This window comes from Anthonomus grandis, chromosome 5 (assembly GCF_022605725.1).
Source record: "Anthonomus grandis grandis chromosome 5, icAntGran1.3, whole genome shotgun sequence".
Classification (NCBI taxonomy): domain Eukaryota; kingdom Metazoa; phylum Arthropoda; class Insecta; order Coleoptera; family Curculionidae; genus Anthonomus; species Anthonomus grandis.
In genome coordinates, this window is record NC_065550.1 from 36,817,434 (window position 1) to 36,889,522 (window position 72,089).

General features: G+C 27.3%; 1 protein-coding gene across 1 annotated transcript; it reads left to right on the top strand.

The window, feature by feature from the left end:
* The first annotated feature begins 3,441 nt into the window (after positions 1-3,441).
* Positions 3,442-16,713, top strand: LOC126736496 (esterase E4-like). Its single transcript, XM_050440874.1, has 8 exons — positions 3,442-3,624; positions 10,694-10,991; positions 11,050-11,219; positions 15,145-15,351; positions 15,402-15,534; positions 15,868-16,052; positions 16,107-16,248; positions 16,301-16,713. The coding sequence occupies exons 1-8, from the start codon at positions 3,496-3,498 to the stop codon at positions 16,615-16,617; spliced, it is 1,581 nt and encodes a 526-aa protein (XP_050296831.1). The 5' UTR covers positions 3,442-3,495; the 3' UTR covers positions 16,618-16,713.
* The last annotated feature ends 55,376 nt before the right edge of the window (positions 16,714-72,089 follow it).

The window sequence follows — 72,089 nt, forward strand, 5'->3', positions numbered from 1 at the left end:
AAATATTCTCTGAAACTGATTTCCTGTTTAAATACATTATATGTATAAATACAATTCAACTAATAAAATAGTTTATTTCTTCCAGGCAGTTGAGTAATTGTTTAAATGGTTTTCCTTATTTTTAAGAAGCAGTTTATACGATGTTTATAATGTTTATTTTATTGCAGAGTGTTCGATCCCCTAATAAAATCAGAATTTCTAATTATTATTAGTGGTTCGAATAACAATTTTTTTTTAAATTAAGCAGTGACTGAACTGCCTGGAAAAAATTAAATACTTTAATTAAAACGATCCAAAAAATATTCAAATTTTGAGAAAACACAAAACTATCAAAACAAGGAAAACCATAAAAAAAAATACAAATTTTTTAAATTAATTGTAAATTGCGTGAAAAATTTTAATTGTTTATCATCAATTCTAAGACTTTTTATTTTTTTCCTTATTTCTAAATGTTTTTTTTTAACTCAGAGTTACTATCTAATTTTACTGAGAGATTGGAGAGTTTGCATAGACATTGCCTGCTTAAAAATTCAAACTACCAGGAAAAAATTAAATTTTAAAACATTAAAACATGAAAAATTATCTAAAGAAAATTAATTAATAATAAAAAATTCTTCAGCTCAATTAAAAAATTTAGAAAATGTGTTAATTTCTTTTGATAATTTTCTTTGTTTTAATGCTTGTAATTTCCTATTTGTTTTGGACCAAGTTTTACTCCTAATTAATTTTTTTTTTATTTCTGGCCAGAAAGTTAATTTTTTTTAAATAATAATTAATATTTTCTACATGCAATTAAACTGGTTCTAATAATATATGCATGCATAAATAAAACTGTTTAAAAAAATTTTTTTTAATTAAAATTTTATATTTCTTAAATGGTTTTTCTTCGAAATATAATGCAAATTGTCCGATGGTTTTCACACAAATTTTGACTTTTAAAAAAAAATTCAAAAACTGGAAATTTAAAAATATTAAAAGTGCCTGAAAAAAATTAATTAAAAATATTTATAAAAAAAAATCAGGCAATTAAAAATTAATTTGAAAAATTTGTCAATATTCTCTGAAACTAATTTCCTGTTATTATATGTATCAATATAATTTTTCTGAATATATATATTTTTTTAATTCAACTAATAAAATAGTTTATTTCTTCCAGGCAGTTGAGTGATTGTTTAAATACTTTTCCTTATTTTTTAGAAGTAGTTTATGCGATATTTACAATGTTTATGCAGAGTGTTCGATCCCTTAATAAAATCAGAATTTCTAATTATTATTAGTGATTCGAATTAAAATTTTTTAAAAATTAAGCAGTGACTGAACTGCCTGGAACAAATTAATTAAAAAGATCCAAAAAGTGAGCAAATTTTGATAAAACCCAAGAGTTTTAAAACAAGGAAAACCCACAAGAAAAAAATATGAATTTTTCAAATTAATTTTGAATTGCGAAAATGTTTTAATTGTTTATCATCAATTTTAAGATTTTCTGTTTTTTTTGCTTTATAAGTTATAAGTTTTACTCTTAATTAATTTTTTAAAATTTTTGTCCAGAAAGTTAATTATTTTTTTAATTAATATTTTTAACCTGCAATTAAACTGGTTTTCTATTAATATATGCATGCATAAATACAACTGTTTTAAAAGATTTTTTTAATTAAAATTTTATATTTCTTAAAAGGTTTTTCTTCGAAATATAATGCAAATTATGCGATGGTTTTCACACAAATTTTGACTTAAAAACACAAAAAGTGTCTGGAACAAATTAATTAAAAATATTTAAAAAAAAAAGAAATTCAGGCAATTTAAAATTAATTTGGAAAATTTGTAAATATTCTCTGAAACTGATTTCCTGTTTAAATAATTTATATGTATAAATATAATTTTTTCTATTTATATATTTTTTTAATTCAATTAATAAAATAGTTTATTTCTTCCAGGCAGTTGAGTGATTGTTTAAATACTTTTCCTTATTTTTTAAAAGCAGTTTATGCAATATTTATAAAGTTTATGCAGAATGTTTGATCCCTTAGTGGTTCGAATTACAATTTTTTTAAATTAGGCAGTGACTGAACTGCCTAGAAAAAAATAAATACTTTAATTAAAATGATCCAAAAAATTTGCAAATTTTGAGAAAACCCAAAAGTCTCAAACAAGGAAAACCCACAAGAACAAAATATGAATTTTTCAAATTAATTTTGAATTGCGTAAAAAATTTTAATTGTTTATCATCAATTCTAAGATTTTTTATTTTTTTCCTTATTTCTGAACTTTTTTTAACTCAGAGTTACTATCTAATTTTACTGAGAGATTGCATAGAAATTGCCTTCTTAAAAATAAAAGAAAATGCCTTAACTACACAGGAAAAAATTAAATTTCAAAACATTAAAACAAGAAAAATTATTTAAATAAAATTAATTAATAATAAAAAAAATAAAAATTTTCAACTAAATTAAAATTAATTTGGAAAATGTCTTAATTTCTTTTGATGATTTTCTTTGTTTTAATGCTTGTAATTTCCTATTTGTTTTGGACCAAGTTTTACTCCTAATTAATTTTTTTTAATTTCTGTCCAGAAAGTTAATTTTTTTTTAATAATAATTAATATTTTCTACATGCGCATTTAAACTGGTTTTCTATTAATATATGCATGCATAAATACAACTGTTTAAAAGATTTTTTTAAATTAAAATTTTATATTTCTTAAATGGTTTTTCTTCGAAATATATTGCAAATTGTCCGATGGTTTTCACACAAATTTTGACTTTTAGGAAAAATTCAATAATTGAAAATTTAAAAACACAAAAAGTGCCTGGAAAAAAATTAATTAAAAATATTTATAAAAAAGAAATTTAAAATTAATTTGAAAAATGTGTAAATATTCTCTCAAACTGATTTCCTGTTATTATATGTATCAATATAATTTTTTTATGAATATATATTTTTTTTTAATTCAACTAATAAAATAGTTTATTTCTTCCAGGCAGTTGCGCAATTCTCCGAACAGTTTTTCTTATTTAAAACACAAATTTAATTAAAAAAATGGAAATTACTTGAAATTTTAAATCCTAAAAATAAAAAATAAGTTTTTTCAAAAAATCTTTAATTTATTTTTTCATTTAATTTAAAATCAAAAAAGTCCTATAACTCATCCAAGACCCAATCGTTTAAATTCAATTAACAATGATTTATCCTCTCATAATAACATTACATATTTACGGCATCAAAACCCAAGTTGTTATAAATAAAACCGTTTATTTATAACAATTGACTAGATAGCCATTTAAGATATACAAAAGCCCACTTAAACCATTATTGCGCTTACAAATAAATAATAGCGGGTCATTCTTCAAAATAAACAGCATAAACCCAAGAGAAAATTAAGTGAAAATTTTTCGAGAACTACCCTTATCAAGGTTAAACTCCAATTAAACCAGTTCCTGCAATTACCAACTGCTTAAAACGTATCAAACGCTCCTCTTAGCCGGTCGTATAATCAACATGGCCACCGTTCAAATTAAATCCGGGAACATTTTGGGTACCACCGGAAAAAGTATTAAGGGTGATACGTATTATAAGTTTTTGGGAATCCCGTATGCTACGCCACCAGTGGGAAATTTAAGGTTTAAGGTCAGTTGTTTTTGTTTTTGTTTCTATATAGAATTTTGGGAAGCTCATATTGTCTTGTAAAACTTATTATTGATATATGAAGATAAAATTAGGAATTTGCCTGCATCTTTTTGATTTCAGTAAATTCTGGTTTCTACAAGGCTCTATTGGATCTTCTTCATTCAAGTGAATTAATGTTATTCTTTAATTTCTTCTAATAATTTTTTGTTTAAATAATAATTATTTTTCCCAGGCAGTTGAGGTAGTCAGTTGTATTTTTCAAATAGATCAATAAAATCCGATGGTTTTTCATAAAAATGTTGGTTTAAAATAATTAGAAGTTTAGGGTAAATGAAAAATTATACACTTATTTATTAAAGATCTATCGGTTTTTATAATTCCCGACATGTTTCGGATACTGCTATGTCCATCATCAGGGCATAAAAAGTATAAAATTGGTATAAGTTATACACATCAAGATTTGAGTCCATGTCAAAAAACCCTTTATTTAATATTATTATTTTTAATTTTATTTATTTACATTCTATGTTGACAAGGATGAAAAGAAACTTCCAAAGTTCTCCGTGAATCTTCTACTTTCCTTTCCACAAAAAAATTTTAGTATATATAATTTCAGAAAACTGAACAACCCTTAAAGTAACCAAAGTGCCTAGAAAAAAATTAATTTAGACAAATAAATTAAAATTGTTCATAATAAGAAATAAAATTTTTTTAGGCAATCTAAAATTAATTTGAAAAATTGTTCTCGATCTGACTTTCTTCATAAATAGGATTTTTTCGAATTCTTCTACTGAAATATTGTATTTTTTCCAAATAGTCGAGGAAGATGCATTGTCTGAGTACTTTGCCTTTTTCCATTTTTCAGAAGGAATTAATGTATTGTCCATGCAAACTGTCCGATCCCTTAATAAAATCCGATGGTTTTTCATAAAAATTTCGACTTAGAACAAATGGAAATTTAAAAACAACAAAAGTGCCTGATGAAAAAATTAATTTAGAAAAAAAATACTTATTTCAATTTTATATTTTTTTTCTGCATAAATACAATTTTTCACACTTTTCCCTTTTTTTAATGATTCTACTGAAATATCGTAGGTGTTTTTTCCGGACATTTTTTAAATGGTCTTTCTGAAAATTACAATCTAAAATTCAAGTTAATAAATCACTTGGTGCACACTTATTCCTTAGGATCTCTAATTTTTCTTAATTTTTTTTTTCAATTTTTGTCCACTTAGTTGGGACTCTTTTCATTATTATTTTTTTAAATAATGGTAATTTTTTCCAGTGCAGTTGAGGCAAATGCATCATGCATCCAAATGTATGCACAGGCATACAAATTTTCAAAATGATAATAAATATTAAAAATCAATATTTCCAAAAAAATTTTTTTTTCTCAAATTCTTGTTTGAATTTGAAAAAACGCTGAAATAGGTGTCCAATGAAATTATCTTTAGAATATGTGTACAAATTTTCAAAATGATATCTGGTCAATTTTTTGAATTATGAACTTTATGTCAAATAAATATTAAAAAAAATCAATATTTCCAAAAAAAAATATTTTTCTCAAATTTTTGTTCGAATTTGGGAAAACGCTGAAATAGGTGTCCAACGAAATTATCTTTGGAATATGTGTACAAATTTTTAAAATGATATCTAGTCAATTTTTTGAATTATGAACTTTATGTCAAATAAATATTAAAAAAAATCAATATTTCCAAAAAAAAAAAATTTTCTCAAATTCTTGTACGAATTTGGAAAAACGCTGAAATAGGTGTCCAACGAAATTATCTTTGGAATATGTGTACAAATTTTCAAAATGATATCTGGTCAATTTTTTGAGTTATGAACTTTATGTCAAATAAATATTAAAAAAAATCAATATTTCCAAAAAAAAATTTTTTCTTCAAATTCTTGTTCGAATTTGGAAAAACGCTTAAAAAGGTGTCCAACGAAATTATCTTTGGAATATGTGTACAAATTTTCAAAATGATATCTGGTCAATTTTTTGAGTTATGAACTTTATGTCAAATAAATATTAAAAAAAATCAATATTTCCAAAAAAAAATTTTTTTCTCAAATTCTTGTACAAATTTGGAAAAACACTGAAATAGGTGTCCAACAAAATCATCTTTGGAATATGTGTACAAATTTTTAAAATGATATCTGGTCAATTTTTTGAGTTATGAACTTTATGTCAAATAAATATTAAAAAAAATCAATATTTCCAAAAAAAAAATTTTTTCTCAAATTCTTGTACAAATTTGGAAAAACACTGAAATAAGTGTCCAACAAAATCATCTTTGGAATATGTGTACAAATTTTCAAAATGATATCTGGTCAATTTTTTGAGTTATGAACTTAATGTCAAATAAATATAAAAAAAAATCAATATTTCCAAAAAAAAATTTTTTCTTCAAATTCTTGTTCGAATTTGGAAAAACACTTAAAAAGGTGTCCAACGAAATTATCTTTGGAATATGTGTACAAATTTTCAAAATGATATCTGGTCAATTTATTGAGTTATGGACTTTATGTCAAATAAATATTAAAAAAAATCAATACTTCCAGAAAAAAAAAAGTTTCTCAAATTCTTGTACGAATTTGGAAAAACGCTGAAACAGGTATCCAACGAAATTATCTTTAGAATATGTGTACAAATTTTCAAAATGATATCTGGTCAATTTTTTGAGTTATGAACTTTATGTCAAATAAATATTAAAAAAAATCAATATTTCCAAAAAAAAAATTTTTTTCTCAAATTTTTGTTCGAATTTGGGAAAACGCTGAAATAGGTGTCCAACAAAATTATCTTTAGAATATGTGTACAAATTTTCAAAATGATATCTGGTCAATTTTTTGAGTTATGAACTTTATGTCAAATAAATATTAAAAAAAATCAATATTTCCAAAAAAAAAATTTTTTCTCAAATTTTTGTACGGATTTGGAAAAACGCTGAAATAGGTGTCCAACGAAATTATTCATGGAATATGTGTACAAATTTTCAAAATGATATCTGGTCAATTTTTTGAGTTATGAACTTTATGTCAAATAAATATTAAAAAAAATCAATATTTCCAAAAAAAAATTTTTTTCTCAAATTCTTGTACAAATTTGGAAAAACGCTGAAATAGGTGCCCAACGAAATTATTCATGGAATATGTGTACAAATTTTCAAAATGATATCTGGTCAATTTTTTGAGTTATGAACTTTATGTCAAATAAATATTAAAAAAAATCAATATTTCCAAAAAAAAATTTTTTTTTCAAATTCTTGTTCGAATTTGGAAAAACGCTTAAAAAGGTGTCCAACGAAATTATCTTTGGAATATGTGTACAAATTTTCAAAATGATATCTGGTCAATTTTTTGAGTTATGAACTTTATGTCAAATAAATATTAAAAAAAATCAATATTTCCAAAAAAAAATTTTTTCTTCAAATTCTTGTTTGAATTTGGAAAAACGCTGAAATAGGTGTCCAACGAAATTATCTTTGGAATATGTGTACAAATTTTTAAAATGATATCTGGTCAATTTTTTGAGTTATGAACTTTATGTCAAATAAATATTTAAAAAAATCAATATTTCCAAAAAAAACATTTTTTCTCAAATTCTTGTTCGATTTTGGAAAAACACTGAAATAGGTGTCCAACGAAATTATCTTTGGAATATGTGTACAAATTTTCAAAATGATATCTGGTCAATTTTTTGAGTTATGAACTTTATGTCAAATAAATATTAAAAAAAATCAATATTTCCAAAAAAAAATTTTTTCTTCAAATTCTTGTTTGAATTTGGAAAAACGCTGAAATAGGTGTCCAACGAAATTATCTTTGGAATATGTGTACAAATTTTTAAAATGATATCTGGTCAATTTTTTGAGTTATGAACTTTATGTCAAATAAATATTTAAAAAAATCAATATTTCCAAAAAAAATTTTTTTCTTCAAATTCTTGTTCGAATTTGGAAAAACGCTGAAATAGGTGTCCAATGAAATTATCTTTGGAATATGTGTACAAATTTTCAAAATGATATCTGGTCAATTTTTTTAGTTATGAACTTTATGTCAAATAAATATTTAAAAAAATCAATATTTCCAAAAAAAATTTTTTTCTTCAAATTCTTGTTCGAATTTGGAAAAACGCTGAAATAGGTGTCCAATGAAATTATCTTTGGAATATGTGTACAAATTTTCAAAATGATATCTGGTCAATTTTTTTAGTTATGAACTTTATGTCAAATAAATATTTAAAAAAATCAATATTTCCAAAAAAAATTTTTTTCTTCAAATTCTTGTTCGAATTTGGAAAAACGCTGAAATAGGTGTCCAATGAAATTATCTTTGGAATATGTGTACAAATTTTCAAAATGATATCTGGTCAATTTTTTTAGTTATGAACTTTATGTCAAATAAATATTTAAAAAAATCAATATTTCCAAAAAAAATTTTTTTCTTCAAATTCTTGTTCGAATTTGGAAAAACGCTGAAATAGGTGTCCAATGAAATTATCTTTGGAATATGTGTACAAATTTTCAAAATGATATCTGGTCAATTTTTTTAGTTATGAACTTTATGTCAAATAAATATTTAAAAAAATCAATATTTCCAAAAAAAATTTTTTTCTTCAAATTCTTGTTCGAATTTGGAAAAAACGCTGAAATAGGTGTCCAATGAAATTATCTTTGGAATATGTGTACAAATTTTTCAAAATGATATCTGGTCAATTTTTTTAGTTATGAACTTTATGTCAAATAAATATTTAAAAAAATCAATACTTCCAGAAAAAAAATTTTTTCTCAAATTCTTGTACAAATTTGGAAAAACGCTGAAATAGGTGTCCAACGAAATTATCTTTGGAATATGTGTCAAATTTTCAAAATGATATCTGGTCAATTTTTTGAGTTATGAACTTTAGGTCAAATAAATATTAAAAAAAATCAATATTTCAAAAAAAAAATTGTTTCTTCAAATTCTTGTTCAAATTTGGAAAAACGCTGAAATAGGTGTCCAACGAAATTATTCTTGGAATATGTGTACAAATTTTCAAAATGAAATCTGGTCAATTTTTTTGAGTAATGAACTTAATGTCAAATAAATATAAAAAAGAATCAATATTTCCAAAAAAAAATTTTTTTCTCAAATTCTTGTACGAATTTGGAAAAACGCTGAAATAGGTATCCAACGAAATTATCTTTGGAATATGTGTACAAATTTTCAAAGTAATATCTGGTCAATTTTTTGAGTTATGAGTTTTATGTCAAATAAATATTAAAAAAAATCAATATTTCCAAAAAAAAATTTTTTCTTCAAACGCTTGTTCGAATTTGGAAAAACGCTGAAATAGGTGTCCAACGAAATTATCTTTGGAATATGTGTATACATTTTCAAAAAGATATCTGGTGTATTTTTTGAGTTATGAACTTTATATCAAATAAAATTAAAAAAAAAATTAATATTTCCAAGAAAATTTTTGAAGATTGATTAATTTTTTCTAGATGGCTTTACTCGTTTCAGATTTTTCCATTTTTTCAAAATTTTCCTCATGAAAGTGAAATAGTCTCGCTCTTTAGTTTCATCTTATTATTTTTTCTAAATTTTTGTCCAATTCAAGTTAATAAATCACTGGTCCACACATCAGGTGCTCTTTTCTTGGGATCTCTAATTTTTCTTAATTATTTTTTTGTAAGTTTTGTCCACACAATAAGTTCCTTATATGTAATGTATAATGTCTATGCAAACTGCCCGATCCCTCAATAAAATCCGATGGTTTTAAAAATAAACATTTTGACTTTTAAAACGTCTAAAGTAACCGAAGTGCCTAGACAAAAATTATTTAGAAAAAAAATTAAAATTGTTCATAATAAGAAATAAACAATTTTTCGGGCAATTTAATATTATTTTAAAAGAATTATTAATTTGCTTCTCAAACTGCTCCATATATACGAATTTTTCCAAAGTTTTCGGTTTCTATTTTAACTTTTTACTAAAATGTTGTATTTCTTTCAGGCAGTTAGGGCTAATGTATTTTCCAAATAGTTTTTCATTTTTTTAGAAGCAATTAATACAATGTCCATGCACACTGTCCGATCCCTCAATTTTAGGTTTTTAATAAAAATTTGGACTTTGGAAATTTGAAAAACATCTAAGGTGAAACATCTGAAATGCCTAGAAAAAAATAATTAAAAAAAAAAAAATAAAATTGTTCATAACAAAAAAAATAAAGTTTTTCGAGGAATTTACAATTAATTTAAAAAATTTATTAATGTTTTGCTCCAATTGATTTTCTGCATAAATATACGATTTTTCTGAATTTTTCTTTTTTTTTTATTTTTCTACTGAAATATTGTATTGTTTCCAAGCAGTTGATCCATTTTTTAAATAGTTTTTCTAAAAAATTCTTTCTGAAAATTACAATCTAAAATTCAAGCTAATAAATCGGGTGCTGTTTGATGATTAATTTTCTTTTATTCGAAATTCGAAAACGCTTAAAATGAACAAAGTGCATGGAAAGAATTAATTTAAAAAAAAAATTTAATTGTTCAAAAAAATAAATATTTTTTTTTTTCAGGCTAATTTGGGAAATTAATTAATTTTTTTTTTAAATTGATTTTCTGCAAAAATACGATTTTTCCTTTTTTATATATTTCTCTACTAAATTATTGTCGTTTTTCCAGGCATTCCATTTTTTTAATTATATACCATTGGTGGATGAAACCAAAAATTTATTAATAACAGTTGATAGCAGGTTAAGCTTCTTAGCCCATATAAATAAAAAGTTGAGCGTTGATGATAAAAAAATAAAATATTTCAAGCAATTTCAAATTAATTTGAAAAATTCATTAATTTTTTCTGGAACTGATTTCCTGCATAAATACCATTTTTCTACTAAAATATTATATTTTTTTGCAGGTAGCTGACATATTTTTTTCTGAAAAATTCTTAATAATATATAAAATACATACCAATTCCCTAGCAAATTAACATATTGTAATTTAGTGAGCAGCATTTAATTTTTTTTTAAATTGAATTGAATTTTAAATCTACACCTTCAAAAGTTATATTCCTGTAGGCTCCACGATCAGTAGATCCATGGCAAGACACTCGGGACTGTACAAAAGACGGAAACGTATGTCTGAGCTTGAACTTCGTAACCAAAAAAATCGAAGGTTCCGAAGACTGTTTGTACCTTAACGTGCATACGAGGGCGGTACCGTCAGCCGATGAGAACCCACTGAAGGCGGTACTGGTCTATATCCATGGGGGCGGTTTTACCGCCGGTACAGGTACTGAAATGATGGCCGGTGCCGACCTGATTATGACCGAAGATGTGGTTTTTGTCAGCATGAATTATCGACTGGGGATTTTTGGTAGGAAAACAACATTTCTTCAAACAAGTTTAATAATAGTGGATTGTACGGTTTTTAGGGTTTTTAAGTTTAGAAGATGCAAGTTTGGGTGTCACTGGTAATAACGGACTAAAGGATCAAACGTTTGCCCTAAAGTGGGTTAAAGAAAACATCAAAAATTTTGGTGGTGATCCAGATAACGTCACGATTTTCGGTATTAGTGCCGGTGGAGCTTCTGTACAATTTCAAGTAAGATGTTTATGAGCTTTCTTTAGGGCATAATTTTTTTCTCAAAAATGTGTAAATTTTTTACAATAAAAGTTATTGGAAATAGTCCATGGTAGCCACTAGTGAAACAAAGTCGATCCTACGTTTAATAGAATTCGTGAAAATGGCGGAAAACTTTGAAATAAAAACATGTTTTTTCTAGAAATCGAAAAGAAATATTTTCGGAAACCTAATGGAAAACAAGTCACAGGCGTTTTTTGGATTTTTCAAAATTTATCCTCTGTATAGTCCCTCCCTAGGTTAATAATATTATTATTAAATTCTTCTGCAAAATCACTGTTTTTTAATGGTATCCATGAATAAAAGATGATTTTTTCCTTAATAATCTCCAGTTTAATAAAACTGTTTTTTGCACTAAATATTTATATATATAAAATTATATCAAATTTAAATAAACAAACAGTGTTATTAAATAGTGATGTTGTCGCCGAACTTGTCTCTTGTTTCTATGTATTATTTTGAAAAACAATGATTTTTTAAAACAAGCAAGGGTAGTATTGATAAATAATAATCTTTTGGCAGAAAATGTAAAAAAAAATGAATAAAAATCAATGAATGAATGTTTTTGGAAAAACTGTATTTATTCCATAATTCCTTTAATTTCCCACGAATTTCCCTGGAAATTAGGTCATTAAAAAGGATTCTTAATTCAGAAAAAATGTACTCAAGCACATTTTTTTAACTTAATGGTTTCTGGGTTATTTTTTTTTGAAAATTTGTAAAAATAAAATAAAAGTTTTTCATATTTTTTGAACCGATTTCCATTAAATAGATCAGAATTTTTTTAATAATATTTGAAATTCTAGCCTTGACTCATTATTGTAGAATTTAAAAAAAAAATTAATTTTCGTCAAAAATTAAATAAAAATTCCCTTATTTTTTTTTAAGTAAATTTAATTGGTTTTGAGGAACATATTTTAAACAAAATTTGTTGAAAATATATTATGGTGATTACCAGTAAAGGAAAATTGATCTTATCTTCTATAAAATTGCGGAAAATGACAGAAAACCTTGAATAAAAAAAAAAATATTTCTAGATATATATTTTAACGTGCGGGGTTTTGAGGAAAATGTTTTAAATAAAAGGCACAAATAAAAGAAAATTGATTCTATCTTTTATAGAATTAAAAAAAATGGCAAAAATCCTTGAATTAAAAATATATTTTTTTTTCAAAATCTATGGGAAATTTAAGACTTTTTTTTATTGCAATGGACAGTAAATGCAATCCTCTACCATAAGCATGTCTATAGTTTTTTTTTAAATTAATAGGAAAGAAGATATGAACGTTTTTGCTTTTTTCAAAACTCTTCAAGGGACAAAATTAAGAAGAAAAATCAAAAAATTAAGTAATTAAAATTTTTTTTTTAGCATCTCTAGTTTGAAGAGCTTTTAGTCATAAAATACTTTTTTGTCATTTGGATAATAAAGGTCCCATAAAGAAAATAAGAATTGATTCTCCCTCTACACTTCCCCGAAAGTTAAAAAAAAATTGTTATACCATTTTAAATTGTTGCCTTGACCTTACCTTAGCAAAAAATATTAAAAAAAAATTTTAAATTTTAAATAAAACTTATTGAGAATCTATTAGTAAAGAAATATCTGTCCTATGTTATCCAGAATTCACAAGAATTGCGGAAAACTTTGAAGTTGAATATTTTCTTATAATAGTGGGTGCTAAAATAAGTAATTCTCTACCAAAAACTATTTAATGATTTATTTTGAAAACTCAATAAATAGGAAACAAGTTACAAGTATTTTTTAGATTTTTCAAAATTTTTAGAGGTCACATTTAAAAAAAAAACCATTTAAATCAAAAAATATTTTTTTTAGCTATTTTAGTTTAAAGAGCTTTTAATAAGAACACTTTTATGTTACATAAATAATAAGGAAGCTACTTAGATTACTAAAGTCTTCTCCATCACTCCCTCTCTCCTCACTTTATATTTAAAAAAAAAAAATCTACTTTTTTTTTATTTTTTTATTCTTTAAATTAATATTTTATTTTATTTTACAGAAGAAAACAGGATTTACGAGAATTTTTTCAAAATTTAATCTGTGCATAATTTAAACGGACGTGACGCTTTTTTCCTCAAAATTGCTTTGAGCACAAAAATACTGCATATATATTTTTCAAAATCTAAAAAAAAAAACAAAATATGACAAAACCTTTTTTTTTATTAATTGAAAATTCGTTGCCACCATCGCTGTATAAACAAATTAGTAGCTTATTTTTTTGAGCAAATTTTAATTTCTTTAATTTCAAATTCTTTATTACAAAGGTTCAACAATGAACATAGCATGCGTCAATTTTAAGCCTTACCTAAATGTATACACTAAAGTCATTAATAATTAAAAGTTAAATAGAGACATACATATACTAACTCAATACTTATTAAAACGAACTTACAAAAGAAGACTTAAAGGCTAAAACACTATAGACTAGGGACTAAACTTGCACAGATTTTCCATTTTTTAGGTTCAAACAGTAAGTATAACGAATAATATACTGTCATTATACGGTATTTTTTAAACAAAGGTGCAGCATGGTCTAAAAACCCATCTCCATCTATTTCTCAATGGTTTTCATGGTGAAAATCAAATTTGGGACATACGGTATATATGCATTTACATATTCATTAAGGAAAAAAATCTATATCGGAAAAAAAATAAAAAATAGACATTTTGTTTTTGAATTAAATATATATTTTTTTTGTTCGGGTTTTTATGGAAATACACCTTCTTACATTAAAAGAAATAGCGTCCATTATCGGTGTTTAAATAAATTAATTTATATTCTTAATGGATCTTTTTTCTAAGGCACTCTGTTTATTAAAAAATATTCCTTTCAAGCATTTTTTTCATTTGTTTTTTTGATAAATATAAATAAAATAAGTAATTTTTTTTATAATTTAAGCATTTTTGCATAATTTATGTAAGCATGTTACTTATTGCCATCAAATAAATGTAGCATTGAATTCTTCATTTTTTATTATAAAACTTGTTGATTTTTTTATATTTTTAAAAAACTTATACATTAATTTTAATATTTTTTTTGTAAAATTCGTTGCCTTCCATGTACTAAAAAATTATTGCAAAAAATTCTTAAGAAAAGCTTCATTTATTATCAAATAGTTAAATAAATCTTATTGCAATTAAATTCGCTAAACCTTTAAATAATATTTTTTTAATGTTAATCGCGGTTTATTTAATTAATTAGTGAATTTCTTATTGGGTAAAAAGTTTCTTTAGAAAAATTAAATTAAAATTATTTTTTTTAGTTTATTACGAGTCAAATTAATACATGTAGATCAAATTTGGGACACACTGTGTATATGTAAATTAATTTTATTTATTTTTCTTATCAGGATTCTTATACATTTATTTAATAAATTTTTTTTTTCATCTTAGTCTTTTTTACACAAAAAAAAAGAATTTTACAGAAAAATTTTCGTAAAGGAGTCAACATTACCAAAAAAAAATTAATTTTTTTTTCCCTATTTAGCCTCTCTCTTAAAAAAGTCTCATCGAAAAAAAAAATAAAAATAAATATTGTTAACTGCTGCCAAAAAATTGACGAAATCTTGTGGGGCCCATGACTTTCTTATCTGGAAAAATGATGAATTTTCTTTTTTTTTTCTGAAAAACGTGTGCGGTTTTGAAAAAAGTTCTTTTATCAAAAGTTCTTAGGATCAATCCGGAGTAGCCATTAGTAAATAAAAATCCACTATATCCTTCATAAACTTTAGGAATATGGCAGAGTTCTTGACCTCTAACGACATCATTTCCATTAATATCCTGAAAACCTATAATTTTATCCACAACCACACTTCCAAATGCCCTAAATCCAAAAACACTCTAAAAAAACTCAAAGTCCAGACTTTTTAGCTACTCTCACCGACGGCCAAGGGTCTTTTCCACAAAGCAATTGCCCAAAGTGGCTCAGTCTTCAACACTTGGTCATGGGGTCAAAAAAACGCCATTTCCATCGCTAACATGCTCGGAAAAACGGTTACAAGCGAAAAGGAAGCTTTGGAGGTCCTTATGGAGACTTCTGCTGAAGAACTGGCTCAAACAGCTCTAACTATACCAGAGGTAACCAACTCAAGCCCAAAAAAAAAACAATTTTTAACATTTCTTTTAAGTATATTTGCGATGGGAGCGTAAGAAGACCTTTTGGACCGGTCATAGAGACACCAAATCCAGAAGCTTTCTTATGCGAAGACCCTGCAGAGTTGCTGAGATCGGGAAGGTTTAATCAAGTGCCATTAATTCAGGGTAAGTAGAACATTAGTAAGTTATTTTTTTTTTCTCTTACTTCTTCTATTATAAGCCTTAACAGAATCCAGGAAGTTGTTTCCTTCTTTTCTGGAAGTCTGAATGCATGGCTTTTTAGTTGCCTTACTTGTGTTAACTAAATTCTTCATATAACCTATTGTTTTTAATATGCTCTCTTTGTTTAATATTCTAATATTCAATTCCATGTATATAATCATATTACCTTCTGTAATTATGCTTTTTTTGTATTGGTGGCTAATAAACGTCTTATTATTATTATTATTATTATTATTATTATTAAGGGGTGCTAAGTGTTACTTACGGGGTTCTTAGGGGTGTGTCAAGATGAGGGTCTTCTGGTCCATGCCAAGATAATGCCCCAAAAAGATCAAGGGTACTACGCTAAAAATGTTTTATCCTGGAATATCAAAAAGGATCCAGCCAAAGCACCCAAATGGCAACAGATGCTGAGGGAGCTTTATTATCCGAATGGGGTCACCGAGGAGGGACTTATTGAGGTACTTGATCAAATATTAAGAGCTCTTGTGTTAAAAAAAATCTATGTTTTGCAGCAAATGGGGGATATATTATTTAACCTAGGGGTCATCGAGTCGACTAAAATAATGATTTCCAGCGCCAAAAACCCCATATTCCTTTATATGTTTGCTTATGACGAAAAAGCCAGCGACATCTTTAAAACTATGATAGCAATTGGTAAACTAAATTGAATTTAATGTCTACAGCAACTGATTCGAACTATTTCCAGACAAGAAAGGGGTTTCTCATGGATACGACTCGGCTTATCTACTGTCGCTCAATCACTTCCCAATGAAAATCGAATACACTCCAGAGGACGTTAAGGCCATAGAAGTGATGGTGGGACTCTGGAGCAGTTTCGCTCGAACTGGAAAGCCGCATTTGGAGTGGGAGGAGGTCACCGATAAGGATAATTTGAGGTATTTGAGGATCGCAGGGAAATTGGAGATGTTGAGCGATCCATTTGGGGAGAGGATGAAGGTCTGGCATGAGATTTTAGAGGAGGCAGGAGGGTTCGACTTGACCAACGACGAGATTGGCAATTAGGTGGAGATGATTTATTAACTCATTGCAGGAAAAATTTGTTTGCACAATTATTATTATGTTATCTGATATTATATAAATATATTGTTTTTTTTTTAAGTGGGTTTTATTATGAAATTCCTTAGTAATTATTTGGAGAATTTTTAATGATTCAAGGCCTGGCTTCTTGTCGCTAATCGAATCAAAAAGTAGAAAATAATTTTTATTTACAAAGAGTTTTTTTTTACAGCAGTAGAAGGTTGGGCAATCAACCTCAAATAAAAATCATAATAAAATTTAAGTTATTAACAGCATAATTTAAATCAGACCAAAGAGCTTAGGGTGAAAGTGAAGAGTTATGAAAATGAATTAAAATGCACCCCGTGCAAAAAAGATGCAATTTCTCAAAAACCACTTCGAATAAATTAATCAAATAAGAAGCAGCTGTTAAAAAAATATTTACAAAAAGTTGAATTTTTGAAGATATTTTTACGTCAAAAAGGCAAAAAGAATTTTTTGATTTTCAAGTATATGCTTTGACAAAAAGTGGAATTTCTCAAAAATTACTTGATTGGAATTGATGAAATAAAAGGGAAATTTTTAGGAAAACATGTTTTAACATTTTTTTTAATAGCTCAGAAATATTAGAATTGTATTTTTTGAGATATTTTGTTTTATGTTACTGAAAACCAATTTTTGATTTATAAGTTTATGCCTCGATAAAAAGTGGAATTTTTCAAAAATCACTTTGAATAAATAAGTGAAATAAAAAGCAAGTTCTTAAGAAAACATGTCTAAATAATTCCAATTCTAACAAATTGCAATTTTGAAGATATATGTATCTCAAATTGCACAAAACCAATTATTGATTTTCAAGATATTGCCTCGACAAAAAGTGGCATTTCTGAAAAACCACTTGAGTTAAATAACTTAAATATAAAGAAAATTAAAAAAAAACACATATTTTAACAAATTTGGTTAATACGTCAAAACCAGCAAAATTTAATTTTTTGAGAAATTGCTTCTCAAATTTCCTAAAAGAAATTTTTGATTTTCAAATTTATGCCTCGACAAAAGATAGAATCTTTTAAAAACCACCTTGAAAAAATTGATAAAATAAAAGCAGATTCTTAAGAAAATATTTCCTAACAAATTTAATATATAAGTTAAAATACAAAACAATTAAATTTCAAAAAGCCAAAAAATTTTTTTTGATTTTCAAGCTTATGCCTTGATAGAAAGTAAAATTTCTCAAAAATCACTTTAGATAAATAAGTGAAATAAAAAGCAAGTTCTTAAGAAAACACGTCTAAACAATTGCAATTTTTAAGATATATGTATCTTAAATTGCACAAAACAAATTATTGATTTTCAAGATATTGCCTCGACAAAAAGTGGCATTTCTGAAAAACCACTTGAGATAAATTACTAAAATATAAAGAAAATTAAAAAAAAAACATACACTCGCTGGCACAAAATTCCGCCACCCTGAAATATTGGCCAAGTTTGATGTTTTATAAATTTTTTATTTTTTATCATATTCTCATGATTTTACCATCAGTTTTTAGATACATTTGTTGTGATTTTTTAAAATCATTTTGTAAAGTAGCATTTTTCGATTAGGCTATATTATACAGGAGTAAAACAAACTGTTGTTTTTTCTCATAATTTCAAAAGACCCTGTAGGAAAATTAAGGTGGATAATTCTGTTTACATACTGTTCCATCTTTGATGTATTCTAAACATTTCGTTTTTTGATTCATTCCATTATCTCATTTCTGCTGCGAGCTGCAAATTTTTTATTAAATTTCCATTTTTGGCTTCATAATCTTAAAAATAAAAAAAATTAAAAATTTTTTTGACTCGTTATATCTCAAAGACTATTCCATTAAAGTAGTGCATGTGACCCCTCGAATTTCGTAGAATTTTACGTAAAATCCCATTTTAAAGAACAAAGTTAGCCATTATTTCCGACCTGACTGGAAGTTCAATGAAGTTTAAAAATATTTTCCATATACAAAGAAGATCTTTCATCGAACCACTCAGGGGCAAAGGCTATTTAATAAAATAATAAAACATCACCTTAATACAGCAACAAAGCAAAGGCATACCTCCTGGAAAATTAAAGCAGTAAATCCTTTGAAAAGTGACAAAATTCCGATTTTCATGGGGGCAGTTATTGTTGCATAATATACACGTTACCGAAGGTTCTCTCGCCACTCCGTGCTTAAGGAATTCGGGGGAATCTCGCAGGAATTCCTGATAATTCGCGTTGTTGACCTTCCTATCGTCACCGGCATTCTCGGACCCAAAACGGATGCCATCAAAATTGCTGCCGTTGCACCGCAAAACTGTCGACCGACTCGGATTTTACATATTAGCAGGAATAAGGATTTGTCTTAACAAAAAGTGAAATTTCTCAAAAAATACTTGAGATAAATTGTTGAAAGAACAAGAAAATTATTGAAAAAACATATCTCGACATTTTTTGTTAATAAATCAAAGATATTGTATTCAAATTGCACCAAGACAAAAAGTGAAAATTCTCAAAAACCACTTAAGAGATAAATGAATACAATAATAAGCAAATTTTTAAAAAACACATTTAAACAATTTATGTTAATAGCTTAAAACTTTAAGAGTTATACTTTCTGTGATGTTATAACTTAAATTGCCCAATATTTATTTTTAATTTTCAAGGTTATACTTCCACACAAAGTGAAATTTCTCAAAAATCACTTGAGATCAAATGACGAAATAAAATGCAAATTGTTGAGAAAATATGTCTCGCTATTTTTGGTACTAGCTTAAAAAACTATTTGAATTTAATTTTTTGAGATATTGTACCTCAAATTGTCATAAATACATTTTTACGTTAATGTTTTAGCAAAAAGTGAAATTTCTCAAAAACGAATTCAATAAATTGATGAAATAAAAAAAAATTCATGAGAAAACATGTTTTAACAATTTTTATTAATATGTCAATATTATGAGAACTATATTTTCTGAGATATTGTACCTCAAATTGCCGATAAGAAATTTTGGATTTTCAAGGTTATGCCTCAACAAAAAGTAGAATTTCTCAAAAACTACTTCAGATAAATTATTGAAATAAAAAGAAGCATTTTGAGAAAATATGTCTTAATAATTTTTGTATATATCTCAAAAATATTAGAACTACATTTTTTGAGATATTGTACCTCAAATTGCCGATAAAAGATATTTGTTTATCAAGTTGATACATCGACAAAAAGTAGAATTTCTCAAAAACTACTTCAGATAATTTATTGAAATAAGAAGAAATATCTTGAGTAAAAATGTTTCAACAATTTTTGTTAATATCTGAAAATTATTAGAACTACGTTTTTTGAGATATTATACCTCAAATTGACGATAAGGGATTTTTGATTTTTAAGTTGATGCCTCGACAAAAAGTTGAATTTCTCAAAAACTACTTTAGATAAATTATAGAGATAAAAAGAAGAAATCTTAAGAAAATATGTCTTAACAATTTTTGTTAATATCCTAAAATTATTAGAACTAAATTTTTTTGAGAAATTATACCTTAAATTGTTGATAAGAAATTTTTGATTTTCAAGTTGATGCTCAACAAAAAGTAGAATTTATCAAAAACTACTTCAGATTAATTATTGAAATAAAAAGAAGCATTTTGAGAAAATATGTCTTAATCATTTTTGTATATATCTCAAAAATATTAGAATCATATTTATTGAGATATTGTACCTCAAATTGTTGATTAGAGATTTTTGATTTTCCAATTGATGCTTCCACAAAAAGCAGAATTTCTCAAAAACTACTTTAAATAAATTATTGAAATAAAAAGAAAAATCTTGAGAAAATATGTCTTAATAATTTTTATTAATATCCTAAAATTATTAGAACTACATTTTTTGAGATATTATACCTCAAATTATGGATAAGTGATTTTTGATTTTCAAGTTTATGCCTCAATAAAAAGTAGAATTTCTCAAAAACTACTTCGGTTATATTATTTAAATAAAAAGAAAAATCTTGAGAAAATATGTCTTAACAATTTTTATTAATATCCTAAAATTATTAGAATTACATTTTTTGAGATATTATACCTCAAATTACGGATAAGTGATTTTTGATTTTCAAGTTTATGCCTCAACAAAAAGTAGAATTTCTCAAAAACTACTTCAAATAAATTATTGAAATAAAAAGAAAAATCTTTAAAAAATATGTCTTAACAATTATTGTTAATAGCTAAAAACTATTAGAATTGTATTTTTTTAAATATTGTACCCCAAATCGCTTACAACAGATAATTTATTATATAATTCGTGCCTTCACAAAAAATAGAATTTCTCAAAAACCACTTGAGATAAATTCATGAAATAAAAAGCAATTTATTAAGAAAACATGTCTTAACAATTTTTAATAATACCTCAAAACCAGTGACATTCATTCATTCAAGACACAACAATGACTCAAAAACTCCAGAATCCGGGTAATTTTTCTTCTCCGGAAACCGAAGCGGCAAGTCACTACTCAAACCAGGACATAGAAAATGAGAAATTAGTCCGGGCGTCCGTCTGACGCGTTGACCGTTTGAAATATGCGTTGCGGCAAACGGCAATTTAAATAAAATAGAGGCCGCTGTCCGGTCCGGTGTAGATTACATGTTAACAAACGACCGGTTCACTGGCAAAGTCAATTTTGGGCCTGCACGTTCCCTTTTGAAAAATAACCGTTGTCACTCCACGTATCATCCCCCTTATTCCCGACCCTCTCTCCCTATGGTTATCTTAAAAAAAGGGTAAAAAAAAACACTATTTTTAAACTTTAGTTACATCAAAACCTTCTGCTTTAGCAAGTATCCCTTCCCAAGCCCTTATTCTATCATTCTAAGGGGCTTTAAGCATGTCCAAGTTACTATTATGCAATTTAAATTAACTTAAATAATCTTTTTCCAGGCAAGGTTGTCACTCCGGATTAGGTTTTCTAGTTCGCGTAAACTCACTGCAATTTTCATAGTGATACGTCTTGCTTTCGAGAAATAAAATAGGGGGTTTTCACGTTTTACTCGAAAACCTTAAGGTTATGTGAGAAAAGTATAGATACAAGAAATATAGATTTTTTTATCACCTATAATTTTCTTAAAAAGCATTTTTTTCTTAGGTAAATATTTTCTGCAAAAAAAACGTTTTTCATTAATCATACCCTTAGCCCCCCACCCACCCCACACAACTTATCCAGTAAGACATTGTCTTCAAAAATCATTGTTTTCCAAAATAATACATATGAATGACAGCTGGTTTCGTTGTTAATACCCAATCTAATAACAAAGGTTTTTAACGGAATTGTCCATGGATTTATGTGTATGGATTTTCAAAATTATATCTAATCAATTTTTTGAGTTATGAAATTTGTGTCGAATAAATAGAAAAAAAATCTAAATTTTGGAAAAATTATTTTTTTCTCAAATTCTCGTACGAATATTGAAATACGTGTCTAATGAAATTTTCCATGGATTATGTGTACAAATTTTCAAAATGATATCTGATCAATTTTTTGAGTTATGAACTTTTCGTCGAATAAATAGAAAAAAATTAAATTTTCAAAAATATTTTTTTTTCTTATATTCTTGTACGAATTTGGAAAAACGCTAAAATAGGTGTCCAATGAAATTGTCCATAGATTGTGTGCACAAATTTTCAAGATGACATCTGGTCAATTTTTTGAGTTATGAACTTTGTGTAGAATAGAAAAAAAAATTAATATTTTAAAAAAATATTTTTTTGCTTAAATTCTAGTAAGAATTTGAAAAAACGCTGAAACACGTGTCCAATAAAATTGTCCATAGATTATGTGTACAAATTTTCAAAATGATATCTTGTCCATTTTCTAAGTTATGAACTTTTTGTCGAATAAATAGAAAAAAAATTTATATTTTTGAAAAATATTTTTTTTCTTAAATTCTGGTAAGAATTTGAAAAAAACGCTGAAATAGGTGTCTATTGAAATTGTCTATAGATTATGTCTTTAAATTTTCAAAATGACATCAGGTCAATTTTTTGAGTTATGAACTTTTTGTCGAATAAATAGAAAAAAAATCCAAATTTTCAAAAAATATTTTTTTCTCATATTTTTGTACAAATTTGGAAAAACGCTGAAATAATTTTTCGAATAAAATCGTCCATGGAGTACATGTACAAATTATCAAAAAGAAGTGGCAACCCTGTTGCACGTATCAAGAAGCCTACGATACTGCGCCCTATCGGTCACCAGTTGCATAACCACAACGTTGCCAACTTTCCCATAAAATCCAACTCACTTTTACCTCCCGTGACAATCATCAGATGGCATCATCCGTCATCGGTATAGTGTCAACGACCTCACTCCTCATTACCCTCACCTTTCCTCCTCACACACAAACCGACCAACATAATCGCCGGCCGTTTATTACCAATACGGGGTCACTTCGATCACGCAGAGAGCCGGCAAAAGAGCAGCCGTTCTCCCCCGCACTTCTCCGCCCTCTTCCTCCCACTTCAACCCCCAACATCCCTGTTTGTTTCGACGACGACGAGGAGAGTGGAGGGGGGAGCCGGGGGGATGAAACGGGAACCAGGGAGAGAGAGGGATGCCTAAAGGGAGGCGGAAAGGAGAGAGAGGGGCGGCAATGTGCTGGCGTACGATATGATTATGATCCCGAGTAACCGTGGAACGCGCAGCATCCGACCCACCGGGTATAAGACGCGGGGGCGGCGAAATGCCGCCTCACTCCGCCAAAAACGCGCGTCCCGACGTCATCTCGTGCCTGTGACGTCGGGGGTTCTAACTTGTGTTTTACGGTCGGATTTTTTTTTTGGTTTTTCTTCACTTTTTTTTTTAGTTGGTTCTGTACGGTTTTAACAGGGTGTGTCTGGGTTTTTATGCTTGTTTTTGTAAGGGTCGTAAGTGAGCGTAAGGAGCCAGACATAACCTATATAGTAAGTAAGCATATGGCCGGCCGTTCACTTCATATTTTCGAGAGAAAAATTGTTTGAATTGTATGTTGAGTTTTATTGTATGATGGACTGTACCGATGAGTTTTGCTGAAGACATTCTGGGCTGGAAAAGTGAGGTTAGTGGATTTTTTTTAATAAGTAAATTTTTGTTGTAAAATTTTTGACTATAAGTTTACCCTATTAAGTATAGCTAATGAAGCAAAATATGTAGGAGTACGTGATAAAATATATACGGTTTAATTCTACTAAATTATTAACCTACTTTGATCGTTCCAAGACTTAAAAATTGTTATTTAAACCTATTTTAGCACTAGTTTTGCATTAATATTTCGAATCACATACCTATGTACCTTTTTTCGTTAATAATATAATAAACTTTCCGATAGTAGCAAATTAAGATTTTTACTTAAAAAACTAGTTTGTATTGATTCTTATATTCATAAGCTCTTTATAAGGTTAACCTTTGTTTATTCAGACATTTTAATTTTAAACTTAATTTTTCTTGTTTTTTATTGAATAAAAAACAATTATTATTATTTGAAAAATTAAGTTTCTACCTAAGAACGAGTCTTAATAAAGAGATCCACTAAGGAATAAGTTAGCTTATGTATACAGCGATGACGGTCACGAATTGTACAATAAATTTTAATATAATTATACATGCAAGTATTTTTTATAACGACATATTGTATGGCCAAAAAATTGGCAATTCAAACCTATTTGTGTTTAAAGGAAAAAGGCAACATACTGAATTTCGTTAGTTATGAGAAAACTTACGCTGAATAGGTGAAAATGATATGTGATGAAAATAACGTAGAAATACCTGAAACTTAATACGTATTGTTGCTCTATTTAAATTTCCTGATAATAAGCAACATATGTCCAATTAACTTAACCATAAAAAAGTTTAAATTTATATATTTCTTAAATAATTGAAGGTGTTGCATATAAAATTGCATTTTTACCTAAACCTATTTTTTCGATATGCAGTATCTTAGAAAGGAGAGCCGCTAAGAATAAATTAATTTGTGTACACAGCGATGATGGAAACGAATTCTTCAATACGTTTAAATGAATTTTTGGAAAATATTTGTTTTTTTTTTCAAAAATTTGAAAAATATATATGCAGTATTTTGAGGAAAAAAAACCACAAAAGAGTAAACGAAAAAATTAGTAGCCTGAGACAATTTTAGGGAAAAGATCGTCACGTCCATTTAAATTATGCACTAATTCCTTTTTTTTTGAATTCCTGTAAAAGCTGGTTTTTCTTACAATAAAAATCGATACAAATATTCATATCTATTTATATTAAGCAAAAATCAATTAAATTTTTTACCTTAAAACAATATGTTGTTGGGCCTAGCAATTTTAATTTTACGGAAATAAACAAACACGTCCAATTAAATGTTTGAGGTTGAAGTGACGTCAAGAAAAACTTTTGAGGACTATAATTCAAAAGCGCTGTATCAGTTACATAGCAGTTGTATTAGATTTTTTTGAGGCAAATTCTGTATTTTAGTCAAATATGTTTAAATTATCTTTGTAATTGATTCAAGAGTTATCCATTAAAATGGCGAGGTTGTACTTTCAAGTGACGTGATTAAAAAAAATAAATAAAAATAATAAAAATTTGAGACAATTTTAAGAAAAAGATTGTCACGTTCATTTAAATTATGCTTTATTTTTATTCCGGTAAATCCAACTTTTTTTAATAAAAAAAAAATAGAATTAGAAGAGTTATTTTAAGGAATTAAATATATATCCAAGAAACACATCATTAATCAACGTTTTTTTAGTAAATTTTTGGTTCTGGTATATTTATGAACCGTATATGGTCACCACACCACTGGATTCGGCTTTTCCCAAAACGGCCTTATACCAAATTTCACCAAAAAATATTAAGTAATAACAATTTTATAACAAAAAATAAAAAGGGAAATTATGCATTTATTTACATTTAAAAATGTGTAGACAGCCATGAAAAAAACAAATTGGACAAAGATAATACAAGAATATAACAATTCCAAACTAAATACAAATAAAAACAAACAATAAACTAACAAAAATAGATACGAATAAAATAAAAATAATAAACAAAAAAATTAAAAATTAACCGCTACTAAATTTTTGACATTTCTACTAATCTACCATTGTTTTCTATGCATTTTACATTCCTTTTGCCTACATTTTAAATAACTTTACAATCTTGCTCTGGAGTAATTTCTGAACAAACCTGGATTATTCTGACTTGTAGATCTTCTAAATTTTAAGGTCTTGATTTGTACACTTTTTCTTTAAGTAAGCCCCAGAGAAAAAAATCGAGTGGCGTTAAGTCAGGGGATTTCGGTGGCCACTCAACGAAAAGACTGTTTCGTCCTATCCAACAGTTTTGAAAATGTTGATTTAACCAGTCTCTTACTAAAAGAGCATTATGGACAGGACAACCATCTAATTGAAACTTCAAATTAAGGTGATATCTTAATGCGTTCGAAAATTCATTCTCAAGAAAATTCAATTGTATTCAAATTACCAATAAAGAAAAAAGGGCTAATAATTTTATCGCTTAGTATTCCACACCAAACGTTAATTTTATGCGAATACTGTCTCCTTGTATTTATTATAAATTCTGCACGGACCAGTGCCAGTGGCGGCAATTTTGACTGAAGACTACGCCATTTGTGGTAAAACTGGCTTCATAGCTAAAAAGGATTTCATCTAGAAAGTTTCTGTTGTTTAAATATTCTCCCTGAAGCTAATAGCAAAACTCTAATCTTCTTGCCTGGTCACCATCCTCTAAGGTGTGCAAAAATTTTGGCTTAAATGCTTTTATGTTATTTTTTGCAAACATCTTCTTATACTTTCTCTGGGGATGTTAACGACCAAACTAGCCGTTCTGACACTACTGCGAGGATTGCCGTTAAAATATTCCAAAATGTAATTTTCATTTCTTTTAAGCCCACGCCGTCCATTATGGCTATTTTTAAGTAGATTTTTCGAAACAGATCCTGTTTCATTGAAAATTTTATTAACACGTTGCACAGTACTTAGACTTACTGGTCTATCAGGATGCCTACTATTAAATTCTCTGGCAGCTTCTCTCATCGAACGCGTGTTACCACCAACAAGACGAATTTTTTCTCTTAAATTTAAATTTTCCATGATTACTAATACTATCTAAACACGTTCTACTACCACTTTTGATAGTTAGATGTCAAATGTGACAATTCAATATTTCAATAATTTTTAGAGACAATTTAGAAGTAAAGCGCATTTCTTTTTTTTTTATCATAAAATTGTTATTATTTAATATTTTATTATAATATAATTATAAGGCCGTTTTGGGGGATGCCGAATCTAGTGGTGTGCACAATTTTTTGCTAAAAAAATGCCTAGCATGGTTTTTTAAAATTTGGCCCTTAAAAACTGACATTAGTAGGTCTTGGAATTTGCGTGGCAGAATTTTTTTTTGTTATAATGATGCAGTTTTTCTGGACCTAACATTTAAAAAAAACCCGAGCAAAATCGCACCAAAAATAAACTTTTTGTCAGGGTGACCCGAAAACAAATGGGTCACACTGTATATAAAATTATATCAAATTTAAATTAATAATATTATTAAGTTAAATTTTGGATAAATATTTTTTGCAAAAACGTTGTTTTTTATTAACACAACCATTGCCCCCCCACCCACCCCAAATAATTGCCCAGTAAGAAATTCTTATGAAAAATCAACGTTTTTCGTCCATAATATTCAATCTAATAGCACTGTTTTTGTATTAAACATTTAATAATATACATATTTATTTATATTAAATTTAAATAAATAAATTATGTCATTAGATTAGATATTAATGACAAAACCAGCTATTTGTTACTCATGCGTATTTTTTTGGAAAACAATGATTTTTGAAAACAATTTCTTATTGGTAAGTTGTGTGGGGTGGGTGGGGGGCTAAGGGTAAGACTAATAAAAAACGGTTTTATTCAGTAAATAATTGCCTAAGAAAAAAATGCTTTTTAAGAAAATGATCTATAAAACAGAAACATAATATCAAATTCCTCAACGTATATCACGCGGAGATTTTATCCAATAATTATAGTTGAAGTTCCATCAAAAATGTACATTTAGTGTAGACCAACAATAAAAGTTTATTTAACTATTGTGTGTCGCTTGGATATTTAAGATATCAGGTCCACTAATTATGTAACACCGTTACAATGGTAACGAATTTTACTCTAAATTAATTTAAATAAATTAAGATTATTTTTAAATTAATTTAAATATGTACATTGAAATCAGAACAATTTTAAATTGTCTTAAGAAAATGATGCCTAATAAGTTATGCAGAAAATCATTAAAAATATCTTCAATGTCTTGCATTTTATTTACTTAGATCCTAAAGAAATATGAATATACAAGCTGTCTAAAAATTACGTAATGTAAAAAAAACAATTCGATTTCTTCGCTACTAAATCGTATTAAAAATTTCACTTCTTTCTCTCTCTCTCTCCTTTATTAGAAGAAGAAGAAAAAGGAGAGGAGTAATGCTCCCATAAGTCAATTTTAATAAATGTTAGAGATAAAAAAAACTGGCAATAATTGCGCGTTCATTATATCTAAAAGGGAGCAAACGGCCTCGAGTAAAAGAAGCAAAGAGACGAAATAGAGCGTTCGGGAGCCATCAGAGTGCGGACGGAATTTTGCACGTTATTTATCTCGGTTATCGATTTTTTTCTCGTCTCTCTCTCTCTCCTCCACTTTCCCTATAAAATGTTGATATAGTCAAGGTGTTTCGCGGTTTAAGAGACACCCTGTATAAGAAAAATTATCAGGAGAGTAATTTTTTTATACATATTTTGAGACACCCTGTAGCAAATGAGCTGAAGCTCCAATATGAATATGCAGGAATTAATTAAAAGAGCCGTAAATTTACTCCACAAGTGCACACAAGGAGAATATATATAGGGGCACGTAATAAAATATCTAGGAGCTTCTAAAGTTTAATTAAATTTTATTTAATTATTTAGCAATAAGAAAAACATTCTTTTTTTACAATAGAAACGTAGACAGGAACTAACTTTAAAATAAACATTATTTAACTTGCTAAAATAATAATTATCATAATAAATTAAAAACAAGAAACAATTCAATTGAAAAACTTATTAATTTTACGTAGCGATGGTTCTTATAGACAAGGAACACCATTTTATAGCTATTGTTTATGGTTTGTGAAATAGAGACAGAAAATCTCACTACTCACTTATTAGTCCTCAATTGCTTAAAAAAGTCATTTTTCTTACATAGAGACGTTTTCTATAGATGAGGAAAATTACAAAAAACATTTAAGAGCAATCGTCTACGAATTGAAGAAAAGAGACGGAGAAAAATAAGCTTTTTGAGCTTCTATCATATCTCACTTCTCATTTACATTTCAATTCCTTGGAAAAGTTATTTTTCTTATATAGTCATAGTCATAGAGAATGATCGTCTTCGATTTGTGAGACAGAGATAGAGAATTATCCTACAAAGTATGATTATAAAAATATATTTCTTGGGTTTCTACCGCATCTCACTCCTCACTTACATCTTCAATTACTTGAAAAAATTATTTTTCTTACATAGTTATGTTTGCCATAAATGAGGAAAATCATTTTATAGTGACCGTCCAGGGATTGTGAGACAGAGACAGAGAATCATGCTAAAAATTGAATAAATAAAAATGATTTTTTTATGCTTCTATCGCATCTCGGTCCTCACTGACATTCTTAATTTCTTAAATAAGTTATTTTCCTTACATAGTGATGCTCTCTATAGACAAAGACAATCATTTTATAGCGATCGTTTAGAAATTGTGGAACAGAGACAGAGAATCATGCCAAAAAATGTAATAATAAAAATTCATTTCTTGGGTTTTCACTGCATCTCACTCCTCACTTACATCTTCAATTCCCTAAAAAAATTATTTTTTATTACATAATTATGTCCTTTATAGACAAGGATCGCTATTTTATAAAGATCCCTCACGTATTATGGGAGTAAGATAGAGAATGATGCCGGAGAGTGGGTTAATAAAAATTAGGTTCTTTGAGTTTCTATCGCATCTCATTCCTCACGGACACTCTCAATTTCGTAGGAAAGTAATTTTTCTTATATAGTGATGCTCTCTATAGACGAGGAAAATTATTTTATAGCGATCGTCCAGGAATTGTGGGAATGAGACAGAAAATCTTGCTATTAAGTGAATTAATAAAAATTAGTTTTTTGGGTTTCTATCGTATCTCACCCCTCACCTACGTCATAAGTCCTTTGGAAAAATTATTTTTCTTATATAGTGATGCTCTCTATAGATGAGGAAAATCATTTTATAGCGATCGTCTAGGAATTGTGGGAAAGAGACAGAGAATCATGCTAAAAAGTGAATAAATAAAAATTAGTTTTTTGGGTTTCTATCGTATCTCACCCCTCACCTACGTCGTAAGTCCTTTGGAAAAATTATTTTTCTTATATAGTGATGCCCTCTATAGATGAGGAAAATCATTTTATAGCGATCGTCCAGGAATTGTGGGACAGAGACAGAGAATCATGCTAAAAATTGAATAAATAAAAATGAATTTTGTATGCTTCTATCGCATCTCGGTCCTCACTGATACTCTCAATTCCACAAAAATGTTATTTTTCATAGAGAAAGAGAATCATGCTAAAAACGTGCTAATAATGTTTTTATTGGGTTTTCACTGCATCTCACTCCTCACTTACATCTTCAATTCCTTAAAAAAAATTTTTTTTATTACATAATTATGTCCTTTATAGACAAGGATCGCTATTTTATAAAGATCCCTCACGTATTATGGGAGTAAGATAGAGAGTGATGCCGAAGAGTGGGTTAATAAAAATTAGGTTGTTTGAGTTTCTAGCGCATCTCATTCCTCACGGACACTCTCAATTTCGTAGGAAAGTAATTTTTCTTATATAGTGATGCTCTCTATAGACGAGGAAAATCATTTTATAGCGATCGTCCAGGAATTGTGGGACAGAGACAGAAAATCATGCTAAAAAGTGAATTAATAAATACTAGCTTTTTTGGGTTTCTACCGATTCCTCACTTACATCTTCAATTCCTTGGAAAATTAATTTTTCTTATATAGTGATGTCCTCTGTAGACGAGGAAAATCATTTTATAGCGATCGTCCGGGAATTGTGGAATAGAGACAGAGAATCATAAAAAGCTAAAAAGTGTGATAATAAAAATGCATTTTTTTGGTTTCTAGTGGACCTCATTCCTCACTTACGTCCTCAATTGCTAAAAAAAGTGATTTATCTTACATAGTGATACTCTTCTAGATAGATAAGCAAATCCATTTCATAACTATCGTCCATGATTTGCGAGAGTGAGGTAAAGAATCGTATCAAAAAGTGAATTAATAAAAATTGATTTTTTTGGTTTCCATCGCATCTTACTCCTCACTTACGTCCTCAATTCCTTGGAAAAATTATTCTTTTTTATATAATGATGTTTTTTATAGACAACGATCGCAACTTTATAGAGATCCTCCACGTACTGAGAGACTGAGACAGAGAATCACGCCGTAAACTGGGTTAAAAGTTGTAATAAAAATATATTCATTTTCTTAAAAAGTTGTTATCAGTGAGAGTTTTTGCAAAAAACACAATTTTTTTTTGCATAAAAATATTCAGGGTGTCTAAAAATCGGGGAACCATTAAGAAATACACTAATTTATTTCCACTGCGATGAAGGAAGCGAATTTTAAAATAAATGTTATTTAGAATATAAATTATGCATGTATGGCGTTAAATAATAATAAAAATATATTTATTTTGTTTATGTTTTTTTTATTCAATAAATTTTTTATTATTGAGGGTTTTTGCAAAAATAACAGTTTTTTTGCAACTCAAAAAAGTGTTATCTTGCTCGGTTTTGAGCCGTTTTATGAATGGTTGAAATTTTTTTTTTAATATTTTGTCACTAATACGAGAAATCCTAAAACACGTATCTAATAAATTAATTTGAAAATTTTTAATGCAAATTTTTGAATCTATATTGGTTTTTAAATTATAGCAATTTTTTCTATAATTTACCCAAAAATTGATTAATAAAAACGATTTTATTATAAATTAAACAAGTTAAAATTTACTGTGACAAAATGATAGTGACGTATCCACCCTGTCAGTGTGTAAAACTAATTTATAAAATAAAATTAAAAAAAAAAACCGTTCATTATTCGTCCCTGTACAACTTTATAAAATATTAAATTCGAAACTAACGGCATTTTAATATCAGCATTTTTAGCGCAAACATCGGACCGTTCCGACCCGAAGGACCGCCGGTTTTTGACAATATTTTAATATTTATAACCGATATTTTATATTTTAGTAGTTTGGCAAAACGATAAATTTCCGGATATGGTTTTTAATGATTAAATGGTCTTGTGTGGCTTTTTTTTCTCGTTTAGAAAATATATTTTGTTGTTTTTATAAAATTGGCCTCAAAAAAAAAATATATCATTTAGTTGAAGTCTTTCATAGGTCTGTTTGGTAAATATTTAAGTTATTTTTTCGTTGTATTTTTGTTAAAAAATTAATGTGACCGAGTTACTTGAGGATTTTTGATTTCAAAGATATTACACTGATTTTTGTAAATTTTTACACTTTGTCGATAGGTTTGCTAAAAAAAATAAATCTTCAATCAACAACAATGAAAATAATTGCAAATTTAAAAAAATATATCCGAATAATCCGATAAATTTAACTAAAGTAAACATAAATCAAATTTCATCATTGTAGACTGACTGACCAACTGATTTTTGATTAACAACCAGATTTTAATTATTTATTAAAAAAAATAAGTGTTTTTTTTTTTAATTTTACAAAACAATGTACAAATGTCAATTTTTTTTATTTTTTAAGCTACAGCAAAAATTCTCTTCAAAGTTTTTTGAAAAACATACCTCTTCAAGCAATAACGAATTTACTTACACTCTTCTCCAGTTAATTCCTAATCACAGTTTTCACGTAAACTCGACTTGATTTGAAATTTTTACCAAGCAACTTTGTGATCTCTAAAACCTCACCAAGATATTTAAACAGCAATTGCATCATACATTAATAATTAATTAACACCCGCTTGGATCCTCTCAAACCAATCTAGGATAAATTCATTTACAAAAAAATGTTTATTACAATTATTAAAATAAATAATTTCAATAAGCCTCGATTAATTAAAAAAAAAACAAACAAACAAATCGGCTCGATTTAAAATGAAAAAGGGCATCAAAGGGGCCCCCACTGCTGTGCTTTTTTCTCTCTACATTTAATTCTCGTCGAACAAAAATTAACGGACCAGAAAATGAATTTAATTGAAATTGAAGTTGATAATGAAACAGTCGTTCGCGTTTATTATTTGGTATTTTCGTTATATTATGCCGTGGGATTTGTTTTAACTTGTCAGCAAAATTGGATAAATTGTTAATTAAAATAGGGAAGTCTTTTTTTTGCACCCCATGAGGGGGTGGTGTGGAGAACAATAGCACTAGAGCATCTAAACACTGGTTTTTTGGTGTGCTTTGACCCAGAAAATAACACTTAAACGTTTCCAATACAGAGAGAGAGATCAAATAAAATTATAGAAGAAAAAAGAGGAAATACCGGGAAAATCGAAAGACGAGGGAAAATGCGGAAAATTATTAATAAGAGCGGAGATTTCCCCGAGGGCGCGTAGAGCAGGTCAAATAGTAAACTATGAACACGATACCCAGTTAGAAATGCTATTTTTCCTCCCGTGGGAGTACGGGGATATTTTAGAGGGTTCGCCTCGTTTAAAGGTTATGCCTCGATCCTTGTATTTAATCAGGTTTTTTTTTGACAGAGAAATTATCAATTTTTAGGTAAAATAATGCGAACAGTAGTTGATTGTATTTATTGAGGCTCAAATGCAAGTAACAGCACCTTGTAAAGCAAAATCTAACGCAATCAAACAATTTCATTAAGGTTTAATTGTAAAATTTCCCTTTACACAAACATTTTTCTTTTAAAACAAAAATTCATAAAACGGTTGTAACTCAAAAATCAAATAAGATATAGATTTGTAAATTTGCATGTTCAATTTTTAAATTAATTTATTGGACGCGAAATTCATAAAATGACTAGAACTCAAAAACCAAAGATGATACAAATTTAAAAATTTGCATACAAACCTCCAAGTATTTGATTGAAAAATTAATTAAATGGCTGTAACTTAAAAATCAAGCAAAATCTGGATTGAAAAATTTGTGTATAGAGTCTTCAAATTAATTTATTGATTAATCTACCAATTTTTTAAATAATTTGTATATAGACTATTCTAAATAATCAGTAATTTAACTTTTCTGAAAAAAATGGTCAAAATAAGAGAAAAATTTTTTTTAAGGATTATGTTTGATTTCAGCTTTTTTAATACATTGTTCAATATTTTGCAAACAAAAATAAATTTTTGTTTGACCATTATTTTTATGTGTTCAAAAATTATTTCACCGTCATAACTCAAAAACTACGCCACTGATTTTTTTGATCACTTGTATACAGACTGTTCAATAAAATTGATAAGATACCTATTTTAGCGTTTTTAAAGAATAGGTCAATATTTTGAAAAAAAACAATTTTTGAGGAATATATTTTTCCTTAATGAAAAAATTAGCAAATGCTCATAACTCAAAAACTACGCCACTGATTTTCTTCAAAATTTTTATACGCACTCTCTGATTAATTTTATTAGACACATATTTGAGCTTTTGTAAAAAAAATTATTCAAAATTTTGAAAATAATCTCTTTTTTGAGGAATAATTTTTTAAGTGATAAAATCACAAAATGCATATAACTCAAAAACTACGCCACTGATTTTCTTCAAAATTTTTATACGCACTCTCTGATTAATTTTATTAGACACATATTTGAGCTTTTTTAAAAAAAATCATTCAAAATTTTGAAAATAATTTCTTTTTTTAGAAATAATTTTTTAAGTGATAGAACCACAAAATGCATATAACTCAAAAACTACACCACTGATTTTCTTCAAAATTTTTATACAGACTGTCTGATTAATTTTATTAGACACATGATTGAGCTTTTTTAAAAAAAATTATTCAAAATTTTGAAAATAATTTTTTTTGAGGTATAATTTTTTAGGTGATAAAATCACAAAATGCATATAACTCAAAAACTACACTACTGATTTTCTTCAAAATTTTTACACAGACTGTCTGATTAATTTTATTAGACACATATTTGAGCTTTTTTAAAAAAAATCATTCAAAATTTTAAAAATAATTTCTTTTTTGAGGAATAATTTTTTAAGTGATAAAATCACAAAATGCACATAACTCAAAAACTACGCCACTGATTTTCTTCAAAATTTTTATACGCACTCTCTGATTAATTTTATTAGACACATATTTGAGCTTTTGTAAAAAAAATTATTCAAAATTTTGAAAATAATTTCTTTTTTGAGGAATAATTTTTTAAGTGATAAAATCACAAAATGCATATAACACAAAAACTACACCACTGATTTTCTTCAAAATTTTTATACAGACTGTTTGATTAATTTTATTACACACGTATTTAAGCTTTTTTAGAAAAAAAATATTCAAAATTTTGAAAATAATTTCTTTTTTGAGGAATAATTTTTTAAGTGATAAAATCACAAAATGCATATAACTCACAAACTACACCACTGATTTTCTTGAAAATTTTTACACAGACAGTCTGATTAATTTTATTAGACATATATTTGAGCTTTTTAAAAAAAAAATCATTCAAAATTTTGAAAATAATTTCTTTTTTGAGGAACAAATTTTTTAAGTGATAAAATCACAAAATGCATATAACACAAAAACTACACCACTGATTTTCTTCAAAATTTTTATACGGACTGTCTGATTAATTTTATTAGACACATATTTGAGCTTTTTTAAAAAAATTATGCAAAATTTTGAAAATAATTTGTTTTTTGAGGAATAATTTTTTTAAGTGATAAAATCACAAAATGCATATAACTTAAAAACTACACCACTGATTTTCTTCAAAATTTTTATACAGACTGTCCGATTAATTTTATTAGACACATATTTGAGCTTTTAAAAAAAAAATCATTCAAAATTTTGAAAATAATTTCTTTTTTTACGAATAATTTTTTAAGTGATAGAATCACAAAATGCATATAACTCAAAAACTACACCACTGATTTTCTTCAAAATTTTTACACAGACTGTCTGATTAATTTTATTAGACACATATTTGAGCTTTTTTAAAAACAACTATTCAAAATTTTGAAAATTAATTTTTCTATGAGTAGTTTTTTTTAAGTGATAAAATCACAAATTGCACAATATTCAAATATTCAAAAACTACGCCACTGATTTACTTGAAAATTCTTATACAGATTCTCTGATTAAATTGATTAGACACATATTTTCGCTTTTTTGGTAAATCATTTAAAATTCAAAAAAAAAAAAAATTTAAGGAATAACTCACTAAGTGATAAGATCACGAAATGCTCAAAACTCAAAAACTGCATTACTAATTAATTTGAACATTTCTATACACACTGTCCAATTAAATTGATTAAACAAGTATTTCGGCTTTCCAAAAAATCGTTTAAAATATTCATTTGTTTTTCTTGAAAAATTGTTTCTTAACTAATAATAATAATAATAATAATAATATCGTATATTTAGCATAATAGCTATATACAAAAAAATTTTTGTCAAAAAATAATAAAAAATCTACAAACTACGAAATACATAAGACTGCAAGGAGAAAAAATACAAAAACCTTGAAACATTAAAAAATGATAAAAACTAACCTAGATTAAAAATGGTAAAGTTAAAATTGTAAGCTTAAAATAAAGTTAAAATGGTACATATGCCATGGCAATGACAAAATATTACAACAGTGAAATAAATTCTCCAATTAAATCCATCTAAAGAATCTCCTCTCTTATTATAATTCAATAATTAACTTCAAGGACTTTTTTGAGACCCTCTATTAAAGCAATTTAAAAAATATTATTTAAAAAAAAATTGGTCGTAAATCGCCGTATCTGTCCTGGTTCAGTGCTACAAAAGGGCTTTTGCGCGTATCCCTTTTTTAAAAATTGCAAATGCTCTCGTCATCGCGATGATGTAGGATAAAGAGGAGGAAGAGGAGGAGGAGTAGGATGAGAAGAGGCCTTACGAAAGCGGAAAACAAAAGACTTCGAAAGTAGAGGCCTTCGAGCATCGTCCTGCTTTGATATTTAAAACAATACGAATGATGATGCGGAATACACTTTATTTCCTCAAAAAAAAAAAAAAAAGAGAACGTCTCTCTGCCACTTGTGACTAACAGGAAATTTAAACCGGATGATAATGGACTAATGGACCAACCAACCAGAAAAAAAATGAAAGTCAAAGACTATTTGACTTCAAAAGGACTGCGTGAGCTTGGGAGGGAGAGAGGGAAGGGAGGCCTCAATAAATATTACTCGGGACACCCGTTAAAAGCGTTTTCGCGTAGATGTAATGGAACTCGCCCTCATATTTTTCCGGGGCATAAGCGGGAAATCGTATCTAAATTTTAACATTTCCTTTGGGGTCCCTCCTCTAAGTGTGTCGTTTCCAGTGCGATCACGGCATACTCGGGTGTTTTAATGGCCAAAATCGTTTTAATGATCAAAAGTCCACATGGAATTGATAAAATATTAAGAAGTCTTAGGTATTTCGTAGTTTGTATATTTTATATTCTGTTTTGATACCAGCTTTTTGTATGTAGCTATTATGCTAATTAAACGATAATATTATTATTATTATTATTATTATTATTAGTTAAGGAACAATTTTTTGAAAAAAAAAATGAATATTTCAAAAGATTTTCCGAAAAAGCCGAAATACTTGTTTAATCAATTTAATTGGACAGTGTGTATCCAAATGTTCAAATTAATTAGTAATATGGTTTTTGAGTTTTTTTTTTGAATTTGAAATGATTTATCAAAAAAGCAAAAATACGTGTCTAATCAATTTAATCAGAGAATCTGTATAAAAATTTTCAAGTAAATCAGTGGTGTAGTTTTTGAGTTATGAACATTTTGTGATTTGTTCACATAAAAAACCATGCCAAAAACAAGTTTTTTTTCAAAATTTTTAATATTTTTTAAAAAATCTGAAATTTGTGTCAAATCAATTTAATCAGAGAATCTGTATAAAAATTTTCAAGTAAATCAGTGGCGTAGTTTTTGAGTTATATGCATTTTGTGATCTAGTCACATAACGAATGCCAAAATCGTTTTAATAATAAAAAGTCCACATGGAATTGATAAAATATTAAGAAATGGAGAAAAATTTCTTGTTTTCTTTATTATCCACTTTTCGAAATTTCAATGTTAGTGAAACTAATTGAAGATTCTCACTTTCAATTTTATAATAATAATAATAATAATAATTCGTTTATAAGGCTTCAAGTAAAGTATAAAAAAATACAAATATTTAAGGTATTTGTCTTAAAAGGCTACAAACAAGAAAGATTAAATAAGTTAAAACAACATCTTAGGTTTACATACTTAAACGGGAATAACTAAAAATAAAGTAAGAACTAATTAGGTGCACTTACGTGTTAAAAGATAAATAAATTACAGAAATGACAAAAGCCAATGTGTATTTTAAAATACAATGTTAAATACAAGTGGTAAAATATTGAAGAAGAATTTTTGAATAAAATGGGTATTACTCAAAAACCAGACAAGATGCAAATTAAAAAATCTTTCAATTAATTCATTATATACGTAAGTTAAGATTTTTCATTATTTTCATAAAAATTGAAAATAAATAAAAAATACTTCGCAAGTTAATAGAAAAAATATGAAGACAAATTCACTCCTTTTATTCAGTGAATTCCCAATTGTTGAGCAATCAGGCTTTACTAAATTTTTTCCAGTGAAGTACTCAAAAGATATGGTGAAAAAGGGCTTATAGTTCTTGCGGCAATATAAGAAAAATACCTTTTGAATATCTCTTTATGATGTCTGGATATGGACACTCAGGAGGGCGACTGCGTGCGTTAATTCTGAATTCTAGTTTTTCATATTGTACATATTTGTAAATGTATTGTCTATAGATGCTATAAATTAAACGTAAACATTCAAAAAAGTAGTCCATTTTTCTCAAAGAGACCTCTTGATAATAAAAATTCAGAGATTAGAGTGACCCAAAGTCAATGGTCTCAAAAGATGTTTATTTTTTAAAAAAATGATTACACGTGTTTCGCCCTAAGGCATCGTCAGATCTAAAAGAAAATAGAAAGCAACCCTAGTACAAAAACAACAATGCATAGACACAAATTACAATATAGAGATTTGACTTACCGGTAAAGCTATTGGATTAACACCACAAACATTCAAGTTAAAACAAAAATAAATACATACAAAATAAAAATAATGTTGACGTTCACATTAATTTCGGTGTCAAAACTAATTAAATAAAAGTAAACAAAACAAGCAGAGTGAGGTTAAGTTGAAAGGGAGAACGGAGAAAAAAAGCAAAAAAAAAATAAAAAATAAAAAGTGAATTATGACTTGGTCGAGAAATGAACCAGCGACCATCGGGTTCGTAGGCAAGCGCTTAACTTACGTGCTATCCAGGTCGTGATAAATATTGTTGAAAATTAAATGCGGTTCAAAGGTAAAAACATCATTCACACAAGACAGTACAGGACCCCTTTTTGCCCTTGTGATTTCCATCTTCTCTAATAGGTCAAGCTTCTTTCCCTTGGGGCACTCATGAAGGATTTTTACATTTTCCGAGATGGAAGGAAAGTGTTTTGAGGACAATAAATGACTTGCAAAAGCCGATTTAGTCTCGGTGATTTCGGTATCTTTGTGTTTATTATATTCTCTTACAATGCATAGGCACAATTGCAATTTGTGTCTATGCATTGTTGTTTTTGTACTATAGGGTTGCTTTCTATTTTCTTTTAGATCTGACGATGCCTTAGGGCGAAACACGTGTAATCATTTTTTTTAAAAATAAACATCTTTTGAGACCATTGACTTTGTGTCACTCTAATCTCTGAATTTTTAAACGTAAACATAAATTCTGTACTCTTTTAACTCTTCTAGATTCAATTAACTACTAATTAATTTTTTAAAAGTAAATTTCTAAACAATCTCGCACATACTTGAGCAAGAATGTTATGAATCCGAAAAGTTAATTCTCACTTCGGGGGGGGGTAGTAAGGGGCCGAAAATGTCATTAAAACTTTCCCGGGAAAGTCGCACGTCACGATTATCATGATATAGTTGGCCAAATAATTAATTACTTCGTTAACATGTTGGTCTGTTTATATTTCCGAAGTTCGGCCCCTTAATGTCTCCGTTAAACTTTGGAAATTCCTTCTTCAGTTACGGGATTAGTTCACTGGATGAATTTATTATGGATTAAACAGGGAAAGGTTTAGTTTTTTAGGAGGAAAGTTCAAATTTGTAAATTGCTTGGTTTTTAAATTATAGACATTTTATCAATTTTTTATTATAAAAAAAATTATTTCTCAGAAATTTGGCAATATTATGAGAAACCCTAAAATACGTGTCTAGTGAATTCATTTGAAGATTTCATATACACGTTTTCTTATAGGTCTTAGGGTTAATTTTTTTATTAAATTTTAGACAGTTTAAGAAATATTTATGTTCATTCCATGAAATTAAAGTGAGCTTTTCTAATTTTTTTTAAATCTTATTCGGAAAACGACTAAGAAAACTGGCTTTAACTGTTTAGCGATATAGCGATGGTCAAAGATTCCTGGGACTCAGATCGGTTTATATGCATAGAAGTGGGTCAAAAGTCCACTTTTGCACTTTCTACAGCATCTCACCTCTCAGGAACATTCTGAATCATTATGAAATTGTAATTTTCCTACGTATTTATGAATTTTACAGATGAGAAAAATAATTTTATAACGATCGTCAAAGATTTCTGGGACTCAGATTGGTTTATATGCATAGAAGTGGGTCAAAAGTCCACTTTTTCACTTTCTACCGCATCTCACCTCTCAGGAACATTCTGAATCATTATGAAATTGTACTTTTCCTACGTATTTATGAATTTTACAGACGAGAGAAATAATTTCACGACGATTGTCAAAGATTTCTGGGACTCAGATCGGTTTATATGCATAGAAGTGGGTCAAAAGTCCACTTTTTCACTTTCTACCGCATCTCACCTCTCAGGAACATTCTGAATCATTATGAAATTGTACTTTTCCTATGTATTTATAAATTTTACAGACGAGAGAAATAATTTCATAATGATCGTCAAAGATTTCTGGGACTCAGATCGGTTTATATGCATAAAAGAGGGTCAAAAGTCCACTTTTGCACTTTCTACAGCATCTCACCTCTCAGGAACATTCTGAATCATTATGAAATTGTACTTTTCCTATGTATTTATAAATTTTACAGACGAGAGAAATAATTTCACGACGATTGTCAAAGATTTCTGGGACTCAGATCGGTTTATATGCATAAAAGTGGGTCAAAAGTCCACTTTTTCACTTTCTACCGCATCTCACCTCTCAGGAACATTCTGGATCATTATGAAATTGTACTTTTCCTACGTATTTATAAATTTTACAGACGAGAGAAATAATTTCACGACGATTGTCAAAGATTTCTGGGACTCAGATCGGTTTATATGCATAAAAGTGGGTCAAAAGTCCACTTTTTCACTTTCTACCGCATCTCACCTCTCAGGAACATTCTGGATCATTATGAAATTGTACTTTTCCTATGTATTTATAAATTTTACAGACGAGAGAAATAATTTCATAATGATCGTCAAAGATTTCTGGGACTCAGATCGGTTTATATGCATAGAAGTGGGTCAAAAGTCCACTTTTTCACATTCTACCGCATCTCACCTCTCAGAAACATTCTGAATCATTATGAAATTGTACTTTTCCTACGTATTTATGAATTTTACAGATGAGAGAAATAATTTCATGACGATCGTTCAAGATTTCTGGGACTCAGATCGGTTTAGATGCATAAAAGGGGGTCAAAAGTCCACTTTTTCACTTTCTACCTCATCTCACCTCTCAGGAACATTCTGAATTATTATGAAATTATACTTTTCCTACGTATTTATGAATTTTACAGACGAGAGAAATAATTTCATGACGATCGTCCAAGATTTCTGGGACTCAGATCGGTTTAGATGCATAGAAGTGGGTCAAAAGTCCACTTTTTCACTTTCTACCGCATCTCACCTCTCAGGAACATTCTGGATCATTATGAAATTGTACTTCTCTTACGTACTTATGAATTTTACAGACGAAAGAAATAATTTTAGCAGTCTTATTTAAAAAATTCTATAGGTAGATTTTTAAATTTTCATCTTACCTCTCTTTTGAGTTATACCCATATTATAAATTTTACATTAAGAAAAAAAATTCCTCCTCATTTTTTTTCAATATTTTCTCACTATTATAAAAAACCTTAAAAAACGTTTATAAGTTTTTAATTTTGCTTAGTTTTTGAGTGAAGGCTCTAACTGAATTGTTTTTTTTCCAAAATTTTGCACGATTTTTTCAAAAGCTGAAATAGCTGTCTAATCAATTTAATCAAACATTCTCTATTAAAATTTTCAATTAAGTCGATGGCGTAGTTTGATTTAATTAAGTTGGCGTGAGTTATGAGCATTTTGTGATCTTATCACAATTTGAATTTTTTTTTCAAAATTATAAATGATTTTTTAAAGAAGCTGAAATATGTATCTAATCAATTTAATCAGGCAGTTTTGTGTTATAAGCGTTTTGTCATTTGTAACATCATCAAAAAAATGTCCTCAAAAATCTTTTTTTTTTTAAATTTTAAGCGGTTTTTCAAAAAAACTGAAATAGGTATCCAACTAATTTAATTAAACAATATGTATACAAATTGTCAAATAAATCAGTGACGTGGTTTATGAGTTATGAGCAGTGTAATTTTTTATGCAAAAATTTTGTTTACATTTTTTGCGAATCTTTTAATCCAATGAGTTAGACAAAGATCAACTTAAGGCGAGAATGATGTGAATGACTACATTGAATCTATATTTATTTTAAAAACATTGATAAAAATAAATATTTATCTATCACTGTCTCATTTATGACGTTTTTCATAACTCTGTCAGTCCCATGATAATATCACTAAAATAAAAATTGTATTTGTACTTTTAGTGACTTTTCTATAGTCCAATGAGAATTTTCGCTAAAAATATTGTGTTAGACAGAGATGTTAAAACATCTATTTTGAATGGTACCTCTGGTTGACGAATGGCGTTTTTCATAAGTCTATCTCTATCTGTAAATGTATTTTAATTTCTTGCATGTTAGTCCAATGAGTTAGAAAAAAATAAACCGATGGCAAAACCAACATGTGAGACAGAGATGCACAAGCTATTGAAACCGAGTTTCTCAATTTCCCATTTCTCAACAAAACGTTTAATTCCAAAACGGTTTCTCACGATGTGGACGAAATAAGGATTTTCTTTTTTTTTTTTTTTTAAATAACCCTAAATTTAATTAGTCTGGGGTATTACGTATAACAGAAGTCAATAAAGTTCCCGTTTCGAGTGGTCCCCCTTGAATACCTAATGATCTCTTAAGAATCCATTCACGGGCACCTCGTTGACTCTTTTTTTCCTCCTTTTTTGCGTAAAAAGCATAATTTAATCAAATGCTAATAATTAAGAGCTGCCAACACATTTTTTACAAGTTTTAAGAGTTTTTTTTCCATAAAAAACGCATTAATTAATCATGTTTTTAAAAATTCATTGCCACGTCAGACATGCATTCAATTATTTATGCATGAGTATAGTTTAATATGTGAAGGAGAGGAACTGTTACGTTCAACTCCTCATAAATTAATAGTAAGAAGAGGAACGTTTTTAATAAGGAAACTCTGCTTAAGCACGAATAATCCGTCAGTTAATTAATTATGACCGCAGTGATCGTTGAATTAAGCAAAGTGTATTTGGGCATCGCAGGTATTATGACGTCACTGTGGCAGCAGTCGAGTCTACGGCTAGTCGAAAACGGGAATGTAATGAAACTCGCCCTACTGGAAATTCACGCTTTAAGCCCGATAAGCCTCGGAACAGAGTCCCGGCCACGAATCCCGTTAATTTTCACAGAGTGTACACTTTACCTCCCTCCTCCTCCTCCTTCTTTTCTTTGTGTCGGTTTTACCTGATGTTTCCCCTGACAACTTTCTAATGAAGTTTCTGATTATTATTAGTGTCATTTTAAGCCCCTTTATTTGGATTTAACTATTGTTTAGTTACATTTTTGTTAAAAGAGTAATTGGTCTTTTGCTTGTTTTCTTCTTTATTTTCACCTTTTTTTATATTTGTCTATTTCTTTATCACCACGTTCATTAGTAAATAAGTATTTTTACCATTATTTATACATTATTGTAGAGACTGTTGATGTTGGAGTTTGGCATATCGGTAGTCTACATTCCACAATTATTAATATAGCTTTATTGTATCAAAAGCTTTGTGGAAGTCCACGAATGTTATTACTAAAGCTCTGTTGTCCGGTTGTCTTTTCTATAAGTGTTCTGATGCTTTAGGAGTTAAAACCCAGAATGATTTCCTGCCTGTTCAATAGGTTATTAAAATCTAATTTATTTTTTACTTTGTTATAAAGGTTTGTAACTGGTTGTAAAAATAGGGTACAACAAATATTATTATCGAAATTTCTAAAAATTTTAAAAAGTGTTTTTAAAATCTAAAAATATGTATATAACTTTTCAAAATTATATTTTTAGTGGTTTTTGAGTTATAACGATTTTGTGGATATTTCATTAAAAAAAGTCATAAATGATAAGCTAGTTAAACAAAATTGTAGTTTTATAAGGCTGGAACACATTTTTCCTCAAAAAATAAATTCGACTTAACCAAAATTTGGAGAAAGTTACTTATTTGTTTTAAAAATGACCCACATCGATTTGTACAAGGAATAAAAAATTTTAGAGAGTGTTTTTGAAAAACGCTGAAATATGTAACTAATCAATTTAACCGGGGAATATATAGACCTATTTTTGAAAGTTACATTTTAAGTTGTTTTTAAATTATGGCGATTTCGTAGATTTTTTAAAAAAAAAAATAGGTTACTCAAAAAATTATTTTTTTTGTTAATTTATATTTAAAAACGCTAAAATTAAAAAAACTATGTTATTTCAAAAATATATTTTTAGTGGTTTTTGAGTTATAACGATTTTTTTGAAATTTCAGTAAAAAAATCAACATTATGAAATAATTCTTTTGTTCACAATTTTGTAGTTTTTTTTAAAAAACCTCGAATTAGTTATCTAATGAATTTAATTAAAAAATATGTGTGCAAGCTTTTGAAATTGTATTTCGTTAAAAAAAATCAATGTTATCAAAAAAAACAAATTTGTTTCATTTTTTTTTTTTATACTTGATTTTTAATAAAAATATCGTTTATTTAGCATAATAACTACATACAAAAAACCGGTATCAAAAAAGAATATACAAAATACATAAGACTGCAAGGAGACAAAAAATACAAAAACCTTGAGAAGCACGAAAAACTAAACATTAAAAAGTGATAAAAACTAACCTAGATTAAAAATGATAAAGATGAAAACATGTTAAATTGTAAAATTGTTAAAAGATTAAAATTACAATTAAATTCTAATATGCTAAAAACGCTGAAATAGGTGTATAATCAATTTAATTGAAGAATATGCATACAAATTTTCAAAATTATATCGTGAGTGGGTTTTAAATGCTCACGTTTTTTTTTGAATTTTTCAGAAAAAAAATCAAGTTGAATGATGAAAAAAATTTATTTTTTTCAAAATTTCGTAATTGTTTTGAAAAACTTAAAAATAGGTGTCTAATTAATTTAATTGAAAAATATGTGTACAATTTTTTCAAAATATATTTTGACTTGTTTTTAAGTTATGTGGATTTTTTGTTAAAAAAATCAATTTTATCAAAAAAAATTTTTTTTTAAATTTTGTAGTTTTTTTTTTAAAAACGCTGAAATACAGTATAGGCCATAATAGTTGGAACTTTTGAAAATTTATTATATTTGTGTGCCTTTTAATTAGCATTTTATTTTCTTTTATAAAGTTGTTGTACACGAAAAACTAGTGTTAATTAATTTAAATGTTGACAAAAATTCAGCACCAGTAGCAGTTCGGAATAAAAATTTAAAAAAAGCTGGACAAAATACTTGGAACTAAAGGACTTTTATTTAAAAACGACATAAAACATAACTTATTAAAACCATAATATTATAATTAATATTTGGTATGGTAACCCTTATCATTAATTACTGCCTGCATTTTTCTGGGCATTGATTCAATCAAATTTTCAATTATTTGTCTGTCAATGTGAGTCCAGGCTTCAACAAGCTTATGAAATAGTTCTTCAGCATTTTTGACTGTTACAGATGCCCGAATTTTGTGATCCAGATGTTCCCATAAATTTTCAATCGGGTTTAAGTAATCCTTTCTTGGTCCAACCATTCTTTTACCAATTTTGACGAATGTTTTGGATCGTTATCATGCTGGAATACAAAATTTACTAGGATAGACTCAAATGTGTAATGCTCCATTATATTTCGAAAAATATCCCGTTACATAAATCGATCCATTTTCCCCACAATTTTATGTATTGGCCCAGTACCATACCAAGAAAAGCATCCCCATACTATTACATTACCACCTCCATGTTTAACCTTAGGTCGGATAAACTTTTTCTTGCGTCTTTCATCTTTCGGTCATCTTACATGAAGTATTCTATCACTGGAAAACAGATTGAACTTAGATTCGTCACTGAATAGCACTTTTTTCCAATCTTGTACAGTCCATTGCAAATTGTAGGCGTAACTGGACATTTTTCTTCCATAGCAAAGGTTTTTTAGCAGGTCTGTAGCTGTTAAGTCCACCAGAACACAATCGCCTTCTTACCGTTCTTGCAGAGATATTGGAAGGCTCACCTTCATTTAATTTTTGTAAAATTTTGGAGGATGACAAAAATGGGTCATTCTGGGAAATATTTATATGGGCAGTCGTGGGTTTAGGTCTTCCAGTGCTTTTACCTGGTACCACATTTCCAAATATACGATATTTCTTAATTATCCGTGATACGGTGTTCTTAGGAACGTTTAGTCTTTGAGCAATATTACGCTGCCTAACACCCTGATTGTAAAAATCTAAAATTCTTTGGCGAATATCGCTGGAATAGGCCTTGAATCAAGTTGAATGATGAAAAAAAATATTTTTTCAAAATTTTCTAATTTTTTTAAAAAAACGTTAAAATAGGTGTTTAATCAGTTTCATTGAAAAATATGTGTACAAATTTTTCAAAATGTATTTTGACTTGTTTTCCAGTTATGTGGACTTTTGGTTAAAAAGAATCAATTTTATTAAAAAAAAAATGTTTTCAAAATTTTTTAGTTTTTTTAAAAAACGCTGAAATAGGTGTATAATCAATTTAATTAAAGAATATGTATACAAATTTTCAAAATTATATCTTGAGTAGATTTTGAGTTATAACGATTTTTTTGGATTTTTTATTAAATTAATCAACTTCATGAAATTTTTTTTTTCAAAATTTTGTAATATTTTTATAAAACGCTAAGTTACGTGTCTAATCGTTTTAATTGAAAAATATGTATACAAATTTATGAAATCGAATTTTGACTTGTTTTCGAGTTATGGCCATGTTTTGGAGTTTCGTGAAAAAAAATTAATTTTCTGAAAAACTTTTTTTTTTCAAAATTTTGTAGATTTTTTAGAAAACGCGGAAATAGGTGTATTATCAATTTAATTAAAGATTCTGTATAAAAATTATTAAAATTATATCTTGAGTGGTTTTTAAATTATAACCATTTTTTGGATTTTTCAGTAAAAAAATAAACTTCATGAAAAATTTTTTTTTCAATATTTTGCAGTTTTTAATGAAAAACGCTGAAATTGGTGTACAATCAATTAATTTGAAGAATGTGTATACAAATTTTCAAAATTATATTTTTAGCGGTTTTTGAGTTATAACGATTTTTTTGATTTTTTATTAAAAAAAAAGAACTTCATAAAAAATTTTTTTTTCCAAATTTTATAATTTTTTTAAAAAACGCTGAATTAGACTATCTATTGAATTTAATTGGAAAATATATGTATACATTTTTAAAATTGTATATTGACTTGTTTTTGAGTTAAGGTCATTTTTTAAATTCTTTCTTAAAAAAAATTAACTTGGTAACAGGTATAGACACCTGTCGATCGTCATCAATTTATTTGAAGACAATGTATACAAATTTTCAAAATTATATCTTCACTGATTTTTGAGTTATAACAATTTTTTGGATTTTTCATAAAAAAATCAACTTTTTTATGAATTTTATAGTTTTTTTAAAAAGCGCTAAATTGGGTGAATAATCAATTAAAATATAAAATACACACATTTTTAAAACTGCACTTTTTTTTTGAATTACAGCCATATTTTGAATTAAATTCATGAATTTTTTCCTTGAAAATTTTATGATTTTTTTTGAAAACCTTGAAATAGGTATCCAATCCAATCAATTTAACGGAGGCATGTGTATACAAATTTTCAAATATGTATTTATAGTAATTTTTGAATTATGACCATTTTTTTGATTAAAAAAAAATAATAATAAATTTTCTCACAAAAAAATTTTGTTTTCAAAAAATTGTGAGTATTCCTAAAACTGCTGAAATAGTTGTGTGATAAAAACGTGTACAAATTTTCGATAAAGTATTTGAAGTGGTTTTTGAGTTATGGCATTTTTTCGATTTTCCATTAAAAGAAAAAAACTTTCTTAAAATATTTTTTTTTCTTGTTATTATTTTATGTATTTATATTTTTATTACTTTTTTAGGGAATTTTTTTGTTTTTGTACGTAGCTATTTATGCTAAATAAAGATTATTATTATTATTTTTCCAAAAACACTGAATCAGGTATTTAGTAATTTAAATTGAAAAATCTGTATAGAAATTTTCAAATAAAATTATCTAGCTTTTGAGTGACAATAATATATTTAATTTTTCATTTAAAAAAATTGTTATAAATAATAATTAATAACACTGTTAATATAAATAAATATTAACAGTGTTTATTTCAGAATTATTTTTATACATAAAATTAAATAGTATCATACAAATAGTACATCATAAACATATATAAGAAAATTTCACAATTTATTTACCCCTTTCAAAATAATCATGAACAGTGTATGTTTAGCACAGGTTTAAATCAACAATTTTATGCTATTGGTGGAGAGTATTTTAAAATTTGATACAGCCCCTTTATATACACGTATTTGGAATATGCATAGTTGTATGTTAGAGTAAAATAGGCACTTCGTAATTTGCAATCATTAACAAAATACAATTAGCATTATTTGATATATATATAACTTCCTAAAATTAAGCTTTAATATATATTTTGTCCATCTTTTATCCATTAATTAAGCTATTTGGTCCATCCATCATTATGGCCTGTTTAATATTTTGTTTTATTAATTATTAATATTTATTTAGTTTGGATATTTTAGATTTTAAAAAGTAATATTTGATTTATTTAAAATTAATTTATTTTTACCTAATTATTAGTTAGTATCACCGTCCTGAAAAAAAAGAGAGGGAGTGTCAGGGGATGTTACAACAAAACTAGTATCATCTGCATAATTGGTGCTTTAAAAAAAAATTCTTCCTTCGCTTCCCTAATAAAAATTATTTTCTGAAGAAAATTTTGCAAAAAAAACGACTTAAATAAGGAAAAATCAAAAAGTGCCAAAAAAATCTATAGAAAAAGTCCTAACTTTAATAAAGTGAGGACTCACCCTGCCTGAAAGTCAATAAATTAATCATTGTTACTAGGCAATTTAGATTTACCTGCTTATATTATAATGACGTCAAACTACCCAGTGTTTTAACTGCCTGAAATCCAAAACTAAAATCTTCTTGGTCAACATGAAGATGCATTAAACCGTCGAAACATTGTCGAAAAAAAACATGATCCATTTCATATTCAAGCGGCAACCCTAATATATTATTTTAAAAGAGGTAACCCCAGACTCCATCAATATATTAACGCCAAAAAGCCACTTTATCCTTTAGCCAAGTTAAATTTAATATCCGCAAGGATCTCCCTCAATGGGCGATATATCATCAGAAAACCCACACACATATATGGGACCCCTCCGTTTAATTAGGTTATCCGATATACAGGGTGGACCAGTTTAATGAGTATTCGACGGGGAGTTTTAAATACATCGTCAAACATTAATATAAAATCGTTTTCTATATTAAAGTTGACAGTAAAGAGGAATTTTCAATACCGGGAATATATTAAAGGAGTCCATTTATTCGTCTATCTGATCTTTCAGAAAAGTTCGACGCTAGAGAGGGAGCGAAGCAGCAGTCAGTCAGTCAATAAATGTTGGAAAAGTTCTCCCTGACTCTCTTATGATTTGTTACATTTAAAAAGCTATTTGGAAGTTGAAACTTGATTGTCGGAGGAGGAGGAGGAGTGAGGGCCAAGAATATTGTTTGGAGAACTTTTTGAATTTATCAGGTTGAAATTTTTTTTTTTTAATTTTCAGGTAGCCGATAGGAAAATATTATTTCACTGTCATTAAGGGAATCCTGTCTTCTTCCAAGCAGTTCGAAAATGTTTCATTGCTTACTAAAAATGCGATATCTCGGCTAATATGGGAGCTACGACGTTGCAAATAGTCTCGTTGGATTCAGAAAAATGAAACTAAGACAAAACTATTAAAATTTTTTAAATAGTACTTATAGAAGCCGAGATATTGATCTCCAAAGTTTGAGATTTCTGATTTTTAAGGTATCGAATTTTTTCACCAAAAATTGATTTTTCAAAATGGAAATTACATTTTAATACGTTAGAATATCTATGGTAGAATTCTTAGTAGATTATCTATAGAAAACCATCGACTATTCGAACGGTGATTTGATATTTTATTTCTAATGTTAAAACGTCGATGGGAGAAGTTTTATTCACTTTAGTATGGGAAAATCCACATTGACTTGATTTTTCTCAACGTTTCGGTTTTTTGAAGCCATTTTCAATTACGTTATATTCTCGATTATATTTGCCTTTCACAAGAAAAATTTAAATTGTTCTTGAAAATACGAAAGGCACTTACAATTGACCAATTTTCTTAATGTTAATGAATTGCCTATAGAAAACCATCGACGTTTTGATACATAGAAATCAACGGTTTTATTCACTTCAATACTGAAAACCATTGAATATTGACCATTTTTCTTAATGTTCGAATGCCCATAGTAGATTTTTTATTGGATTGGCTATAGAAAATCATCGACGTTCTGACCAGGTCAGAAATCAAAAAAATTTTTAAGTGGTAGAATGTCCATTAGAAAATATTTACATTTCTTTGTCTATATAAAACCATCGACTTTCTAGCACATAAAAATTAATGATTTTATTCACTTTGATATGGGAAACCATTAAAGAATATTGTTATTTTTCTTAATGTTAACATATCCATGGTGAGATTTTTATTTTTCTGCCTATAGAAAACCATCGACGTTCTGATACATAGAAATCAACGGTTTTATTCACTTAGATACTGAAAACCATTGATTATTGACCATTTTTCTTAATGTTCGAATGCCCATAGTAAATTTTTTATTTAATTGGCTATAGAAAATCATGGACGTTCTGACCAGGTCAGAAATCAAAAAAAATTGTAAATGGTAGAATACCCATTAAAGAATGTTTACATTGCTTTGTCTATATAAAACCATCGACTTTCTAGCACATAAAAATTAATGGTTTTATTCACTTTGATATGGGAAACCATTAAAGAATATTGTTATTTTTCTTAATGTTAACATATCCATGGTGAGATTTTTATTTTTCTGCCTATAGAAAACCATCGACGTTCTGATATATAGAAATCAACGATTTTATTCACTTCAATACTGAAAACCATTGAACATTGACCATTTTTCTTAATGTTCGAATGCCCATAGTAGATTTTTTATTGGATTGGCTATAGAAAATCATCGACGTTCTGACCAGGTCAGAAATCAAAAAAATTTTTAAGTGGTAGAATGTCCATTATAAAATGTTTACATTTCTTTGTCTATATAAAACCATCGACTTTCTAGCACATAAAAATTAATGATTTTATTCACTTTGATATGGGAAACCATTAAAGAATATTGTTATTTTTCTTAATGTTAACATATCCATGGTGAGATTTTTATTTTTCTGCCTATAGAAAACCATCGACGTTCTGATACATAGAAATCAACGGTTTTATTCACTTAGATACTGAAAACCATTGATTATTGACCATTTTTCTTAATGTTCGAATGCCCATAGTAAATTTTTTATTTAATTGGCTATAGAAAATCATCGACGTTCTGACCAGGTCAGAAATCAAAAAAAATTGTAAATGGTAGAATACCCATTAAAGAATGTTTACATTGCTTTGTCTATATAAAACCATCGACTTTCTAGCACATAAAAATTAATGATTTTATTCACTTTGATATGGGAAACCATTGAAGAATATTGTTATTTTTCTTAATGTTAATATATCCATGGTGAGATTTTTATTTTTCTGCCTATAGAAAACCATCGACGTTCTGATATATAGAAATCAACGATTTTATTTACTTCGATACTGAAAACCATTGAATATTAACAATTTTTCTTAATGTTCGAATGCCCATATGCGATTTTTTTATTGAATTGGCTATAGAATATTATCGACGTTCTGACCAGGTCAGAAATCAAAAAAAAATTTAAATGATAGAATACCCATTAAAGAATGTTTACATTGCTTTGTCTATATAAAACCATCGACTTTCTAGCACATAAAAATTAATGATTTTATTCACTTTAATATGGGAAACCATTGAAGAATATTGTTATTTTTCTTAATGTTAATATATCCATGGTAACATTTTTATTTTTCTGCCTATAAAAAACCTTCGATGTTCTGATACATAGAAATTATTTTTCTTCATTAAAAAAAAATTGTGTTAAAAAATACCAAGACCGTAAACAAATCGACCTTTTTTACGTTCTAAAAATGTATTTTTTTAAAATCGAATTAACTATACCAGTAAATTATTTCCATCACCCACATCACGAAAACATAGGGTTATAAGGAGATTCGAGCAAGACTAAGGGAATTAGAACACTTTGAAAATTGGGAAAATGTCCATTTTTGAGCTTAAAAATAAGCACTATGCACAATATGCTAGATCTCAGCTAATATGAGAGCTACGACCTTCGGGATAGTCTCATTGGATTCAGAAGAACAAAATAAAGATAAAACCGTTCGAATTTTCCAGATAGTATTTATAGAAGCTGAGATATTGACCTTCAAAGTTTGAGATTTTTTGTATGGAATATTTTTACCAAAAAAAATAACTAACTATACCAACAGCTTATTCCCATCACCTAAAGCACGAAAACACCAGGTTATAATGGGATATGTACGGAAATAAAGAAATGGGAGCATTTTAAAAATTGGGTGAAAAATTAAAATTTAGAAAATCGGCTTTACCTTAAAATAATCATCGAAAGAGTTTGGAAAACAATATTGATTGCACTTAAAAAATTAACTTTTAAGACGTGAGAATAATAAAGGATCATTATTTAAAGGTAAGTTATGTCGTTTTTCCAGATAGTAGAACTGAAAAAATTTTTGACCGAGCAATTAAGTCTTACCTGAAAATAATTACTTGAATTGCCTGAAAAAAGAACACTGTTGAACTGAACTATCTTAACAATTCGAAAATGACAGGCATAACAATAAAACAATGGTTCTACATTTACAAATACTTTATTAACAAGTATCACAGTAATAAAAGCCAGTTCGAAAAAGGCAATCCATGGCATTTATTACCAAATTTTTAAATAAATTTAATATGATACATAGAGGCTATAGAACCCGAGATTTATAAAGTGTCGACACTTAAACAGCATCCCGATCCCTCGCATTGTAAAACCGTTTAGGAAACATCAATCTTTCTAACGGTTCTTCCTGTATGACCTGTTAAAAATGCGACGGCCCCATTTTCTCCTCCATAAACATTACTCTCACCCTCAAGGATTGTAAGGAGGAGGAGGAGGGTGTGAAGAAAAATCTTTTACAATTTCTCTTTCGAAGGTAAAAATTTCGCAACGTAACGATCGAAGTTTTTCTTGTTTTATTTTTTTTTATAGAGAAGGAATTTGCTAAAAATTAAGGAAAACTCGCTGTTCCCTCTCTCTCTTTCTACTCCCGTATTCCGTTTTAGTGAGCTTCGGAAAATGAGAGACCGGTTTCCAGGCGCGGCGAGGGAGGGTGGGTGCACTTTGCAGAAATTGCGAAATTAAACACTTTGCAGTCGGCATTAAATCCGAAATATGATCGTAAATTCGGATTTCGATCAAGCTCCGAGCGGTAAATTATGCATCTTGGGTTGTTCGGTTTATTGTTTAAGTTTTGCATTTTTAGTGGCGGACGATTTTCGACGAAGAAGGTACTTAAGATTCCGGTTTTAGATCGGCCATTTCTGATATAAGAAATCGTCTTTTAATTTCTTTTTATAGTGATTTAATTTAAGTAATGATCCTTTTAAGGATTTGCATTGGAAATTATGAAAAATAATAATATTGCATTTATTTAGCATATTGCTACAAGAAAACAATATTAATCTTATAATGTAATAGGATTCATGAAAATCTAAAATATTTAATTATGACATAATATGGTATAGGTATGAGAAAATTTTAAAGAGAACATATCCTCAATAAGACGATTGGTGATAAAAATGTGGAAATATCCATCAGTTAATTGAGTTTACTTTATTCCTCAACTGCCTGGAATAAATAAAATAATTATTTTCGCCCAGGCATTGAAAGAATAATATAATTTTCTATTCCAGGCAGTTGAGCAATCTTTTGAAGGAAAATGTCATTTCTAAAGAAAACTCCAGGATTATCCACAGAACTATCGGGGAAAAAAAAAGGATTACTGTGTCAGTATTTTGGGTTTAACAATTAATATTGCTTTTACTATTGAGACATGAGTACTTTCAAAGATTGAACAATTAATTGTCAATTAAAAAAATATATATTAAAAGGTAAAGAAAATTTAGGTGAGCGAATTAATGAATTTTTCATATTTAATTTTTTTTTAAATCAGATATTTTTGGGAAGTAAATAAAAATTCATTAAAAACTTTTAAATAAAAAAAAACATAATTAATTTAGGTGCACATTCAATATTTAATTAATTAAAAGACAAAAATAAAACTATTAAAAAATTCCTTAATATTTTAAGTATTAGTCCAGGCAAAAAAAAGGAATATTCGTAAATATTTAGACCAATCTGTCATTATTTATCTCTAAAATTCCGGGACTATTGCTAGCCAAGTAAATTTGGCCAAATTGTCACTAATAAAATTAATTTAAATCACTTTGTAGGTTTTTTATAAAAATATACATAAAAAACTAATTATAAAATAAAATAAAGAAATAGAGGGTTTTTTGACATGGAATTAAACCCTGGAGCGTATATCTAATACCAATTTTAAACCTTTTATCCCCTGATGATGAACACCACTATATCCGAAACATATCGGGAGTTTTGCATAACTGAATGTTTAATAAATAAGTGGAGGGAGGCGGGCAGGATTTTCATTTTACCTTAATCGTAAAAAAATATACAAAAATTAACATTCTAATTAAAAAATAAAAAAAATTGAAAAATTCTAGACAAAAAAAAGCGGAGTAAACATTTGAATGAAAAAAAACTATAATTTGATATATTTTTAAACGAATATTATCGGAGCCAATAACTCCCGTTAAACGGGGCACCTGGGTTATTTTTCTGGAAACATTTTGAATCGTCCTGGTATTCCATGCACAATCGCAGCCTCCGGTTTTCCAGAAGTACCTCGTCAAGGAGTCAAACCAACAAAAGATACTATAAAATATAATTATTAAAAGACTATACATAAAACAGAAAAAAACAACATTACATATTATAAAACTCATAGAAAATTACCTAAGAACTAATTCATCATACAAAATGTTAATAGCAAATTAGAGTCCTTTAAAACCATTAAAATAGTCAAAGTTTCAGACAAAACAAGCGATAAATTCAACAAAACAACTAGTTTTATAAATCATTTAGGATACAATTTCAGACGATACATAATTTTTAATTAGTCTTTTAAATGCATTAAAATTTTTACATTCTTTAATATTTTTTGGCAGTCGATTAAACTCTAACAAACGTTTATTCAGAATACTGTTCAACGTTTGTGTAGTGTTGCGTCGATTGACTAGGATGAGAATGTCTGGATAATAGTCATAAATATTTATAAAGCAATTAACTCTATCACAAATGTAGGTAGGTAACATTCTATTTTTAATCTTAAATATAAAAATTGATTATATTTTAATTATAATCGTTTTTTATTATTTTTCTATATTATTCAATCTAGGTTTGCCACGGTATAAATACTTACGTATTCGTTTCATTGTCTTCCCTCTTTAGTATATCTCGATTTTTCTAAATATTTCACTTCTGATTTCATTCATTATCTTTTACATGAACAGCAAAATTCTATTAAAATAATTACATGCAAGTTCACTTTTTGTTCACTTTTACGATCGTTGATGATTCTGACATCTCAAAGCTTGTTTTTCTTAATTTTCTTCCAGCAACTTAAATCGATTTTTTCTGTAATTTTTTTATAACATTTTTTTTGTTCACTTTTTTAAATTTTTTTCTTACGCACTCTAAATCAATTTTACATTATAATAAAAAATTCCTCGCATTTAAAACATATTAACGTATAAACATAGACAATTTTTGTCAAGGCACTTTTGTGTTTTGTTTTTTCCCAATATCTTAAAGTACTCTTTTCCAAGTCATTTCTAGTTTTTTCCAGGCAATTGAAGACTTTCCAATTTTTTTAGGCACTTAAGGCAAAGTGATATTTTTCTTTTATAACTGGACCAATTAAATCCGAAAAACCTTATTTCCAGACGATCCAAACACTATTTATGAAATGAAACCATGATATAGAAATAAGAGGAAAAGTTGAATTATCATTTATATATCCTTGTTCCAGTTTACAAATTAGAGGAGGATGGGAATAAAGTGATATTTTTCTTCCATAATTGGAGCAATGTATGTTATTTTTTGATTTTTAGTTCATGGATTTCAATAATTTTTTAGTAATTAATTGAAGAACCCTTGGAGTATGCTAGAAATAAATAATTATAACATTTTACCAACTTTAAATCAAGATATTTATTTACAAATAAGAGTCAAATTATTGAATTTATTCCAGGCACTTCAATGAGAAAAATGTCAATATCTTGATTTCTAGTGTATGGATTTTAATAATTTTTTTAGTGATTGCTTGAAGAACTCTTGCAGTATCCTAAAAATAAATAATTACAAGATTGTATCTACTTTAAATCAAGATATTCAATTACCAATAAGAATCAAATTATTTTATTTATTCCAGGCACTTAAATGAGAAAAATGTCAATATTTTGATTTTGAGTGTATGGATTTTAATAATTTTTTATGTGATTATTCGAAGAACCCTTGAAGTATCCTAGAAATAAATAATTACAACATTTTACCCACTTTAAATCAAGATATTTATTTACAAATTAGAGTCAAATTATTTAATTTATTCCAGGCACTCCAATGAGAAAAATGTCAATATCTTGATTTCTAGTGTATGGATTTTAATAATTTTTTTAGTAATTGCTTGAAGAACTCTTGGAGTATCCTAAAAATAAATAATTACAAGATTGTATCTAATTTAAATCAAGATATTTAATTACCAATAAGAGTCAAATTATTTTATTTATTCCAGGCACTTAAATGAGAAAAATGTCAATATTTTGATTTTGAGTGTAATAATAATAATAATAATAATAATAATAATAATAATAATAATGTATTTATTTAGCTTGAGCTACAAAGGTAATACATAATATATATATAATACGAGTATAATACATGTTTAAAAAAAAAACTTAAAAATTTAAATCAATAAAAATAAAAAAATTGCAAATAATTTGAAAAAAAGTTGAAAAAAAAGGTGTTATACAAAAAATACAAAAAGTCTAACATACAGAAAATGTATAAATAAAACACGAGTCTAAAATAAAATACTAATATAAAACAAAGTACGAGTAGAATTGTAAAACTAAAATAAAATAAATATAAATACGAAACAACAACTACACAAACAAGGGTAATGGATTTTAATAATTTTTTATGTGATTAATTGAAGAACCCTTGAAGTATCCTAAAAATAAATAATTACAACATTTTACCCACTTTAAATTAAGATATTTATTTACAAATCAGAGTCAAATTATTTTATTTATTCCAGGCACTCGAATGAGAAAAATGCCAATATCTTGATTTCTAGTGTATGGATTTTAATAATTTTTTTAGTAATTGCTTGAAAAACTCTTGCAGTATCCTAAAAATAAATAATTGCAAGATTGTATCTATTTTAAATCAAGATATTCAATTACCAATAAGAGTCAAATTATTTTATTTATTCCAGGCACTCGAATGAGAAAAATGCCAATATCTTGATTTCTAGTATATGGATTTTAATAATTTTTTCACTAGTTGCTTACAAACTCTTGGACTATCTTAAAAATCAAAAATTGTAACACTTTGGCCAGTGAAAATCAAGATATTTACTTGTCATTAAAAGACAAATTATTCCATGCACATTTATTAGAAATATGTCAATATTCATAGGATAGCTGGTTTGTCCAAAAAGGGATATCTAATAGCTTAAACGTTGCTGTCTTATAAATTAAGAAAAAATGAATTTGAGCTAACCCATTAAGAAACCGAGAAAATCAGAAAATTTCAAATAGGAAAATGCGAGGAAAATGTCTAAACTTCCTGGACGAAATATAAAACTGAATTTAGAAAAATAAAAAACTTAAAGGATCAGATAGTTTGCATGGATGGTTTGCAATAATTTTATATGGATGAATTTAAAAAAAAATCAAGAAAAATACTATAAATCCAATAAAAAAGACCATCAGGAATTCAAGAAAACTTAAGTAAGAAAATTTAGGTAATGACTGCCTGGAAGAATAACAAAATTTTAATTTAAAAAAATTAGAAAGAAACCCTTGAGGGATCGGACGGTTTGCATGAATACGCCCATTGCTATATCTCAAATGAAAAAATCCGTTAAGAATTAGAATATCTTAAGTAGAAAAATTTGGGAAAGATTTAGAAAATGACTCAACTAGTAGACGAAATATAAAATTTTAAATAGAATAATGAAAAAAATCTTTAGGGACTAGACAGTTTGCATGGACACATAATTTTCAATGGAGAAATTAAAAAAAAAAATTCTTGAGAAATTCAATGACAAAAACGACTAAGAATCCAAGAAAATCTAAAGTAGAAAAATTCAGGAAAAAAACTAAGAAATGACTCGGTTCGACTGCAATGTTTCAACGTTATTTTACGTACAACGCCATTAAACTCTACAATAACCTACCAACTGAATTGTGTCAACTTTAGATTAGAAGTCATTTAAATCAAAGTTTAAGAAATATATTTTACCTTCAACCCGTAATTTAGGCCTTTGGCAATTTTTTTAATACGTATATATAGTTCTTTATTTGGATATTTAATAAATTTAATAGAGTTAATATTTATATTGTAACTTAAGTTTATGACCGTTGAGTGGGGTTCAGTAGAGTAGCTGTCTTAGCTAGACATACTATACGTGATATACTAGTGACCAACTTAAATTCAATGTGATTTTCTAAAGTAAAAATCACATCTGATTTATCACGCGTGAGAAAACAACGTCTCCCCAAAATCAGATTTTGGTTAAATTAATAAAGCGAGGCAAATGAATGTTTTCTTTTATTAGGATTTCCAGAAGAATAATTACGGGGGACTTAAAACGTTTAGGAGGCAATCTCATTTTCTAATTAGATTTCTGTTAGTCGGGCTTAGTACGGGTGTACGGCCGAATCCACTTAAGAGAGCTTTGCTTCTTCTTTCTCCTTAATTCCCCGGGGTTGTTTTTTCTTCTCTTTTTCTACCTTTTTCTACTTCTTACCGACCGTCGTCGTTTTCGGGGTCGGTTTTCCGGTTTTCCGGCGAAATTCTAATTTTCGGTGAAATCCCGAAAAGTGACAAACGTGAAGTAGTTCTGCCGCCACATATGACGGATTAAGTGTAATCCCTCTTTTGCCAGTGGTAAAGTTGTGCACAGAAATTGTCGATTCAGATATTGCAGTGGGAGATGTAGGCACGTTTTAGGTAAAAATCCAGATATTAAATTTGAATATAATTATTTCTAAAAGATCTGGACTGTAATTAAAAAATCAAGGCATTGTTTTTATATGCTAGAAATGTGTTAATAAATAGGATAACTAAGGGTGCTTTATGTTAGTTCTAACTAGTGTTGGTGTTTGGATTTCTTAATAAAAAGAATGATAGGATGTGCATTTAAAATAGCGATGAGGTATATGGAAATAATGAAAACTTGGAGGAAATGTAAAAATTTACGTTTCAAATGGGAAGCGTTGTTTGGTTATAAATTTGTGCACTAAAGTATGGCCTGTTTCACTTATTAAATTCATGAAATTTTGCATAGAATTAAAATTTTTAATTACATTTTTTCGAGGCAATCTTTGTTATAAAGGTTATTTTATAATTTTTTGGGTTATTGTTCCATTAGATTTCTCAAGTTTTTTTAATTTATCAACATAAATTTGTCTGTCATGCACACTGCCCTATCCCTTGAGATTTCTTCCTGTTTTTCTATTCTATCCTCTATCCTATATCTATTCCTTTCTTTCTATCCCTAAGAGATCTTTAATTAAATTCTTGTGTTTTTCCAGGCAGTTGAGAAATTTTCATATTTTCTAATTTTCTTGAAGTTTTAATGGAATACGTGATATTTTTCCTATTTTTTATTGAAATTTTTTTTGCATTTCTTGGATTTCTAATGCATTCTTTTGACTTTTTGAAGAATTTGTTTAATTTATCAATATAAATTTGTCCAATCCCTCGAGATCTTCTTTTTGATTTTCTTTAATTAAATTCTTGTATTTTTCCAGGCAGTTGAGAAATTTTCATATTTTCTTGGAGTTTTAATTGATTTTATTATTGAAATTCTTAAATTTTCAAGTTTTTTTTTATTTATTCATAGAAATGTTTATGTGCAAACAAATTATTCGATCCCCGTGATATTTTTCCTAATTATAATTTTTCGGTTTTCTTCCAGATAGTCGATTAAGTAATTTTGTAAATAAAATTTCCATGCAGACTGTCCGATCCCTGAAATTTTTTGTTTAATTTCAATAGTTAAAATTATATTGTTTATCCAGGTACTCGAGTCATTTCCTAAATTTTTTAAAAATTATTGAATATCTTTAGAATTTTCCCATTTAAGATTTTTTTAAAATTTTTGGAAAATTTTTTGCATTTCTATGGGTTTCTAATGCTTTCTTTTAAGGTTCTGAAGAATTTGTTTCATTTTCTAAATAAATTCGTTGTCCATGCAAACCGTCCGATCCTTCAAGATTTTCTTTCTAATCTTTTTAATTAAACTCTAATTTTTCTTCTAAGAAGTCGAGTCATTTTCTAATTTTTTCCTGAATTTTCCTACTTGAGATTTTTTAATTTTTTGGGTTATTTATGAATTATTCCATCAGATATGTCAAGTTTTTAAAGATTCTTTAATTTATCAATATAAATTTGTCTGTCCATGCACACTGTCCAATCCCTCGAGATTTACTTTTTAATTTTCTTTAATTGAATTTTTACATTTTTCCAGGCAGTTGAAAAATTTTTTATATTTTCTAATTTTCTTGGAGTTTTAATGGATTTTATAATTAAATTTCTTAAATTTTCGAGTTTTATTTTTAAATTTATTCATAGAAATTTTTGTATGTATACAAATTGTTTGATTCCCATGATGTTTTTCCTAATTTTATTAATTGAAATTTTGTTTTTCTTCCAGGCAGTTGATTAAGTAATTTTTTAATTAAAAGTCTGTGTTCATGCAAGCTGTCCGATCCCTTGAGATTAATAAAAAAATCTAATTAAAATTTTAATTTTTTTTTTGTCTAAGCAGTTGAGTTATTTTTTATTTTTTTTTCCGAATTTTCTTACTTCAGATTTTCTGAATTTCTGGGAATCTGAATGGATTTTTTTATTACATTTCTTAGTTTTTTGAAGAATTTTTAAATTATCTATATAAATATGTGTGTTTATGCAAACCGTCCGATCTCTTAAGAGTTTTTTTCTATTTTTTTTTAATTATTAAAATTTTGTTATTTTTCCAGGCAGTCGATTAAGTAATTTGGAAATAAAATTTCCATGCAGACTGTCCGATCCCTGAAATTTTTTGTTTAATTTCAATAGTTAAAATTATATTGTTCATCCAGGTACTTAAGTAATTTCCTAAATTTTTTAGAAATTATTGATTATCTTTAGAATTTTCCCTTTTAAGATATTTCTGAAATTTTTGGAAATTTTTTTGCATTTCTGTGGATTTCTAATGCATTCTTTTAAGGTTTTGAAGAATTTGTTTCATTTATCTAAATAAATTTGTTGTCCATGCAAACCGTCCGATCCTTCAAGATTTTCTTTCTAATCTTTTTAATTAAACTCTAATTTTTCTTCTAAGAAGTCGAGTCATTTTCTAATTTTTTCCTGAATTTTCCTACTTGAGATTTTTTAATTTTTTGGGTTATTTATGAATTATTCCATCAGATTTGTCAAGTTTTTAAAGATTCTTTAATTTATCAATATAAATTTGTCTGTTCATGCACACTGTCCAATCCCTCGAGATTTACTTTTTAATTTTCTTTAAATGAATTTTTACATTTTTCCAGGCAGTTGAAAAATTTTTATATTTTCTAATTTTCTTGGAGTTTTAATGGATTTTATAATTGAATTTCTTAAATTTTCGAGTTTTATTTTTAAATTTATTCATAGAAATTTTTGTATGCATACAAATTGTTTGATTCCCATGATGTTTTTCCTAATTTTATTAATTGAAATTTTGTTTTTCTTCCAGGCAGTTGATTAAGTAATTTTTTAATTAAAAGTCTGTGTTCATGCAAGCTGTCCGATCCCTTGAGATTAAAAAAAAATCTAATTAAAATTTAAATTTTTTTTGTCTAGGCAGTTGAGTTATCTTTTAATTTTTTTTCCGAATTTTCTTACTTCAGATTTTCTGAATTTCTGGGAATCTGAATGGATTTTTTTATTACATTTCTTAGTTTTTTGAAGAATTTTTAAATTATCTATATAAATATGTGTGTTCATGCAAACCGTCCGATCTCTTAAGAGTTTTTTTCTATTTTTTTTTAATTATTAAAATTTTGTTATTTTTCCAGGCAGTCGATTAAGTAATTTTGTAAATAAAATTTCCATTCAGACTGTCCGATCCCTGAAATTTTTTGTTTTATTTCAATAGTTAAAATTATATTGTTCACCCAGGTACTCGAGTCATTTCCTAAATTTTTTAGAAATTATTGAATATCTTTAGAATTTTCCCATTTAAGATTTTTCTGAAATTTTTAGAAATTTTTTTGCATTTCTGTGGATTTCTAATGCATTCTTTTAAGGTTTTGAAGAATTTGTTTCATTTATCTAAATAAATTTGTTGTTCATGCAAACCGTCCGATCTTTCAAGATTTTCTTTCTAATCCTTTTAATTTAACTCTAATTTTTCTTTTAAGTAAGTTAAGTTAAGTTCGAGTCATTTTCTAGTTTTTTCCTGAATTTTCCTACCTGAGATTTTTTTAAATTTTTTTGGGTTATTGATGAATTATTCCATTAGATCTCTCAAGTTTTTAAAGATTCTTTAATTTATCAATATAAATTTGTCTGTCCATGCACACTGTCCAATCCCTCGAGATTTACTTTTTGATTTTTTTTAAATAAATTTTTCCAGGCAGTTGAGAAATTTTCATATTTCATATTTTCAATTTTTTTTTAGGTTTTTGATAGATTTTATCATTAAATGTCCCAAATTTTTGAGTTTTTTCTTAAATTTATTCATAGATATTTTTGTGTGCATACAAATTGTTTGATTCCCATGATATTTTTCCTAATTTTATTAATTGAAATGCTGTTTTTCTTCCAGGCAGTCGATTAAGTATTTTTTTAAATAAAAGTCTGTGTCCATGCAAGCTGTCTGATCCCTTAAGATTCTTTTTTAATTTTAATATTTAAATTTTATTCTTCATCCAGGTAGTCGAGTCATTTCCTACATTTTTTCCTGAATTTCCCTACTTAAGATTTTCTTATTTTTTTGAATTCTTAATGGATTTCTTTATTGAGTTTCTTTATTAAGTTTTTGAAGAATTTTTTATTTATCCATAGAAATTTGTGTGTTCATGCAAGCTGTCTGATCCCTTGAGATTAAAAATAAAATCTAATTAAAATTTCAATTTTTTTTTGTCTAGGCAGTTGAGTTATTTTTTATTTTTTTTTCCGAATTTTCTTACTTAAGAATTTCTGGGAATCTGAATGGATTTTTTTATTAAATTTCTTAGTTTTTTGAAGAATTTTTAAATTATCTATATAAATATGTGTGTTCATGCAAACCGTCCGATCTCTTAAGAGTTTTTTTCAATTTTTTTTTAATTATTAAAATTTTGTTATTTTTCCAGGCAGTCGATTAAGTAATTTTGTAAATAAAATTTCCATGCAGACTGTCCGATCTCTGAAATTTTTCATTAAATTTCAATAGTTAAAATTTTATCGTTCATTCAGGTACTCGAGTACACATGCACACTGTTCAATCCCTTGAGATTTTCTTTAATTAAATTCTTGTATTTTTTCAGGCAGTTAAGAAATTTTCATATTTCATATTTTCAAAATTTTCTTGGGTTTTTGATGGATTTTATCATTAAATGTCTTAAGTTTTTTGATTTTTTTTAAATGTATTCATAGATATTTTTGTGTGCATACAAATTGCCCGATCCCCGTGATATTTTTCCTAATTTTATTAATTGAAATTTTGTTTTTCTTCCAGGCAGTCGATTAAGTAATTTTTTTATTAAAATGTCTGTGTCCATGCAAGCTATTCGATCCCTTAAGATTTTCCTTCTAATCTTTTTAATTAAAATTTAGTTTTTCTTTCAGGCAGTCGAGTCATTTCCTAATTTTTTCCTGAATTTTCCTACTTTAGATTTTTTTGAAGTCTTAATGGTTTTGTCATTTAAGTTTCTCAAGGATTTTTTTAAAATTTCTTCATGGAAAATTATGTGTTCATGCAAACTATCTGATACCTTAAAATGTTTGTTTTTCATTTTTCTAAATAAAGTTGTATATTTTATCCCAGCAGGGTCATTTCCCAAATTTTCCTACTTAAGATTTTCTAATTTTTTTTTATTCTTAATGGATTGAGTTACACACGTTTTTGAAGAATTTTTTATTTATCCGTAGAATTTGTGTGTTCATGCAAGCTGTCCGATCCCATAAGATTAAAAAAAATTGTAATTAAAATTTCAATTTTTTTTTGTCTAAGCAGTCTAGAATTTTTTAAATTTTTTCCCGAATTTTCTTACTTAAATTTTCTGAATTTCTGGGAATGTGGATGGATTTTTTTATTTTATTTTATCTTTATATATTAATTTTTTTATTACAAATTTTGTGCCCATGCACAGACAGTCTGCTCCTTTAAGATTTTTTTTTTGCTAAATTCACTTTCTATATTTCGTCCAGGCAGCCAAGATACTTGCGTAAATTTGTCTTGCATTTTCCTTTTGGAGATTTTCTCGAATTCTTGAGAAATTTGCTTAATTTTTCTCTAATTGCAAACCAAATATTTTCCTTTGTAGTATCCAAAATGTTTAAATTATTGATTACTAAGATACTCCAAGGGTTCTGCAAGTAAATAGTGAAAAAATTATTAAAATCTATACACGTATTATATGACTAAAATCCATAGACTGGCAATCAAGATATTGACATTTATCTCATTGGAGTGCCTGGAATAAATTAAATAATTTGACTCTTATTTGTAACTGAATATCCTGATTTAAAGTGGGTAAAAGGTTGTAATTATTTATTTCTAGAATACTCCAAAGGTTTTTCAATTAATTACTAAAAAAATTATTGAAAACCATACACTAGAAATCAAGATATTGACATTTTTCTCATTGGAGTGCCTGGAATAAATAAAGTAATTTGACTCTTATTTGTAATTGAATATCTTACTTTAAAGTAGGTAAAATGTAGTTATTATTTATTTCTGGGATACTTCAAGGGTTCTTTAATATTAACTAAAAAAATGATTGAAATCCATACACTAGAAATCAAGATATTGACAGTTTTCTCATTTAAGTCTTTGGAATAAACAAAATAATTTGACTCTTATTTGTAATTAAATATCCTGATTTAAAGTGGGTGAAATGTTGTAATTACTTATTTTTAGGATACTCCAAGGGTTCTTCAATTAATTACTAAAAAAATTATTGAAAACCATACACTATAAATCAAGATATTGACATTTTTTTCATTGGAGTGCCTGGAATAAATAAAGTAATTTGACTCTTATTTGTAACTGAATATCTTCATTTAAAGTGGGTAAAATGTTGTAATTATTTATTTCTAGAATACTCCAATGGTTTTTCAATTAATTACTAAAAAAATTATTGAAAATCATACACTATAAATCAAACATATACACTATACTACAAGAGTTCTTCAAGTAATTCCGAAAAAAATTATTGAAATTCATATACTAGAAATCTAGATACTGACATTTTTCTCATTGGAGTGCCTGGAAGAAATAAAACAATTTGCATAAGAAAAAAAAACAATTTTAGAAAATTTAAAATAAAAACAGTCTTTCTTTTTAAAACTTTACATTTGTCATGTTAAGTCAATGCTCAAGCTAATATTACTTTTATTATTATTATAATTGTTGAGACACTTCCCATATTTAACCTACTAGTACTACAGCTAAAACCAAGCGATATTTCATTACAAACATATGTTCTACTACTACGATGGATTTTAAGCAAATCAAATCAAATGTTTTATTGTCAGAAAATTATATGTCACAAAAAGGAAAAAAAATACAAATATAAACAAATAAACATAAAAAAATACTCAGACAAAATACACACAAAGTAAATAGGTACATAACAAAACAAAAATACTGTACAAATTATTAAATTGTACAATTTGGTATTATATAATACATAAAAAAAAAATATTTTTATATACCAATATACACAAAATTAAATGTATAAAATTGTCAAAAACCTTAGTCTCAAAAAAAAAAAAAACACACAATAAAAAGCAGGCAAACATTTTGCAAATAATAGGTAGCTAATAACGCCAGTGTGTGTGTGCTTTAAAAGGAAATATTAAAAAAGTCTTCTACTGTATATAGGGCTTTTTGCAGTAGTAAAGATTTTAGGGCATTGCGAAAACAACTAAAAGTAGTCATCGATTTTATTACGGAAAGCAGATGGTTGTGCATTTTTATTGCTGCATAAAGTATAGAGTTCTTTACTAATTCCGACTGTGGAATTGGCAGATCAAGATTATGATCAACGTTCCTTAGTGAATAGCTGTGGGATGGTCCTTCTGGAATCTGCGACACATGTTTGCGGATAAGGCAGATAGAGTCAAATATAAATAACGAGGGAAGAGTAAGGATCTTATATTTTATAAAATTTACTTAGCAGTGAGCTCTACTATCAAGTCCTAATAAGTAGCGAAGCGCTCTCTTTTGAAGTTTAAATATACGCTCAAATTGGGTCTTGTAGCATGTACCCCAGAATGAAAGGGCATAACGAAGATGTGACTCAAAAAGAGCATAATAAATTGTTTTGGTCAGCGTTTGAGTATTTATGAAACATATTAAAGAAATTAGCTTTTTGATAATGGAACTTTGGCATGACAGATGACTATTATTTTACCTTTGGTAAAGAATGAACTACAGATCAATGGAGGTTCACTAATCATGAAACAGAACACCAATTACTAAAGATACTTTTACTATCAGGTCTCATACACAAGGAAAACAACATAAACTAGCAGCTAGTTATAGACGATTGGTCAAAATTATGAATTTATTTAATTTTACACCAGAAAATACTTATAAAAATATAGTCGGGTTAAACAGCATACTTCAATTTTACCGGGACGTCATCTACAAAAGTTTGAATGAAAAATTCATTATAACAGGGATTTTAATGAAATTTCATAGAAAATTTAAGAGAATTCTCAGAATTAATATGAAGTAAAAATCATTGAAATAGGAGCATTAGAATACCAGTTATAGAGCAGAGAACCCAAAACTATTTTTTTACATTTATTTTACTGGGACGTCATCTACAAAAATGTGCATGAAAAATTTATTTTAACAGAGATTTTAATGAAATTTCACAGAAATTTTAAGAGGATTCTCAGAATTAATATAAAGTAAAAATCATTGAAATAGGAGCATTAGAATACCAGTTACAGACCAGTGAACCCAAAACTATTTTTTTACTTTAATTTTACTGGGACGTCATCTACAAAAATTTGAATGAAAAATTCATTTTAACAGGGATTTTAATGAAATTTCACAAAAAATTTAAGAAAATTCTCAGAATTAATATGAAGTAAAAATCATTAAAATAGGAGCATTAGAATACCTGTTATAGAGCAGAGAATCCACACAATTTTTTTATTTTTATTTTACTGGGACGTCATCTACAAAAATTTGAATGAAAAATTCATTTTAACAGGGATTTTAATGAAATTTCATAGAAATTTTAAGAGGATTCTCAGAATTAATATAAAGTAAAAATCATTAAAATAGGAGCATTAGAATACCAGTTATAGAGCAGAGAATCCACACAATTTTTTTATTTTTATTTTACTGGGACGTCATCTACAAAAATTTGAATGAAAATTTCATTTCAACAGGGATTTTAATGAAATTTCATAGACATTTTAAGAGAATTCTTAGAATCAATAATAAGTAAAAATCATTGAAATCGGAGCATTAGAATACCAGTTACAGACCAGGGAACCCAAAACTATTTTTTTACTTTAATTTTTCTGGAACGTCATCTACAAAAATTTGAATGAAAAATTCATTATAACAGGGATTTTAATGAAATTTCATAGAAAATTTAAGAGAATTCTCAGAATTAATATGAAGTAAAAATCATTGAAATAGGAGCATTAGAATACCAGTTATAGAGCAGAGAACCCAAAACTATTTTTTTACATTTATTTTACTGGGACGTCATCTACAAAAATGTGCATGAAAAATTTATTTTAACAGAGATTTTAATGAAATTTCACAGAAATTTTAAGAGGATTCTCAGAATTAATATAAAGTAAAAATCATTGAAATAGGAGCATTAGAATACCAGTTACAGACCAGTGAACCCAAAACTATTTTTTTACTTTAATTTTACTGGGACGTCATCTACAAAAATTTGAATGAAAAATTCATTTTAACAGGGATTTTAATGAAATTTCACAAAAAATTTAAGAAAATTCTCAGAATTAATATGAAGTAAAAATCATTAAAATAGGAGCATTAGAATACCTGTTATAGAGCAGAGAATCCACACAATTTTTTTATTTTTATTTTACTGGGACGTCATCTACAAAAATTTGAATGAAAAATTCATTTTAACAGGGATTTTAATGAAATTTCATAGACATTTTAAGAGAATTCTCAGAATCAATAATAAGTAAAAATTATTGAAATCGGAGCATTAGAATACCAGTTACAGACCAGGGAACCCAAAACTATTTTTTTACTTTAATTTTTCTGGGACGTCATCTACAAAAATTTGAATGAAAAATTCATTATAACAGGGATTTTAATGAAATTTCATAGAAAATTTAAGAGAATTCTCAGAATTAATATGAAGTAAAAATCATTGAAATAGGAGCATTAGAATACCAGTTATAGAGCAGAGAACCCAAAACTATTTTTTTACATTTATTTTACTGGGACGTCATCTACAAAAATGTGCATGAAAAATTTATTTTAACAGAGATTTTAATGAAATTTCACAGAAATTTTAAGAGGATTCTCAGAATTAATATGAAGTAAAAATCATTGAAATAGGAGCATTAGAATACCAGTTACAGACCAGTGAACCCAAAACTATTTTTTTACTTTAATTTTACTGGGACGTCATCTACAAAAATTTGAATGAAAAATTCATTTTAACAGGGATTTTAATGAAATTTCACAAAAAATTTAAGAAAATTCTCAGAATTAATATGAAGTAAAAATCATTAAAATAGGAGCATTAGAATACCTGTTATAGAGCAGAGAATCCACACAATTTTTTTATTTTTATTTTACTGGGACGTCATCTACAAAAATTTGAATGAAAAATTCATTTTAACAGGGATTTTAATGAAATTTCATAGACATTTTAAGAGAATTCTCAGAATCAATAATAAGTAAAAATTATTGAAATCGGAGCATTAGAATACCAGTTACAGACCAGGGAACCCAAAACTATTTTTTTACTTTAATTTTTCTGGGACGTCATCTACAAAAATTTGAATGAAAAATTCATTATAACAGGGATTTTAATGAAATTTCATAGAAAATTTAAGAGAATTCTCAGAATTAATATGAAGTAAAAATCATTGAAATAGGAGCATTAGAATACCAGTTATAGAGCAGAGAACCCAAAACTATTTTTTTACATTTATTTTACTGGGACGTCATCTACAAAAATGTGCATGAAAAATTTATTTTAACAGAGATTTTAATGAAATTTCATAGAAATTTTAAGAGGATTCTCAGAATTAATATAAAGTAAAAATCATTGAAATAGGAGCATTAGAATACCAGTTACAGACCAGTGAACCCAAAACTATTTTTTTACTTTAATTTTACTGGGACGTCATCTACAAAAATTTAAATGAAAAATTCATTTTAACAGGAATTTTAATGAAATTTCATAAAAATTTTAAGAGAATTCTCAGAATTAATATGAAGTAAAAATCACTGAAATAGGAGTATTAAAATACCAGTTATAGAGCAGAGAATCCAAACAATTTTTTTTTTATTTTACTGGGACGTCATCTACAAAAATTTGAATGAAAAATTCATTTTAACAGGGATTTTAATGAAATTTCATAGAAAATTTAAGAGAATTCTCAGAATTAATATAAAGTGAAAATCATTGAAATAGGAGTATCACTGTTTGAAAATGATTTAAAACAGATCAAACATTTCTATTTTAATGCTAGAAATTTTAATGCCTTATTTGGACTAATGAATATTCATTCCTTGTTCTTGGACATACTGTACAATAATTGGGCTAATTTTGGATGTGGTGGTCCTATCTGGGTAAGCATATGTATCCATGCAAACCGTCTGATCCCTCAAGATTTTTTATATTTAATCTTTTTAATTAAAATTTCGTTATTTATTCAGGCACCCGAGTCATTTCTTACTTCAGATTTTCTCGACGATTATTTTCGTTGCTTTTGTCAAATTTATGCTTCCATGCAAAATGTTCGATCCCACTATAGACATCATTAAATTTTGATCTAGGATCGGTCGAAATTTTCGTTCCAAAAGGCAATTTTTGACTGCATATATCTCGAAAATTCGTACCCCAAAGTATGGCCCATTAAATTTCATGAAATTCTCCGTAGGATCTAATTACGGAAACTAAATCACGAATACTCTTTCTTTCCTATTAGGCCCAAAAAACGTAACACTTTCCCTACGATAAATCATAACCGCTTAACCCAATTCATAGAAAATAATACAAATTGATATTAATCTCGACGTACGCGTCCCGATATCTTCACTATTAATAACACTCCCTTAAGCCTAATACAATTTCGGGTATACGGGGGAAACTAAATTATGGCGCAAAATGATTATTTAGTGGAAACGCTGAGGCCCTCCGACAGTGTAATCGGCCCGTCAGACGAGCAGCCCTTTGTCGTTTTCCAGCCCCGGGGTGTCAAAATCGTACATTTCGGATTAGATAATACTGTTTGTTTTCACACTTTGGTCTATACAGGGTGATTCATTAAGAATGGGCGATCTCTGAACTAACTGGAGATACTACACACCAAAATATGGCGATTGATTATTTAAAAGTTGGAATTTTAATTTGAAATTTCTTAATAATTTTGTGATTTTAAGCAGAAGACTTTATGTGTTTTGAGATAAAAATTACGAATTTTGTGGTGAATTTAGCATTATTTATACAGGGCGTTAGTTACACCCTGTTACTTAGGTAAATTACAACATATCTTTTTTGTCTAATTAGTTAAAGCTAAAACGACTAGAAAATCTAACAGGCAGTTCAATTTTGAATAAAAAAGTCACTCTTGTTTATTTCATGTAACTCTATCAGTTTTTAAGTTGTTTGCATTT

Bases quoted from the DNA above. Each gene is read 5' to 3' on its own strand.
- LOC126736496 (XM_050440874.1), top strand. From the start codon at position 3,496: ATGGCCACCGTTCAAATTAAATCCGGGAACATTTTGGGTACCACCGGA. The intron at 3,625-10,693 runs GTCAGTTGTTTT...ATATTCCTGTAG, and splicing joins TGGGAAATTTAAGGTTTAAG to GCTCCACGATCAGTAGATCC. The intron at 10,992-11,049 runs GTAGGAAAACAA...TACGGTTTTTAG, and splicing joins TTATCGACTGGGGATTTTTG to GGTTTTTAAGTTTAGAAGAT.